The 72,089-nt window shown below is 44.2% G+C and overlaps 2 protein-coding genes across 9 annotated transcripts in view; one reads left to right on the top strand and one right to left on the bottom strand.

Annotated features, from left to right (window-relative positions):
- Positions 1–1,453: 1,453 nt before the first annotated feature.
- GJC1 (gap junction protein gamma 1) lies at positions 1,454–45,717 on the top strand. Of its 5 annotated transcripts, none has more exons than XM_044418747.1 (2): positions 1,454–1,525; positions 43,365–45,717. In XM_044418747.1, the coding sequence occupies exon 2, from the start codon at positions 43,384–43,386 to the stop codon at positions 44,563–44,565; it is 1,182 nt and encodes a 393-aa protein (XP_044274682.1). In that variant the 5' UTR covers positions 1,454–1,525; positions 43,365–43,383; the 3' UTR covers positions 44,566–45,717. The 5 variants fall into 5 exon arrangements, with proteins under 5 accessions (XP_044274682.1, XP_044274679.1, XP_044274681.1 ...); XM_044418744.1 differs by lacking the exon at positions 1,454–1,525 and adding an exon at positions 2,534–3,193; XM_044418746.1 differs by lacking the exon at positions 1,454–1,525 and adding an exon at positions 3,246–3,797.
- A 17,681-nt stretch (positions 45,718–63,398) lies between these two features.
- GRN (granulin precursor) overlaps positions 63,399–72,089 on the bottom strand; it is a 17,467-nt gene continuing 8,776 nt past the window's right edge. For 3 of the 4 annotated variants that reach the window (XM_044418742.1, XM_044418741.1, XM_044418740.1), the window contains exons 8-12: positions 71,965–72,089; positions 71,104–71,201; positions 68,984–69,211; positions 67,442–67,681; positions 63,399–65,007 (exon numbers count right to left, since the gene is read on the bottom strand). The exon at positions 71,965–72,089 is cut by the window's right edge and continues 5 nt beyond it. In XM_044418742.1, the coding sequence (XP_044274677.1) occupies positions 64,861–65,007; positions 67,442–67,681; positions 68,984–69,211; positions 71,104–71,201; positions 71,965–72,089 (838 nt within the window). In that variant the 3' untranslated portion in view covers positions 63,399–64,860. The remainder of the gene's footprint in view (positions 65,008–67,441; positions 67,682–68,983; positions 69,212–71,103; positions 71,202–71,964) is intronic. The other variant, XM_044418743.1, reaches the window with a different exon arrangement.

Genomic DNA, 72,089 nt, shown 5'->3' on the forward strand with positions numbered 1-72,089 from the left:
GTGCCAGGTTCAGATCCATTGTGTTCTTCAGTAGGATGGAATGGGCATCTTCTCACATGGAATGTGACATTCGTGACATAGATTGTTCCCCAAATACAACTGTGCATAACACACATGGGTTTTCAATACCTGCCCCCTTTTCCTGTGCCTCCCAGTCAGTCTTATGAATGATCGCACACAATAATGACTTCTATTTTGCCTTTTCTCCTGAAGTTTGTATTTAGGAATTTATTAAAAGGATTTTTTTCTTTCACCAAACTGAAAAAGCCCTGTTGGCAGGAGGAAGCCTGTAAAATAAAATAAAATAAAATAAAATTAAAATTAAAAATCTGTATGTTAGAATTGAGGCATGTTGGCCCAGTTCTCATTGAAGACTTGTTAACCCATTTTAACAGAGCATTATTTTCTTGTTGCATTGAGACTAAACTTTGATGGAATAAGTAGGCTGATTTATCAGAATGCTCAAAATTATTCAAACACCTTAGTAATGCCATTTGTGCTTCCAGATGAGACTTTGATGAGCCTGCCCCGTCCACTGAATTTTAGAGGGTCCAGATAAATGCAACTTCCACCCATGGATCCTCCCCTATTTTCCCACCACGTCTAACATAATTTTTCTTAATATAGAAAAGCCATTAAAGAGAAAAAGACAAAATGCCTTCTAATTTGTGGTACAAGGACCCTCCATTTAGAAGTACCATGCACATATATATTCTTGATATAAAATAAAATAAGCAATCTCAGTGTCAACCAGTATAATCAACAATACAGTATTTTCAGCACACTGTAGCAAATCTCTAAGGGTCTTCTTAACACAAAAGCATTAAATTTATTTCCTAAGAATTTGCAGGCTGGACTCCCTGACACTAAATTCATAATGTAGGAGCCAATACTAAAAAGGATCTACTAACTGCCCTGCTCCCAGCTTTACCAATTTAACCTCTGGAACGGAGAGACTTTATGCAGGCCTCCTAATTTGGCCTTTCTCATTTTGCAATTTACGTGTAACCACAGTTCCCTCCTTCTGTGTGGGTGGGGTGATGTGGGGCCTAAAAATGGGATTACAAGATTATGGAATCTATGGCTAGGTAATCTCACTCAGTTTCCATTTCCATTTGTTTAGGAGGCAATACCTGGGTTAGAGTTTTCAAGCTAGGATTGCTCAGAAAAGTGTTTTCAAAGCTTGAATAGATAATATGAAATTGGTTTTGGCTTTGAGTGTTCCATTAACAAAATAACATTGACAAACTGGAGGATAGCGTGTGGGACAATGCGACTGATCACAGAGCCTCAGGGGATGATGTTATAAGAAAAAAGAGCTAAAAATGTCCAGTGTGGCAAACTGGAGAATAACAGGAAGACATTTCACATGGCTAAATGAATGGGAGGAAATATAAAAAGACTGTTTTGCCGATGAATCCATTTGAGCTGTTACTTTGAACCAGATCCTGGGCCCAGAACCGGTTTTTAATGGCACAGCTAACTTGGGACATGTGAACTGATGCTAAAAGAGCCAACCTCCCAGGTATGTGGAATGCCTTTGTCTCAGTCCCTACATTTCCCCACACATCTGAACTCAGAGAAAAGGTTTTCAAGACAGAGTCTATAGCTTAAAGGCCAGTGTGAATCATGCTAATAATTTTATAAAGTATGCAGGTTCAAAGACATGTGGGACAAAAGGAAAGCAAAATAAGCTAGAACTCTGTTGAAGCACCTAAAACAGGGCACATGTATTTAAATGGGATATGTTAGCATATCTTTTATGCTAGGACTATTTCTAAATGTTTTTAATGGACTGTGGAATAGCAGTTTTCAAAGCTCTATAGTCACCTGCGATCATCTGTGCAACCTGCATGCAAAATCAGGGAAATGTGCATATGCCTTATGTTGATCATGAGCTAATCTATATGCTGAGTATTTGATGGTGCAAACTGCATACCTTGGGACATGGGCTTCAATATGGAACTGGCAAGCAGTGGGAAATGCTGGCCTTTTGACCATGTAAACATGCAATGAGCATTAAGACTGTAGTTTCATTTGAAGTATGCAAAATCCCACACATTGCCTTGTTTCTATTTTGCATGCACAATTAATGAAGAACACCTTAGCTTGCAGTCTGGGCAATAGCCATTTTAGGTGCACACTGTATATGAGACATTTTTAGTAAGCAATGTTGAAGATGCGGATTATGTATAGTTTATGTTGGAAGTCATGTGGGACCAGTAACTATCAAACAAGAAATGATTAAGCATTTTTTTTTGAATTGAGCATGTGTATATATATTATATTGGAATGTGAGTGGTATTTGTAAAATATTGGGTAACATACAAATGCTGTTACTAAATAATTTTTGTCAGTGTGCTAGATTGGAATGTGCAACTAATTTTCCTCTAAGTATGTAACTTAATACCATAATGAATGATAAATGTGTTTGCCTTTTGATGAGGATGCCAGTGTCCGTGTTGTGCAGCATTCCCCAACCTCTGCAACTATTTTTGAAATCAGCATCAGAAGTGTAGCAACCAGATTACAACTTCTACCATTTTGTGGTGCATGTTCCTGCAATTCTGAAGCAATCCAGATCAAAAAGGTTTTGTAATTTTAGACGTGTTTGAGCCTTTTTGCTTAACAAAAATCTGGCAATAAACACCAATGACAGGGCACGTGGATTGCACCCAACAGTATGTTTGAGTATCACATTCAGATGTGGTACGTTTTAAAATATTTATTTTGCAACGTTTTTTTAAGTATCAGCAGTGGAACGATTGCATGGTACAATCTGCACTGTGTGATCTGAGGCTTTTGCAATTTTTGATATATGTGTTTAGTGGCAAATAGTTTGCAACTGCTTTTCTGTGTGTGTGTATACGCGCGCGCGATCTTGAACGGAATCCCTTAGGTTTTGCAAATTTAAAAAATGTTCTTCTGCAATGAAAGTTCGCAAACTTTCCCATTAGGATGCTGAGAGAGGGGCAGGACGCTTTTGCAATCCCTCGTGTGTCTTTTCTTCGAGGAGTGGGGAGTGGGGAGAGAGAGGAGCGGGGGAAGGGAAATCCCAGTGGTCGTATCCGGTTCACTGTCTCCAGAATAGTCACGAGAGAAGCTGCGGAAAGCGGGGCGGAGGGGGGCCGTTCCCTCAGGATCCGGACACCCCCCACTGCTCTCGCATGGGGAGATGGCGTGAGAAAGACGGGTGAGTCTCGGACAATTAAGTGGAAAGCTGGGCTGGGGGTGGGGAAGAGGCTTGGGGTGCTGAGGCGGAGGAGGGGCATTAGGTGAGGAAATTCGCCCTACGTGAGGAGGGTCCAGAAGAGGTGTAGGTAGCCCAGTTTGAGGCCATTTTAGGGGAGCACAGAGGGGCTGCGGGGAGCGGAGATTGACGTGCCTGGAGATGAACAAAAGGTTTCGTGGAGGATTCCGGGGAGTCTTTTGGCGGCGCTTGTGCAAGAGGGAAGCGCAGTCAGTGGAGGCACAGGATGGGGTAGCTTGGGTGTCTGATGTGGTCGGGTTTAGGTACTTCGTGGTCCTGCAGCTTGTAGGGGCCCCTTTGTGTGGGGGGAATGGGCTGCGTGAAAGGACTGCCCACCGGCTGGGCAAAGGTAAGTAGAAGGGCAGTTGTTGCCAAACACAAGGGACCTCCAGTGGACAGAAGTACAAAGCGGAGCTGCTGTGATGGTGCTGGGGGGTATAGTCTGCTTGGCCTATGCCAGGCGTCTTCCCGCCGCTGCCCCACATCATTGACATCATCAACCGCGTTTGCAAAAAAGTTCGCCATGAAACAGTAAACGATGAAAACAGTAAGTGATAATAACGTAGCTTTATTGGCAATAAGATTGGGGCATCGGTCATGAAAAGTGGTTTCCGTTCAGCAGCGTCTGGATGTTTAGAACTGTATTTCCCCTCATCCTATTCAGCGTACCAGTGCTTGATGATGGGAATTACAGTGAAAAATACTTGCAGGGCACCAGGTTGGGGAGGGCTGGTATACAGAATTTGTAACATGTGAATCAGCCCATAGACATCCTTAGTTTTAAAATGAGAGGATAGTTTGAAGGGTATCATAATGAATGATAATGTTACTAATGTCAAAGGAAATGTATAAGAAAAATACTTTGTGCCAGAGAATTTGGTGTAAAAACAATTCGTTATCTTGGTTTAAAATATGTGAGTCAAGAGAAGAGCTATGCTGAATCAGACCAAAGATTTGTCTAGTCCAGAACTTTGTTCACACAGTGGCTAAACAGCTTTTTGTAAGTCAACATAAGTGAGTGTAATAGTACTCTATGCTCATTTTTTCCAGTAACTAGTATTACTGCCTCCGATAGTGGAGGTAACATCTAGCCATCATTCCTAGTTTGTCACTGATAACCATCACTTCCATGAATTTGCCTAATCCCCTTTTAAAGCTATCCAAGTAAAATAGCCATAGCCTTATGATAGTGAATTCCATAGTTCAATTCTGTGCTGTATCAAGAAGTATTTCCTTGCTATCTATGCACACACCTACCATTCAGTTTCATAGGATGACCTGGGTTCTAATACCCTGAGTATTAAATTTCCAATATTAACACTAATTCTAGGATCCTTCACTTTCTCCACACATTGCATAATTTGTATACCATTATTTTGTCTCCCTACACCTATTTTCTAAGTGAATCAGTCCCAGAAACAGGGTTGCTTACTGCTACCGATCAAAGGTTATATGTAATTATTCCTTTTTTAATTTATTTTTTCCAGTAAGAAAAAAAATAGAAGAATGATGGGAATAAATGGGAAGGTTACAAATTGAACGTGTTGATGTCTGCACACCCCATAAATTCTATAAATGAGGCAGAGGAGTAGCACAGTAACAAGTTTTACTCAAAGTAAAATGCTCAGGATTGTAGCTGTTGTCTCACTAGAGTCTTTATTTTAACGTTTTCCATTTAATTTTCTCTGTGAGAGCTGGTTGGAGCACATTGCACAAGACGTTTCCTTTAACTGTGTGGTGGAGGGGGTATAAAAATAGATGAATAAGATGTTTTATTCAAACCATTTTAGTGAAATAATTGACTCATCCAGTAGGACAAAAGAGGTTGCAAGGCAAAAAAATGGGTTGCACATTTCACATCGTTATTACTCATGAAACTCCACTATGAAAAGAGAACTTCACGTCCCCCTACAGCATAGTTGCAATGCATGTAATGTTCATGTAGTGTAATGGGGGAGGAGAAAAGGGTTGTACTGGGTTGTCTCGAACAATAGCACGCTTGTAACGTCTTCCTTGGCTGTCAAAACTTATTTTCTCATAAGTGCAGAAAGCATTCAGCCTTCACTTTCATAATGGTGATTTTGTCACCTTTAGCATCATTCTCATATTTAGTATCTTGCTTTGTTGTCCATTTTTGTCTCTTACTTCTTGGGTTGAGTTGCTTTTTCCCCCTGCTAGAAACGACTGGAAACTGTAAGTATTTGTGTTATTGTGCTTTAAACAAAAGGAGCATCAGTTAAATGGAAAAAAGCTTAAATCTTTCAAGTGAGTTCTGCTTTCAAGAATAGATGGGAGGGGTTTTTTTAAATGGAAAAAAATATTTAGAATGAATTTGGTATTTTTCATTTTAAAAAGTTTTATATTAAACTTTAGCATAAGCAGGGTATTGATTTGTAGATTGTTTCTGGTTTAGCAACAAAGTGCAAAATGCCACTGTGAACTTTGCTGATTTGGACTTACAGATATACAATTTTTAATGGAATTGTGCGTTTTTCAGGATGTATGGAAATTTAAGGGAATCATAGCTATATGGCGTTATTTCTTTCCAATTATGGCTTTTGAACAGAAGCACCAAACTGAGCTTCAGAGAACAATAGATTCATTAGATCATATTCATGTTTTGGGTTTTAGAATCTTTTTTGCCTCCTTAATTTTTCCTGGGATCGGGAATTCCAGTGGAGATACTGACATCCACGGTGTGTGCCATTTGTCATTTTAATCTCGTAAAACCTTTAGCTGACATTTTAAAACATTCACTAATACTGTTTAGTATAGGTAACATGGTTTTGAGAAAAAACTGCTAAAATCCATTAAATTGTCAAGTATATGCATGTACATTTGCTGTCCTTACAGTTTAGGATCAAAATTTTGCTTTGAATCAAAGCTGGCCTTTTTTTCAAGGTACCTTTTCTGTTTCCCTTACAGTTTTAACTAATCTCTTTGTTTGGCTTTGTATTGCATTGCATTTATGTTTAGAGTTGGATTGTTTTCTGTCTTGAGATAAAAGAAAATTGGAGAATACCCGTTGTGTTCTACCTGTGTGCATTTTACAGAATAACTGGGGATAACCAATGTTAGCTGATAAGCGAACAAATAAATAAAAGGACAATAATTGGAGCAAAAGGCTGAAAAACTGCAGTTCATTTGCAAATATGACTGTGCATCTTAGGATCTGAATCATAGGAAGGACATTCACCACAATAAATGATGGGCCATGCATTTGGTTTTAATATGCCTGAAATTTATTTAACATTTAGCACACAGACTAAATATTTAGGTTATGTATGATGTGGACTGTGTCTTGGATGGGGGAGGGTACTGTTTTTGTTGTATTTAGAGTTCTTATGTTTGACATTCCAGGTACCTTTGCTGCTCTGGTCAACCTCATCTGTTCTTATATTCAAGGCTTACTGTTTCATACATCCAATGTAGTTCTTGTCCAAAAATGGTCAAATAGGAGTAAACTAATGACTCATTGATAGTCCTACCAGTCTTGTTTGTTATTGCTGCTGCTGATTTTCAAGGAGTAGTTTTATTATATACAGTAGTTACCATCATCCTTGTTGAATTTTCCTTTCTTTTTACCAGCCTAGTTCTCTGTTTATCAAGACCACTTTGGAACTACTCACTTTTAGAGACTAATGTTTTCAATCTCTCCCGATCTATGAGGTGCAACATCACTTTAGATTGGCTTTTGGATGTTAATAGCTGTCTAAATCATTAAATAGTTAATTCTGTGCCAAAAGTGTTCTGAATTTGGAAGTACCACAGTCCCTAATCAATGGAACTTAGTTATGTTTACTTAACAGTATTTACTATACCTTGGTGCTTATTATACCTTTTAGTTCCAAGTAGTCGTGCCTTTAATTGTCTTTTGTCATGTTACATTATGCTATGAATTGCACATTAGTTTTTGTTTTTATTCAGACTGCGATTACCTAAAGAGACATTTCATGTCGAGAAGTTTCACATAAATCTGTGAAATCAACTCCTGGTTTCAAGATCCACTTCTGTCATGGTCTTAATGTGTAGGTTTCAGCAACACTCTCTCTTTACTTATAAATTATGCTGGTGTGGTTGAGAGACAAAACTTCTCTCAACCACACGAGGGTGTGGAATGGGCTTCCATGAGAGGTTGTTGAGGCCCCATCAGTGTGGGTGTTCAAGGATAGGCTGGATGTCCACATGGTGGGCATGTCATGAGCGGAGCCGGCTGGTGCCGGAGGTCAGACTGGATGGCCCGGGAGGCCCCTTCTGACTCGCTCTGTTTCTATGTTTCTCTGTTTTGAATGGTTATGCAAAATTTTGAAAATATTCCATTTTGGTAAGCTAACTGGAACATGATATATTCATTTATCTGTCCTCTTTATCTTGCTTTCAGCTGGCATTAAGTTCAAGGTGGGCACTGTCAAATGGCCATCAATTGGGCAGGAAATTTAAATGAATAAGGTACTCACCGCTTTGCTAAAAACAGTACTGGGAGGTCAGGTGGGTAAAAGGAATACCACTTGTTAGCACTGGTGGCTGCTTCTGGGATATAGGGTACTGCTCCTGTCTTTGACTCGCAAGTAGTGCCCAAAGGGGCTAGCAACTTCATAATAATGAAATGTATACAGCAGCTTCAATTCACCTGACTGAAGTTCTTCTCACCAAAGTCCATTGAAAATATCAAAGTTCTCATTAATTTCCATTGAACATGTACAGAAAAACTTTACTAAGACAGCAGATCATAAAACCATTACCACAATAGAGGTAAAGCCAGGAATAATATAATAGTTTATTTTATAATTTTTCCTGTTTTTATTTTAAGGGTTTCATGTTGCTGTTTTACAGATTTCCCCTCCCAAGGCCATTCTCCCTTCCCCTCCTAGCTGCCAGTTGATGCCAGAGATGCTGAAGGGGGCATACTGCTGGCTGAGGGAAGAGAGGCTTGGATCCATAGGATTCTGCAGCCACTCCATTGCTATCCCCTCCCATAGCCTGTTAAGAGAGATAGATAAGTTTACAGGCCCATCTACCAGTTTTATTTTATTTTGTTTTAACTTGGAGATGGAGGAAAGGGTGACCAAACCATTTCCATTGTCCTTCCTGTCCTGCCTGACCCTGCAAATTGCTTTGGGTATGCAAATATGTAGGTTGAAATGTGGGTCCTGGGAAGATGTCCCAGCACCATAGAATCAGGGGTCCCCTGTCAGAGACAAAGACCCATGCGGAAACATCTGTAGCACTTGTCTCCCTGAGGTCAGAGCTGTACTCTCAGAAGACAAAAGAATGGATTTAGAGGCAAAGCGTAAGACGATCAGGGGAGCAGATTCAAATTCCTCCCAGTACCTGGGCACACTCTTCACATGAATATTTATTTCAGACTAGGAGGTGGTATAAATAATTTCACTCCCTGATAGGGTTGGGGAACCCTCCACTGACAAATGAAATCAGCAGCAAACACCTTTTTTTGCTGTGTGGGCTTTTACCAGCTGAACTTTGGATACCTTGGAGGTTGTGATGTTGGAATTCTCCGTGGCAGGTAGGATCAGCTAGCCTAGAAGAGAAAGTTATAGGAAGGGACGTTTCCTGCCCCCTCCCCTCACCCTCTTGAGAGGCTTTTCAAGGGGTGCAGCAGGGAGGAAGGCATTGGAAACTCTTGCAGTGAATTTCTTGAAGTTACAATCCCAACCATTATATTTTAGAATTAAATCCTTGACACTCTGTCAAACTTACCAAGTTAAAGCATCTTTTATGTAAACAAAAGAACCCTGGGAGGAAATAAAGGCACTCCTGGTTTTACAAACGTGTTTCATTCCTGAGAAAATGGAAAATATCTTTAAGTCAAATGTAAATCAAGTCACGAATTTATGTAAATCAAATCACGTATAGTCAGCCCTCCAAATTTGTTGGTGTCGGGCACAGGAGCCCTGCAAAAATGGAAAAACTATTAATATCTTTAGCCCACTCCACGGTGGGGCACGAAGGCATGCTTTGGAAGCCCCCCTTGTCACCCTTTCACTACCTCTCTCTGTATGGTGATGTTTTGTATAATGCAGGTATTATTTATTACATTTAAATTCTGCTTTTTTCCTTTCAAGGAACTCAAGGTGGCTTAAATAACTTCCCTCCTCCTCTCTATCTTGTATTCACAACAACTCTAACTGATAGGTTGGGCTGAAATGAGTGACTGGCCCAAAGTCACCCAGTGGGTTTTATGGCCAAGTAGGATTAGAACTCTGGTCCCTAGTCTGTACCACCACACTAGCTCTCAATCCAGTGTATAATTACTATAAATCTGAATCCTGCTGCTGGAAGTAAGGTGAACCCCGGTAGCCAGATCCTGTGCTATTGCCTGCTATATTGCTCTAAGAATATATTGCTCTTTAACACTTTCTATGGGATGCAGGTGGCGCAGTGGTTTAAGCAGGTGTGCTGGTTGATCAAAAGGTCGCCGGTTCAAGTCTGCACAACGGGGTGAGTTCCCGTTGCTCCGTCCTAGCTCCTGCCAACCTTGCAGTTCGAAAGCATGCAAATACAAGTAGATAAAAAGGTACCACTTTGGTGGGAAGGTAAACTGCGTTCTGTGCACTTAGGTGTTTAGTCATGCTGGCCTCATGACCACGGAGACTGACTGCAGACAAACACTGGCTCCCTCGGCTAGGAAATGGAGATGAGCACCGCCCCCTAGAGTCAGGCATGACTGGACGTAACGTCAAGGGGAAACCTTTACCTTTGCCTTTTAACACTTTCTATTTCATAAGTTTATGAGTAAGGAATGAAATGCAATTGCAAATACAATAACAGGCAAATTTGACACTTTCCTAGTTGTGATTAATGCTTTTCAAGTGATTATCCCTAACAAGTATGTGAATCCCTAATAAGTCTGTGAATGAATAAATATATGCCATTGAGTAAATATTTCACACTGATATTAATGAGTGAGTAGAATGCAAAAGTAGGAAACAAAGCAAAATCAAATGTTCTGAGGAAATTTGGCCTCTCCAATTTAGGGTAGTGACCCTATGAATGAATGCCCTGTCTTTCACACCCCTGCTCAACTCTCGTAAATTCAAGGCTGTGGCTTCATTTATGGAGTCAGTCCATCTTGTATTTAGTCTTCCTTTCCTTCTTCTGTCTTCAGCATTCACTAGCATGATTGGTTTCTCCGGGGAGTTTGCCTTCTGATGATGTGCCCAAAGTATGATAATCTCAGTTTTGTCATATTTGCTTCTAGGAAAGTTCTAGCCTGAATTGATCTGGGACCCACTAGTTCATCTTTCTGTCAGTCCAGGGTATTTCCAAAGCTCTCCTCTAGCGTTTTCAGCTTCTTCCATTTTCTTCCTGTCAGCTTTCTCCATTGCTCAGTTTTCATAGCCATACAAAGTGTCCAGGAATACAGTAGTGTGCATGGCCTTTGCCTTGGTCTCCAGTGAAACATGAAACGAGCTGAGTGGGGCTCTGAAGGACAGGATATGTTGGAGGTTATTAATTTAAAGCATCACCTTTAGTCAGACACAACTTGATGATACATAACAATAATAACCGAGTGTAAAATCAAACAGAATTGCAAATGTTTCAACAACCCCAATGGAATCAAGTTGTGCTTTGTTGAAATAGATGTGTTATAGTCAACTTGAAAGGATGCGTGAGGAATTTGTTTAGGGGATGGGAATCTGTTGGATTCCTTGGCTTGTCTCCCCCAGACTCTAGCCTGCTTTCTTGCAGCCATGAGTTCAGCTTCCCGGAGGAGAGTGCCAAGTATTCACACAGATGCCCATCAGGAATTGAACCCTGTGCAAACACTGCACAGGTGGCATCCCATGTCCGCATGTGCAACTTGCAGCCTTTGTTTGTGCTGCATGTGCTGTGGAAGAATGCCGTTGGTTACTCAGTCAACCTGGTGCCCTCCTAGCATATCTGGAGGGCACCTGGTTGGAGATACCTTTAACCATGTGGATGCCTGATTGATAATCTATAGTTCCAATAAAAAAAATAGTAATAATACAGAGGAGTAGAGGAGCAGTTAAATGGAACAGCATGATTAATTGAATTACAAGCTAGGGAAAGCTTCAGTGAACCTGTACTTGTTCAGGATATGTTTGAAAGATTCCAGTTTCTGTCTCATCTGCTTCATGTGTTTCCAAATGATGGGTGCCATTGAGGTATAACACAGTGACAGTCCATTAATTTCAGAATGACCAGCAAGGCTTTCTCTGACTTTCTCAAAGGCCAGTTCAGTATATACGAAGCAATAAGTGAATAACTCGTATAAGTGAAGGTGATCAGGATTCTCACTGAAACTGTTTACATATTTTCTGAACTATGGTGCAAATCTGAGTACTGGACCGTGTAAATTCATAACTGAATTAAAGGTAAATGTATAACTAAACAAATTTGTATTTTGTTCATAATTAATTTATAACTAAACAAATATTGTTTGTCACATTTCAGTCTTATGAACAGACTTTGCCTTTCTTTGTCTCACTATATTTATTTTAGAAGGTTTTCTTTTTCCCCTTAAAGGGGTTGTCTTTAAAATATTCCGATATATTCTTCCTCATGAACAGCACCCATGACAGTTTGAGGTTAACAGCAAAATATAATACATGTATACTCAGAAATAGGTTCCACAGAGTTCAGTGGGGTGTATTTCCAGGCTGGTGGTCATAGGTCCAGGCAGTTAAAAAAAGTAAATATGTTGTTTTCCAGTATTGCTCCTTTTTTCATTATCTTGGCCCAGCCTTGTTCTCACAAGAAATAGTAACAGACAAAAATGAAATACCCATGATTGTAGATTGAGCAGGTAGACTAGACCTGTTTATTTTCATCAAGTGAACATGACACACCTTTCTTTGGTAGACAGAATCTAAATACTCATATTTAAGAAGTTACCAGATCAGTTCTTCATTTCATTTCTATATATAATTTCATTTCTATAAGTCTGCTTTAACTCAGTAGATTTGTATGACATGGTAATGCTCTTGGAAATTTTACCCATATTCTGCAGGTAAAATTCCCATGTGCCTTGACAGATGCTTTTCCCCTTCTCTCCCTTGTATGTGCTGTCAACTTGGGATACATAGCAAAACCTAGAGGATAGTTAGGGCTTCTTTTCCAAAACACCCTTTTGCACTCAATCTGTGGAATCACTGCCTGACAGGCCTTTGGGTAAGGGTTCCTTTGCTTGAGTTGTGTTGAGTGACTACCTGTTCTATATTGATTTGCCACTACTGACTGGATACTGTGCAAGGTCTGCCTCATCTTTTGGGCTTGATGTCCTGTTATCTATACTGCAATGATTACATAATGATATGGATTAATCATTCCATACTGCAATAATTAATAATAAGCTGATATGTCAGCTTATTACTTGGACATGTGTGTGGTGCATACACACCATGAAGAAGAAAGACAGGATGTGCATCTGTAACTCTTTGAGTAGCCACCTGTGCATTCACACAGTCTATCTGTTGTCCTCACTTTGGTTCACTGCTGAGTTAACCAGATTGGTTCTGTTACCATTCTCAACGTTGCTATCCATGTGGTACTGGGTATCATTCTGAGATTTGGAGCTAAGTGTCATCACCCGGCACTGTTTCTCTGTTATATTTGAATCAGGTGCAGCTGTGAATGTTCTGAACCAGTGCCTGAGTGTAGTGGTGGGCTAGATGAGGGCCAATGAACTAGGCTGAATCCTGGCAGGGTGGAGTGGGCAAGTAGTTTCCAGGTTTGAGAAATAGGTCACCTGTTTTTTATGGGGTTTTACTCCCCCTGAAGGATCTGGTTACCTTCATCCTTATAAACTCATTCAGTCTTTGAGGTCATCTGGTTAAGCTCTACTGGTAGCATCATATGCTCCTGAAGTCAGTAATACACACACTATATGGAATAATCTTCCTCTTGAGATTACGTATGTGCTGACAATTCTTTTTAGGTGCATATTGAAAACAAATGTATTTTATGCAAGTACTCCTGATATAGTTTAGTCTACCATGTATTTTACTTTTATGAATCTATAAATATAGCCTGTTGATTCTATGTATTGTTTTGATACTTTATGTTTTAAGTAATGTATACTGCTTTGAAATCTGTAGATGTAAGTGATCTAAAATACTAATAAATGGAAAATTAATATTGGTGACCCCCCTTAGTTATATTATGAACTGCTTTGGAGGAATGCTTTCACATCCAAGCATTACAGTACAGTGGTACCTTGGCTCACGAACTTCATCCATTCCAGGACTCTGGTTGTGACCCGAATTGGTCATGAGCCAAGTTAAATTTCCCCTTAAGGTTCAAATTTAACCTTAAGGTTAAATAAGGTTAATCCGTTCTGTAACTGTTTTTTTAATCAGAAAAATGTGAAGCAAAGTGACAAAGAACAACAAAGATTGCGGCCATCTCCCCACCCCGAGCACGAGCCCAGCCATCTCCCCGCTCCCCCTCAGCGCAACCACGATCGCCTGTCATCCCATCACGCGGCGGGGGGGGAGAGACGGCACGAACGCGGGCGTGTTGGGGGCGACGGGTGTGAATGCAGGCAGTTTCGGGGGGGGGAGACAAGTGTGATCATGCTGGGGGAGGAGATGGCAGAGATCGAGGTTGTGCTCGTGCAGGAAAGACGGGCGCAATTACGCGCGTGCTCATGCAGGGAAGTCAGACATGAACTGGCCGTCTTCCCCCCTACCCCCGCCCCCAACACAATCACGGCCATCTCTCCACTTGGAGGGGTGGGGAGATGGCTGCGATCGCGGTTGCCACTCAATGAGGAGTTCGCGACCTGAGTCAAAATTTTTATGAAAGTTTTATTCGCTGGGGGGCGGGAGAGACGGGTGTGAATGGGGCGCACTGGGGGGAGAGAGAGAGACGGGCGTGAACGTGGGCATGCTGGGGGGAGACGGATGAGATTGTGCTGGGGGGGGAGATGGCCAAAAATCGTGGTTGTGCTCCCACAGGAAAGATGGGGCAATCTTGGCCATCTCCCCCCTGCCTCCAGCATGATTGCAGCCATCTCCCCACTTGGGGGGGGGGGAGACAGCCATGATCGTGGTTGCTGCTCAATGCAGAGTTGACCTGAGTTAAAATTTTAATGAAATTTTTGTTTGCGACCCGATTTGGTTGTGAACCAAAGCATTTGTGAGCTGTGGTACCACTGTACTTAGAAACAGAAACGTAAATACAGAGTGAGTCAGAAGGGGTTTCCTGGGCCATCTAGTCTGACCCTGGCTCCAGCTGGCTTCACTCATGACATGCCTACCATGTGCACTGCTTCTAGTTCTTAAGCTCCTGAATAAAAGGGCTGTGTGTGTGAGGATTGCAGTTCTGAAAGTTTAGTACACAGGTAATTAGCTTAATTTAGACAAGAGGGAAGAAGCTTAGACCAAACAAGATGGTAATGGTGTAGTTGAGAGAAAATGCTGATCTGGATAGAGGGGTTCACACAGAATAGCACTCCTATGAAAGCTAAAGTTTGCAGCTTGGCCATTCTTCTGGATTTGCTGCTTTCTGTGGAAACATAGGCATTGGCATTGGCAGTAGCCAGAGTGACTTTAACAGCTTTGATTGGTATGTCAGCTGTGACCCTCTGTAAGGAAAGCAGATCTAGCCTCATGTTTGCATGCACTAGAGGAGAGTGCAAAAGTTGGCTTGAAACTCAACATTAAGAAAACTAAGATCATGGCATCCAGTCCTCTCACTTCCTGGCAAATAGATGGGGAAGAAATGGAGGTCGTGACAGATTTTATTTTCCTGGTCTCCAAGATCACCACAGATGGGGACTGCAACCAAGAAATTAAAAGACGCTTGCTCCTGGGGAGGAAAGCTATGGCAATCTAGACAGCATACTGAAAAGCATAGATATCACCCTGCCAACAAAAGTGCGTATAGTCAAGGCTATGGTTTTCCCAGTTGCAATGTATGGCTGTGAAAGCTGGACCATAAGAAAGGCTGAGCGCCGAAGAATTGAGGCCTTTGAATTGTGGTGCTGGAGGAGATTCCTGCGATTCCCTTGGACCTCAAGGAGATCAACCAGTCAGTCTTAGAGGAGATCAACCCTGACTGCTCTTTAGAAGGCCAGATCCTGAAGATGAAACTCAAGTAGTTTGGCCACCTAATGAGAAGGAAGGACTCCCTGGAGAAGAGCTTAATGCTGGGAACAATGGATGGCAAAGGAAGAAGGGGACGGCAGAGAATGAGGTGGCTAGATGGAGTCACTGAAGCAGTTGGTGTGAGCTGGACTCCGGGGGATGATGGAGGACAGGAAGGCCTGGAGGAATGTTGTCCATGGGGTCGCAATGGGTCGGACACGACTTTGCAACTAACAACAGCATGGATAGTTAATTGTATAATTAAATATAATTGTATAATTTATATGCTATTATTATAGCATGTCCATAGTTAGAGTTGCTAATCAACAAGTAACTGCCATTTGTATAAGGTAGTAAGTTTATAGTTGGTTGATTGGTTTGTCATTGAGTAGCAGCAAGTAAGCATTTGCCTCATGTTCTTCACTTATAAACATACTGTGGTATTTTCTTGACTATATAAGATGTCTATAACATTCTGGCATCTAGGAAGGTAATTCTACTACTGGTCATCTGCAACTGAACAGAAATCCAGGGAAGCATGGATATGGTAAAGATTGACTCACTATTGGCTCCATGCTGCAGATGTGCACATTACATAGTTGTAAGTACAGTGACCAAATAATGGGGCTGTATCTGCTAAAATAAAGCTTTCCAAGAGTCTGAATCAGAACTGGAAGAAGACGTGGGATTGGAATTTGTAGCTGAAATGCCAAGGCCAACAGGCCCAGATACAAGTCAAGAAGCTGGTGAAAAGCAGACCTTGCCTGTTTCTGTGGAAAGTTGTTGTACAGGTGGAGTTGGCTGGGGGTACACATCACAGTATTAGTCCAGTTGTGTGCCATCAGAGCAAAAAGACAGATGTTCCTGACAATTGGCTCACAAGCAACATCTACCACACGGAAGGTAAATTGTAGCTACTTTGGGTTTGGGAGAAAGAGAAAGATGCAGTTTGGAATCAACTTCTTATCATTAAGCTGTTTTTCCCTATCAATTAATATTCTAAATTTGCAGATATTCTTCATTAATTATTTCTGCAAGACTCTTTTTTCATATCACAAAGTCAGCCTAGTTGCCTAGTGTTGACATAGTTAAAAGCTTCTTGCCCTGATCAGCTTGGAAGGCGAGAAGGAAAAGCCTGCTGGAGCACTGAGTGACTTTGGGCCAGTCATAAACTCTCAGTCCAACCTACCTCACAGGGTTTTTGCTGTGAGGATAAGATTGGGAGGGGAAGAAGTATTATGTTAGCCACTTTGAGTTCCTTGAAAGGAAAAATGGTAGTATATAAATTTAATAAATAAAAGTGCCCTTGCTGCTTAGAAAACCCTGAACTTGGGAGCTTCTGAGATTCCTGCGTTCTGCTGAACTCCTGCCATCTAGGCAGGGGGAATGGCAGAAGCAATATTGGTCTCCCCATTCTCTAATCTCCTTTATTTTACCTAGAGGGGCTTTTCAGCCCACCTAACAAGATCACTGCCCCTCCACTTCTGAGGGGAAGGAGACTGGAAGACACTCAAGATCATTCATATCCTGACCTCTCCAGTCTCCTCCCCTCTCTTCTACTGCTGTGCCCCCTCTCCAAAGTCATATTTCCAACCTGAGAGAGCGGCTGGTGCGATCATTCTGCATTGGCCAGGCAAGGGGAATGGAATCTCCAGCTCTCCCTTCCAACAACATTAGAAGTATTGGCTCCCATCTCAGAAGGGATTTTAAGAGCCATTCTATGGTCCCCATGACACTTGTGCAGTGACCATTGGGTTGCATTCCCTGTGACCTTCAGCAGGTTGCTTCTGTCAGCCTGAGCCCATTGCGGTAAGGAGACAGGCTGATAATGTTGGTAATGAAAGGCTCTTGTAAGGATTACTTACTTACTATATGTAAATAAAGTTAATCCATTCTGTAAATTTTTTTTTTTAATCACAGGGAAGATGGGTGCACTTGAGGGCGTGTTCGGAGTGGGAGATGGGCACGATTGCGGTTGTGTTCGAGGGGGAGACGGGTGCGATCGCAGCCATCTTCCCCCTGAGTCCGATCGTGACCGTCCCCCCCCTCCTGCCCAGCACAATTGCAGCCATCTCCCTCTGCCCCAGCACGACTGTGATCATGCCTGTGCAGGAAAGACGGGCGCGATTGTGATGGTAACCTGATGTGGAGTTCACGACCTGAGGATTTTTTTCCTGAAATTTCTGTTCGCGACCAGATTTGGTGGTGAACTGAGGCGTTCATGAGCCGAGGTACCACTGTATGTGGGCCTCCCCATGATGTTCCAGAGACCAGCCTGGCTGCCATATTTTGTACTAGTTGCAGTTTCCAGAGTAGGCACAAGAGAAGCCCGATGTTGCAGAAATCTAGCTTGGAAGTTACCTATGTGTGCACTGGAAGGTCATTCTCTTCCAGCCCATTACCAGCTGCGAACTGTCATTCAGAGAGGAGATGCTGCCTCTAGAAGAAACAGATTATGGTAAGGAGAAGTAGATCGGGGTATCATCAACATACTGATAATATCCAGTGCCACTCCTCCAGATCATTTCTCCCAGTGGCTTCATGTAGATATTAAGTCACATTGGAGACAGAATGTATTTTGTATGAATGTATTGTCATAGTATTCTGTCACAAAGGGCCACTATACAGAATGGGTGGCTGAGATTCAATAATGGCCACAAGTGGGATGGTGCTGCGTCTTTGAATGGAACCGTGCTGTTTGTTACCCTTTCCCTTTGAATAGTTCATTATCTCAGGCCATCCCCTCCTTTTTTTGACCTTCCTCCTCTTCCTGGATTCTCCCTCATTAATAAGAATGAAATGTTGAAGTCCCGTTATAATGACTCCCTTTTGAAGAATGCTGCCTGACAGCTTGCTCCAATGTAACAGTACTTTACAAAAATGACTAAAGTACTGCTATGCAGTGTTAAATGCTGTGATTGGAAAAGCAATTTCCTTAAATGGCTTTTTAAAACCATATTTAGGATTTCTGAGTCATGTACTTGGAACATACTCTCAGTGAACAGCTAATAAATAATATAACTGGACTCCTATTTTATGAGGAATCAATAAATTCAATAAATATTTGAATCAGCTTTTTCAAAAATTGTAATGTTTTTGTGATAAAAATTGCTTGAGTCTAAGATGTCCGTTACAGAGGGAACAGTCTTCATGAGAATGTATTGCCATTTGACCCACATCTTTCCCACATGTCTCTGCAGTGATGTCTGGGAGGAAAAGTGTGATGTGATGCTGCTGCATTTAGCATTAATGAAGGGTGAATGGTTTGCATATCTATGTACATTTTAGTCTTCTTCAGTGATGACTGAACATTTAGTTCTCATATATTTAACCTGTCCGATAGTGAACATTCTTAGGAAAGATTACAGACAACTGAAATACTAGAATACCATACAAACAACTGAAATATAAAATAAAATCCACATTTCTAAAACAATACAGTACAATACAGTGCAAATAACCCAGAAATAAACAGCATAGCCATACATATCTAGAACTAAATCTAGTTTGTAAATGCCTAGGAGTATAGTCATTGCTTGATGTTAATAAAATAACAATGTAGGTATCAGACAGACCTCACAGGAAGGGCATTATCTAAGTCAGGTCCCACAACTAGGAAGGCTATTTTTCTTGTAGCTACTCACCTGGAATCCTTTCTTGAAGGTGCCTGGAGAAGAGCTGCCAAAAATGAGCTAAGGGCCCAAGCAGTTATATATGGGAGTAAATATTCCTTTATTTGCAAGAATAATTAATTGTTAAAACACTGGAGTTGAACTTAAACCTTTTAAAAAACCATTTTATAGCAATTAGTTTGTTTACCAGCTTGTTATATATAACTTTGTAGGAAGAATGCATCAGTGTCTCTCAGATTTGGTGCCATGGCAAATTTAATTCTATGGCTTGTATAAAGTGTATGTGATTAAGCAAATTTGTTAGATTTATTTAATTTACATAACTGAGTCTGCTTTTTACGAGGAGGAACAAAAGGCAGTGATGAGGATTCTAGGTTCAGCTAATAGGGTTTCCACCTGGCATTGCTTATATGACATTGAAATCCCACCTTCAGAGCTTTGGTGACTAGCAGCTCAGCCTCTTAAACAGAGAAACAAAAAGGTTTTACCCTTCGATGCAGCCCCCAAATAATTTCAAATACATAAAGCCAGTGTTCAAGGAATGCTGGATTCTGCAACTAGTACCAAATTATGAAATTGGAAATGCTCATGTACTTGCCCACTAGACTGTGAACTAAAAGTGCAGTTAATTAAGCAGATGTGGACCCTGTGAATTTGTGTTAATAGTTTGGGATTCCTTTCTAAGCTATAAATAAAATATAGATGGAGAGGGTAGGGGGAATTGCTTTGTATATATGTAAGTTGAAATGCAATGGAAAATTTGAATCAGATGAGTTGATGCAAGAGGCATTTCCCTATGGAGTCAGTGGGCTGCAAAATATTTTATTTGCTTAAACCCAAGCAGATGTTACAAAATACAGAATGAGCATTTCAGTGCCAGTTTAATAGAATCAGTTCATTCACCTCTGTGATTTAGCTTTTGAACACTCTCTGTTCATACTGAGGTCAATGCAGTGGACAGACCATACCTGCATCATTGTTTCTTCTTCCACTTGCATTGGTTCTTGTGTTACAGCTAAAAATGCATTTAAACATTTTGAAAACAAATCCTACACAATAAAAAAGAACCCAAAATTAATGGTAGGGTTGGGTGAAGGGAATTTGCTGTAGATCTTTAGAACGAAATACCATCTGTTTCTTCGGGGATTATTTTTCTGCAACACTTCACCACCACCCCTGCCACTAAACAAACCGAACCCTATTAGGTAACAGGGCAAGCAAAAATGTTCAAGTGTTTAGGGATTTTCAGTTTGAAAAAAGACCAGTAATTGGGGACATGATATGAAATCACAACTGATGTGAAAAAATGGGTAGCAATAAATCACTGTCCTCATTCAATTTCATCTAAAAAAAACCCTGCGAAGTTTTTACTAGCCCCAGAAGGGGCTAGTAACCTTAGTTGTCATGTTGTCTATGGAGATGGGAAACTCCATATGGAGATGGAAAACTTGGGGACCTTGAGAATGCAGACTACTGGCGTCTTAGCAGGCTAGTTTAAAGAAAAGCCTTTGTGTGCATTGGAAGAGGAGGGATGAGGCAATCTGCCCTTCCTCATGGTAGCCAGCTGCACTTCCATGATGGCCATGGAAGAAACTTTCCTACTCTTATATGGAAATGAAGTGAGCTGGCTGAGGAGGGATGGACTGACCTGTCTCTGTATCACCTATGGCTACCAGAAGAGCTGTTAGCTTCAAAGTAGCTCTTGTAATACTAAAATATAGGGAAACAAAGTGAAATTGATTGACATAGATCAATACTGTAGACATAGCGTAGACAAATGAAAGTATAGAATAGTTATTCACACAATGTATAATGTATGGAATTCATTGCTGCCTAATGTGGTTGCCGGTGAGTCAGAAGCAATTAAAAGGGGTTTGACAAAATTATGAAGAAGTTTATCAGCGGCTGATTGTCACTGATTGTCATAGTAGCTAAATGGAGCTTCTATGTTCAGAATCAGTATATCTTTTGGTCCTAGGGGAAACACTAGGATGACTGCTGCCTCAATGCTTGTGAGCTTCTGGAAGGTTCTTAGCTAGTCATTTTGTGAAAAAGGATGCCTGACAAAGTGGCATATTTGGCAATGAACGGATTAGGTGAACTCTTAGTCTGATCTAACAGCACCATTATAATGTTCTTTAATAAATTTATGTTTTGGCCCAAACAATTACATATAACTAAATTGTGTGGAATTCCCTAGATTGCATTGATCCTGCTCTATGTCCACTCTGCTTTGCTCAGACGTACCTGGGGTACTCTGTCCAGTTCTGTGTTCTACAGTTTAAGAAGGAAGTGGAATGTATCCAGAGGAGGATGACAAAAATAGTGAGGAGATGAAGTGCTGTGAGGGAAGACTGAACATTTGATTATATTTAGCCTGGAGAAGGAATGATTCAGAAGTGATACGAAAACCATCTTCAAATATTTGAAGGGCTGTCACATAGATGATGGAGCAAACTTGTTTTCTGTTGTTGCTGAGGATAACACATATGCAGACTTCAAATTATGAGAAAGGGGATTTCAGCTAAACTTTCTGATAGTACCAGAGCCAGTGTGGTATAGTGGTTAAGAGTGTGGGACTGGGGCTCAGGCAACCTGGGTTCTAGTTCCTGTTCAGATATGGAGCCAGCTGGGTGACTTTGGGGCAGTTCCAGACTCTCAGCCTAACTATCTCACAGGTTTGTTGTGGTGGGGATAAGATTGAGAGCTGGCGAAGGAGAATAATGTGAGCCACTTTGTAAGAAAAAAGGTGCGATATAAATCTAATAAAATAAAAATGAGCTGCTTGACAATGGAACATGCTACCTTAGAAAATGTAGATTCCCTTTCATATGATACTTTCAAACAAATGAGGTTAGATGATCAGCTATAGTGGGTGCTACAGTGATGGGTTTCCTTTGCAGACAGAGGGTTAGACTAAATAATAGAATTATAGAATGGTAGAAGTGGAAGGGGCCTTTGAGGCCTTCGAGTCAAAGCAGAACTCCAGGTTAAAGCATCCCTGACAAAACGCTGCCTGACTGCCTCTTGAAGGCCACCAATGTGGAAGAGCCCACGCCTTCCCTAGGTAATTGATTCCATTGTCATGCTGCTCAGGAAGTTTTTCCTGATGTCTAACAAGAATCTAACTTCCTGCTACTTAAGCACATTATTCCATAACCTGCACTCTGGGATGATGAAGAGAACCTTGCCATCCTCTTTGTGACTGCCTTTCAAATCTTTCAATTTTTACTCTTTTGTTTTGTTTTGTTTTGTTTTGTTTCCAGTCCCCTGATAGTCTTTGTTTTCCTCTGACCTTTTTCCAGTTTCTCTGCACCTTTCTTGATGTGTGGTGCCCAGAAGTGGGCACAGCACTCAAGATGGGGCCTAACTAGTGCTGAATGGAAGGGAACTAGTACCTCATGTGATTTGGAAGCTATACTTCAATTAATGCAGGCCAATATAGCATTAGTTTATTTTGCAGCCACATCACATTCTTTTTCATGGTCTCTGTGTATCACACATATGGGCTGAAAAAATCCTTGAGTATCTTGCCATGAAGACCCACCTCTTTTCTAGCGGCCACTCCAGTTCTGGAAGTAAAGATCACTTGCAACTTTGGTTTCTCATGCTAGCTTGCATTTTGACAACTGTCAAGACAAACCAAAGTTCTTGGCAGCCTCTCTGAGTCAGTCCTCCTAAGGAGCAACTGCTGCACTTTTAAGCGGACACACTTCTCCCCTTGCCTGGACATTGCTCGGGGAAAGGTATCTGGTTTCTTTCTTATAAAGAAGTGATGAACTAGTGATAGTTCCTCCAAAGTGTCACTTGAGCACTTTGAAGGGGCTGTTACTAGCTGTCAAATCTGACTGACTGACTGACTGACTGACTGACTGTCTGTCTGTCTGTCTGTCTTTTGCAGTCTCCAGAAAAGAAAAATTAATGGGTAAAAGGATGGGGGAGCTATGCGAAGGTCAAAAGTGTTCACAATCATGATGGGGGCACAGAGCCACCCCAAAATGTCAGTTGGGCACTTGTGGGGCAGCTGGTGCAGACACTGATAAGCTTGGCAAGGACAGCAGGGAAGGTTTACTGCTTTTGCTAAGAAGCTTGCTTGTAGGTTCCCAGTTTCCAGAAATAGCTCAGTCTTTGCAGTAGAGATGACAGGATAGCTTATGGTAGATACAAGAGCCCCTACAACAAGCTATGAGACATCAGGGTCACCATGAACATGTCACCTTATGGGAAAGGGTCTGGGTTTGAACAACACAAGAACTGACCATGGCTTTTCATCCTCCACAAGTGTTGTGCAATCCCAGTCAATAAGATCCAAGAGGAATTCACTTTTTTTTTTTGCTTTATATATGTGTGTGTATGAAAATACAAATTATTGGCAATTATGCAGAGACTTCAGCAAAACTGGATCAGATATCCTAATACGTGTCCATTTGAGGGTGACATCTGTATGCTGCCCATTCCAATGTTGAATTTGTAATAAGGTCCTCCATTCATTACAGTAGAGGTGGTGGGCATTTATCCTTCCAATATGGTGATATTGATTGTCAAAATGCTGAGCATTTGTTAATTTCCATGAAGCAGGTAAATAATTTAAAAGAGCATGTTCATCAGCAAATATTAAAGAATGTTTCAGTACAAGATAAATAAAAGCAATAATTTCCTTCCAAGAGGCAATTACTGGATATTGCCCAAACATGTGTTTAAGAAGCATTAGCAGCATTGCACTGCCTACTGTTAGTCAATCCCTTAATAAAGAGTCGTGGCATCCAAGAAACACAAGATGTAAATAGTATGCAATCTAAGATCCAGAGACATGATAGGTAGGAATTATTATTATTATTATTATTATTATTATTATTATTATTATAACATTTCTATGCCGCCCCTTGCCGAAACCTCGGGGCGGCTTACAACATGATAAAATACATTGAAATACAATAGTACATAATAAATTACCATTAAATATAAAAATACAAAAAATACATTGATTTACAAATATAAAATTAAAATTATCAGTATAAAATAAAAATATAGGGGGAGAAAGAGAAGGAAGAAGTAGTTGCCCTGGCCAGATCATATGTTTTAACAATTGAAATGATGTTTAAATAAAAAGGTCTTTACCTGCCGCCGAAAAACCAGTAACGACGGTGCCAGGAGGACCTCTTTGGGGAGTGAATTCCATAGGTTGGGCGCCACCGCAGAGAAAGCCCTCCTCCGGGTACTTACTCTCCTAATTTTTTTCATGGAGGGTTCCCGGAGAAGGGACTCTCCCGCAGATCTCAAAGGGCGGTCGGGCATATACGGACGTAAGCGCTCGTTCAGGTAGCCAGGACCCAAGCCGTTTAGGGCTTTATAGGCCATAATCAACACCTTGAATTGGGCCCGGGCTTCAATGGGAAGCCAGTGAAGCTGACGGAGGACTGGAGTCATGTGAGCATAACGCCCCATCCCCGTCAGCAACCTGGTAGCTCTATTTTGCACCAATTGAAGTGTTCGGACTGTCTTCAGGGGAAGCCCCACGTAAAGCGCATTACAGAAGTCTAGGCGGGAAGTCACCAGCGCGTGTGTCACCGTTGCCAGGCAGTCGTACTCCAGGTAGGGGCGCAGCTGATTAATCAGCCGAAGCTGAAGGAAGGCGTTCCTCGCCACCACTGTCACCTGAGCTTCCAAAGAAAGCTCCGGGTCGAGGAGTACTCCTAAGCTGCGGACTTTATCCCTAAGAGGGAGTGTTGCACCATTCAGGACCAGGTCAAATCCACCCTCTCCGAAACCCGATCCGCCAACCAACAGGACCTCCGTCTTGTCTGGGTTGAGTTTCAGTTTATTGGCCTTCATCCATTCCCTTACCTCGGCCAAGCACCGGTTCAGCACAGCCACTGCCTCACCTGGATTAGTGAAGAACGAGAGGTAAAGCTGGGTATCATCAGCGTATTGATGATTCCGCAGCCCACACCTCCTGATGACCTCTCCCAGCGGTTTCATATAGATGTTAAATAGCAGAGGGGATAGAATGGAGCCCTGTGGTACCCCATGGCATAGCTGCCATGACGTAGAGACATGGTCCCCCAGCACTACCTTCTGGAATCGACCGTCGAGATAGGAGCGGAACCACTGCAAAGCAGTGCCTCCAACCCCCAATCCCGCAAGTCTATCCAGAAGGATACCATGGTCGATGGTATCGAAAGCCGCCGAGAGGTCCAGAAGAACCAACAGGGATGTACTCCCCCTGTCCTTCTCCCTGCACAGGTCGTCGTACAGGGCGACCAAGGCAGATTCAGTACTGTACCCGGGTCTGAAGCCGGACTGAAAAGGATCCAGATAATCAGTTTCATCCAAGAGTGCTTGGAGTTGTCCTGCCACCACTCGCTCCAACACCTTGCCCAGAAACGGGATGTTGGCCACAGGTCTATAGTTAGTGGCTATCTCTGGATCCAGTGACGCTTTCTTCAGGACCGGTCGTATTACCGCCTCCTTTAAAGGGGCAGGCACTCGACCCTCCCTCAGAGAAGCGTTAACCACTTCCAAGATCCAGGTCCCAATCCCGTGCTTGGAGTTATTTATTAACCAAGACGGGCAAGGATCCAATAGGCAAGTGGTGGGACGTACTCGTCCAAGCACCTTGTCCACATCATCGGGCCGCAATAATTGAAATTCCTCCAATAATTTTGGACCAGACGGTGGCATTGGCGACTCCTCAGAGACCTCTGATTCATTAGTGGAGTCCAGCTCGTGACGAATCTGAGCGATTTTCTCCCTGAAATGCCTGGCAAAGTCGTCACAGCGGGCCTTTGAGGGTGGCATCGGATCTTCCTTAGGACCCGAGCGAACCAGGCCTTGCACCACTCGAAAAAGCTCCGCTGGACAGCATTGTGAGGAGGCAGTGGAAGCGGAAAAAAACTTCTTTTTCGCCGCCTTCACCGCCACAGCATAGGCCCGATAGTGGGCTCTCAAGTGTGTTCGGTCAGATTCATCCCGTGATTTCCTCCACCTACGCTCTAGCCGTCTCCCAACTCGCTTCATCGCCCGTAATTCAGGTGTATACCAAGGGGAAGAGCGGATTCTGCCTGGTGGGAGAGGACGCTTAGGAGCGATCGTGTCCACAGCCCTGGTCATCTCTCCGTTCCACAGTTCGACCAGAGCCTCGACAGGAGCACCAGTCTTGTCAGCCGGAAACTCCCCCAGGGCCTTCAGGAATCCATCCGGATCCATCCGGCTCCGGGGGCGGGCCCATACAATCGAGTCCGCACTCTTATAGAGGGAGAGGCCGCTCTCGAGCACAAACCTCACCAGGAGGTGATCTGACCATGACAGGGGAGTCAAACATAAGTTCTTCACCCTCAGGTCATCCTCTACCTGCCCCGTCATGAATACCAGGTCCAGAGTGTGTCCACGTTCATGGGTCGGGCCAATGACGTGTTGAGACAGGCCCATGGCCGTCATAGAGGCCATGAAGTCCTGAGCCACCCCGGTCAGTCCAGACTCGGCATGGAGATTGAAGTCCCCCAGGACCAACATCCTGGGGGTCCTCAACACCAGGTCCGAGACGGTCTCTGTCAGCTCAGATAGGGAGACTGCTGGGCAGAAAGGTGCACGGTACACCAATAGAATCCCCAATCTGTCTCGTTTGCCCAACACCAAGTAGAGGCACTCCAGCCCTGGTCTCAAAGGGACTGGAAGACCCGTGAGAGAGATGGAGGCTCTGTAAACCAACGTGACTCCCCCTCCCCTCCCTTCTGGGCGTGAACAGTGTTGAACCAGATACCCGGGCGGGCACAATTGGGAGAGGGCAACATCCCCTCCCTCTCCCGCCCAGGTCTCCGTTATGCAAGCCAGGTCGGCCCCCTCATCCACAATCAAGTCATGGATGAGGGAAGATTTATTATTGACCGACCTGGCATTGAGCAGCAGCACCGTCAGACCCGAGGGGTGGTTGACAAGGCTACCTGGCGCCCTCTGGTTGGGGGCAGGATCAGAAGGAGGAACAGGTGTCAGCCATCTGTCCATCCTTCTTCTACGTGGACACGTTAAGCCCCTATTGTTGTAACGACCATTGCCCGTGACAACGCCAATAGCAGCCCCCGTGGGTTCCCCAGGATATATAAACGTCGACATGGCCAGGAATGACTCAAAGCACTGATTAAAGCAGGGTAAGATTATAAAGTAGGTCGAAGGAGGAGAAAAAGAACGATAAAAAGAAAAAAAGAAAAAAAGAAAGAAAAAGGGGATCCTTCCTCTTCCCTAAGAATCAGCAGTAGGCAAGCCTATTTCAACAAGAGTCCATGGCAAGCCCAGCCCCCCTCTCGTCCCCCCAAACGGCACCCCAAATGGCAGCGACCCCTTTGGTCGCCGCCCTTCGGCCGCCGGCCCCAGCCATTGCCGCGGCTTTGACTCAGTAGGGCGCCTCCGAGACCCGCCCCGTCGCGCACCGCGCGCGCCCGATCACCTGGGCCGGCGGGCGGCGCTCTCCGGCGCCGCGTGCACCCGCGCTGGCCGGTGGAGCTGGCTGCCGTCGAGGTCGCAGCCGCGTGCGTCTGCCTGCATTCGCTTGCCCGGGAGCGGCGTGCTGCGGGAGGTGGGCGGAAGCGTTTCTTGAATGACAAAGCAGAATGAAATGATCCAATTCTGGATCTCATTCCTGCCTAAAATGCTATTTAAAAATAAATTTTATTCACTAACAACAAATGTTCATACCCTCAGCAAGTGCTTCTTCTAAGTCATACTTGGGGTGCAGGATAGAAAATTATAAATATTCATCAGCACCATGTGTGACCACAACAGGGGTCCTCAAACTTTTTCACCAGGGGGCCAGTTGAAAGGTGCCGGCAGTGCACGCGGGGTGGAAAGGTGGTGCTGGCGGTGTGCGCGGGGTGGCATGTGCAGGCTCGTGTGCTTTGGTGGGGGCGAGGCGTGTGGTGAGGGGAGGCAAGCTGCAGGCAGGGGTGGGCATGTGCCACGAGGCAGACGCAGGAGGCGGCGGCTTCCTTGCTTGGAGATCATTTTCTCCAAGCGAGCACACCTCTGCCTCCCTACACGCAGGGCAAGGTGGGCAGCAGTGGGCACACGCGTGGGTACTGCGGGTCCAAATGGGCATGGCAGGACGGATAAATGGGCATGGCGGGCCAGATCTGGCCCCCAGGCCGTAGTTTGAGGACCCATGGTCCTCAAAAAGTAAAGGAAATTGTAAGAGTGCGTATGCATAAAGTTTTGGGGGGAGGAACCATATCACAGCCATAAAATAGTTAAAAACCCTTCCTGATAAAAAGAGAATTATCAAGGGCATAAGCATTCTGTTGGATGCCGCCCCATATTACTGATGATTCAGTAGCATAGTTGCTTTATGAGATGATGGCCTTCTGCGATGGAGATGCTTTTAAAAATCGGTATCTTTGAAAAGCTATTTTGCTGATGCTGTAGTGCTTAAGTTTTAAATGAAGAATTGTCTTACTTTTGGGATGACTTGCAAAAAGTGTTATAAGTGTGTATATAGATTTGAAATTTTTAATTGGAAAACATTGTTAAAATGGCTGTTTGAAAGCCTGTTTTTAATTATCTCATTAATGCTCTTTAATTCACTTAAAAATAATTCCGCAGTTTGGACAAAAATTGTTTTAGTGCTAATTAAAATATTGATTAAAAATAGAAAAGGGGGAATAAAATAAAGCCTACTGGGAGACATAGCAAGTGGCGGTAAGTTCATCTTCCAATAAATCTCTGCACACATTGAAATCACATGTCTTGGAAAGATGGGTGGGTAGTACTATGAACCAGCCACAACAGTAGCATTCAAATTATGCTGCTATTCCATTTCCATTCTCCCTTAAGTTAGATTTTATTTTTGCAATCTGAGAAAAGATGGAGGAAATGCTGGAAAAAATATGTTTTCCACACTAAACACTTAATATATAAAAGCATCCCTGGAGCAGTTTCAGCCTTGCATTGCTTACAAGGATAGCTGGCTTTTTTTCTCCTTTTAGACCACTGATGTATTCAAATTTCAGATAGTGCAGCATAGGTGTGCTAATAAGAAGCTTTAAAGACTAAATACATGTCTGTGGCTTGTTCTTTTTGTAGTGTTTTTCAGCAGTGCAGGACTCTTAACCCAGCATCAGAATTGTCTGAATGTGTGCCCAGAGCACTTGGCCTCTTGAAACGGCTGCAGAATGTGATTGTGTGGTTTGTTTTTCTTGCTGTCATGTTGTTACAGGGCTGGGGGGGTGTGATAACTTCACCTCTTGATGAATATCTTTTTTATGAAGGAAAATAATGCAGGGAAAGAATTTTTGATAGGGTACTACCAGCCTCTTAATGCTTCTTACTCTATCCAGCTACATGGGGAGTTTCTGATGCCTTTTGCCAGGGTCCCATTTCTTCAGCCCAGACTTGGGAAGTTAGAAGGAGAAAGGTGCTTTGGACTTCCCTTCCAAAAGCCCAGAAACAGAGACCTTAGCTGTAAGTTTCATAAATCTTAAAAGACAAACAATAGCTTTGTAACCATGCAGTCTTTTGCATGGCAAAGATTTCAATGAGAAATCCCATTTATTTATTTATTTAAAACATTTCTATGCTGCCCCATCGCAATAAGCCTTGGGGCGGCTCACAACATCAAACATTAACTATACAATAAAACCACAATGCCATAAAACCTCATTAAAACCTCAGTAAAACCTCAGTGCATTCTCGGCTAAAAAAAACAAAACCCCACCTAATTAAATAAATTAACAATTAAAATAAGTTTTAAATAAAAAGGTCTTAGCCTGGCACCAAAAAACAAATAACGATGGTACCAGGCGGACCTCTCTGGGGAGCGCATTCCATAAATGGGGCGCCACCACCGAGAAAGCCCTCCTCCCGGTACTCACCCTCCTGATGTCATTCACAGATGGTTCCCGGAGAAGCGCATCTGCTGCTGACCTCAAGGGGCGGGACGGCATATATGGGAGCAAGCGTTCCTTTAAGTATCCAGGTCCCAAGCCATTTAGGGCTTTATAGGTCATAACCAGCACCTTGAATCGGGCCCGGATTTCAATCGGGAGCCAGTGGAGCTGACGGAGAACTGGGGTTATATGACAACAACGCCCAGTCCCCATCAGCAACCTGGCAGCTCTGTTCTGCACCAATTGAAGTATCCAGACCGTCTTCAAGCATAGCCCCACATAGAGCGCGTTACAGAAATCTAATCGGGAAGTTACCAGCGCGTGTGTCACTGTTGCCAGGCAGTCATTCTCTAGGAATGGACGCAGCTGATGGATCAGCCGAAGCTGAAGGAAGGCGCTCCTCGCCACTGCTGTCACCTGGGCTTCCAGGGACAGCTCCGGGTTGAGGAGCACTCCTAAGCTGCGAACCCTGTCCGTCAGAGGGAGTGCAACCCCATTTAGGACAAGGCCCAAGTCCCCCATCCCAAGGTCCGAGCCACCCACCAACAGGACCTCCGTCTTGTCTGGATTGAGCTTCAGTTTATTGGCCCTCATCCAGCCCATTACCTCGGCCAGGCACCGATTCAGCACAGCCACTGCCTCACCTGGATTGGTAGAAAATGAGAGGTAGAGTTGGGTATTATCTGCATACTGATGATTCCGCAGCCCACACCTCCTGATGACCTCTCCCAGCAGTTTCTTGTAGATGTTAAAAAGCAAAGGGGACAAAATGGACCCCTGCGGAACTCCATGGCATAGCTGCCATGGGCAGAGCCATAGTCCCCCAGCACCACCTTCTGAAATCGGCCATTGAGGTAGGAGTGGAATGTTTTAATTAATAAACAAACAAACAAACAAACAAACAAACCACTGCCATGCGGTGCCTCCAACTCCCAATCCTGCCAGCCTATCCAGAAGGATACCATGGTCGATGGTATCGAAAGCCGCTGAGAGGTCCAGGAGAACTAACAGGGACGCACTCCCCCTGTCTCTCTCCCTGCACAGGTCATCGTACAGGGCAACCAAGGCAGATTCAGTGCTGTACCTGGGTCTAAAGCCCGACTGAAATGGCTCCAGATAATCAGTTTCATCCAAGAGAGCTTGGAGTTGTCCCGCCACCACCCGCTCTAGTACCTTGCCCAGGAACGGGATGTTGGCCACTGGTCTATAATTGGCGGTCACCTCTGGATCCAGGGATGCCTTCTTTAGGACTGGCCGGACTACCACCTCCTTTAAAGGGGCAGGCACCTGGCTGTCTCTTAAAGAGGCATTGACCACCTCCAGGATCCAGGTCCCAATCCCGTCCTTGGCTTTCTTAAGTAGCCAAGATGGGCATGGGTCTAGTAAGCAAGTGGTAGGACGTACTTGTCCAAGCACCTTGTCCACATCATCAGGCCGCAACAACTGAAATTCATCCATCAGTTGTGGACTCAACGGCGTCGATGGCAACTCCCCAGTGAAATCTGATTCAATAGCAGAGTCAAGCTCGTGGCGAATCTGAGTGATTTTCTCCCTAAAATGCTTGGCAAAGTCGTCACAGCGGGCCTTCGAGGGTGGCACCAGATCTCTCTTTGGGCCTGGATGTAACAGCCCCTGCACCACCCAAAAGAGCTCTGCCAGACGGCATTGTGAGGAGGCAATGGAAACGGAGAAGAATTTGTTCTTCGCCATCCTCACTGCCACAGCATAGGCCCAATAATGGGCTCTCAAGTGTGTTCAATCAAAATCCCCCCCTGATCTCCTCCACCTACGCTCTAGACATCTCCCAACCTGCTTCATCGCCCGTAATTCAGGCGTATACCAAGGAGATGAACGGGCTCTGCCAGGTGGGAGAGGACGCTTGGGAGCGATTGTGTCTATAGCCCTGGTCATCTCCTCATTCCACAGTTCAACCAGGGCATCAACAGGATCACCAGCCTTGTCAACCAGAAAATCCCCCAGAGCTTCCAGGAATCCATCAGGATCCATCTGGCTCCGGGGGTGGACCAAGACAATCGGGTCCACACCCTTGCAGAGGGAAAGGCCGCTCTTGAGCTCAAACCTTATGAGGAAGTGATCTGACGATGACAAGGGTGTCAAACTTAAATTCCTCACCCTCAGATCACCCTCTTCCTGCCCCGTCGAGAAAACCAGGTCCAGAGTGTGTCCACATTCATGGGTTGGGCCTATGACGTTTTGAGACAGCCCCATGGCCGTCATGGAGGCCATGAAGTCCTGAGCCGCCCCGGTTAGAACCGTCTCGGCATGGAAGTTGAAGTCCCCCAGGACCAACATCCTGGGAGTCTTCAGCACCAGGTCCGAGATGATCTCCGTCAGCCCAGGTAGGGAGTCTGTTGGGCAGAAGGGTGCATGGTACACCAACAGAATCCCCAATCTGTCTCAGTCACCCAACACCAAGTGGAGGCACTCCAGCCCTGGTCTCGAGAGGACAGGAAGCCCCACAAGGGAAATTGAAGCTCGATAAACCAGAGCGACCCCCCTCCCCTCCCCTTCAGGCGTGGTCAGTGCTGGACCAGGAACCCGGGCGGGCACAAGTGTGAGAGGGAGACATCCCCCCCTCACCCGCCCTAGTCTCTGTTATCCAAGCCAGGTCGGCCCTCTCATCCATGATCAAGTCATGGATGAGTGCTACCTTATTTTGGACCGACCTGGCATTCAGCAACAGCACCGACAGGCCCGGGGGGCAGCTGACAAGTCTACCTGGAACCTGCCGACTGGGGGAGTAACCAGAAAGAGGGACAGGTGTTAACCATCTGTCCCTCCTTCTTCTATGCAGACCCGTTAGACCCCCAACACCATAACAACCATTGCCCGTCACCACCCCAATGGCGGCGGCCCCTTTTAAAACAACACAACTGAAAGTCCAAATATAAAGAAGAGTTTGGGGAAAAAGAAAGGAGGACACACAATTGCACACACATGCAGAATTCCAGGTAAGAATAATATAGATGGACTCTTGGGTCCCAGAGCATATACTGAGCGAAAGGGTCTGAGAGAGAAAGTGCACTCATCTGGTTTCCAGTTTGAGGGTATATAGGAAATAAGAGTAGAAGGACTGAGATTCGTTGTGTGTGTGTTGTTGTTGTTTTAATGGAGATCCCTGCTTAATGAAAGCTAATCCTTCTCTTTGATCCAGTACCAGAATCATCTCAATTTCTAATGTTAGTGGACTAGTCAGCAAATTAAGGAGTGTGCAGGCCTATGATTTTAACCACTGTAAATTAGAACTCAAAAGCTGGAACCAGTCATCTTATTAAAGAAAAGGAATTAAGAGGTTTTTTCATATTTTGGAGGCACAGAAGTAAGATGAGGCTAGATAAAACTATTCACTTTGTCCACCAGGGTGCCAACTGACCAGATGCTCCAGGGACCACTGCATAATACGGGCTTGTTACACATGTCCATTTATATTTTGGATTTAATCATTGCTGAAAAGTGTGCTTTGATATTATTGCTTTTTCCCAAGCTGTGTACCTCAAGTGTAATTTGAACACTTTCTGCTGGTATTCCTTTTCTTTTGTTTCTCAAGATGAAGACAGATGTAACCATTTAAGAGCATTTGAAAGTTTGAAAGTGCGTTTACTGATTGAAAAGCTGGTTCTGAAAATTTTGGCTTAGTTTAGTCCAAGAAGGGCACCTATCGTTTAAGATCTGTGATGTTTCAAATGTTTCTTCTCCAACTAATTAATCAGTTTTGCAACTACTTTTACAAATTTGATAATGTGATGGAAGAATGCATCTATTTGTTTAAGTGACGAATCCTCTGTAACCGCTCTTTGAATGTTAGGTCTGCCTTCACCACAAGGTATATCATAGTTTTCTGAACAGTGTCAAAGACTGTCCACATCTGCACAGCTTAGCACACAGGGTTTCTTTTCAAAAAAACTGCAGTGTAGTTTTTGTATTGTAAGTCAAACCATAATAGAATTGTTTTTCAATCAAAGGTCCTTGCACTGCCTAGAAAGATTCCCTGGAATATCTAGTGGGAACATGCATATTTTTTGCTTTCTCAAAATCTATGTAGATAGATTTGTTAAATAGAAAGGCAACTAAATTGTCATCTCTCTCTGTCTCTCTCTATTCCCCTCCCTCATACATCAAAAACTTTCTGTACAGCTGCTTCCCTCACCCCCACCCTATTTTCTTCTCCAAATATTTTGACTTTGTGATATATGCACAGAACAGATATATTAGGTCTAATAATATAACCAGTGTTTTTAAACTAGTGGAGAAAAGATGTGAGGAGGATCAGCCAAGCTTGTTAATGCCCAGGCAGAGCAAAGGCTTCTTGTCAAAACATCTCTTGAGAAGTCATCTTCAAATCAACATTGACGTTAGTAGCTTTTTTGAACTGATCTTCTGTTTGCAGTATGTCACATGGCAAGGCATGTATTGAATAACTCCTTATTTGGAAAATACTTGCAAAAATGAAGCATATATTAGAATTGTCACTTATATAAGAGTACAGATTTAGAAGGATGTTGTTCAGAAAAGTTTCTCACAGAATTTCAGTTTTTAAACATTTGAATTTGGAGCACAGATTTGAAAGCAAGACGCACAGATTTCCAGTTTAAATGTGAACTGGAAAGTATTTTGGTTTTCTCAGAAAGTAATAATGACTATGTTCAAGACATGGGTTGTTTCCAGAGTGTTTACCCTGAAACTGCCATGCTTTGTTCCCTTTTTATTAGGCTTCATGCGGCTTCTCTGTTATTTCCCCTCTGGATTTGGGGAACCTGTCAGTTGACAGCAGAGCTATCAAAAGTGGGCTGAAAAGATAGTGAAGGGCTAAGTCACAAGAAATGACCACCCATCCTGGCAATAAGCCTCACTAGGTTGGTTCTTTTGCAAAGTACCCGTAATGATCCTGACTGAGGATCAGACTCATCACAGGCCCTTCCCTCCCTCCTTCCATTCCTCCCCTGGAGGATGATGGAAACCTGCTGCAGTACAGACTTGCAGTATTTATTTGTTTTTTAAATAAATAAATATCCCTTTAAGGGGCTGGAACAAGCTGTCCCCTGTGGCCACTTGGAGGGGCTGCTTGTGACTGTCCACTATTCTTTAGTAAAATTTTAGGCTCACAAATGAGTGCCAAAAAGTATTTCTTTTTCTGAATTTCCTGGCTGAGCAAACAGGGCTTGTTACATGGATTGCAACAGGGGCAAGTTGCAGTCACAACTGGGACAATGTGCAAAGAGGTGCCTGCTGCCCCCTTGCAGTACGCATCCTTCTGCACATTGTCCCAGCTGAGGGTGGAAATTCTTCCTCTCCCGCTCTTAATGGCCGGTTGGTGGAAGGCGAGCTACTCAGTGAAAACAAAAGATCAAGGGATCTTTTCCTGGGAAAGTACAGTTTTCTCTAAAAAGCACCTGCTTCCAGGCAAGTTTCTGTTCGTTCTGCTGTCTTCCCCTTTCTTAAAGGGGAATTTGAAGAATTCAAACTTCATTTCTCTTTGAAAAGGTAGGGGAGATTTTAATAAGTTCCTGAAGCAATGGGGGAAACAGGAAAAGAAAAAGATCTTGCTAAGAAGGGGGAGCTATTTGTCCTTCTTGGCAAAAGATTCTTCATGTCTTTGCTTTCAGTGGGCAACTTCCATGAACTGGCTGTTGAAAGCAAGGGTGGAAGGAATGATTGGGACAATGTTGTCTCTCTGTTGGGACAATGTGCAGAGGGGGCCCATTGCAAGGGGTTGTTGAGGGAACAAGCCCAGTTTGTACAACATTTTAAAAAGATGCTGGGCAGCCATGAGAAGAACCTTCCAAGGGAAGCACCAGCCATGGGAAGCACTTTGAAGAGGCAGCTCATGAGTGCATTTTAGGAAAAGCATGCAAGCAGGCTCTCCAGCTGGCTTTTAAAGTATCCAAAAGTAAAATTTGTAAAACATTGCATTTGCCAGCTGAAATTGGCCAGTGATCAGGTGCCAATTGAGCACTTTAAGCAGTGACAGTCACCTGACAGCTACTTGGACAGAGCAGCAAAGTTTTTTTCCTATTCTGGCCAAGGGGCTTTCTGGTTGTTGGGTCTCTCCCACAGCAAATCCTCTTGTTTGCATTTGGATGACACAGTTAGACACTATGGTTAATAGCAACCCTAGAACAGATTAGAGGCATCAAAGGGTAATTTGTTAGGAAAAAAAATAATAAACCATGGTGAGTTGTTCTGTTGTCCAAAGCTAGTCAGTGACTTCAGATGGCAGGCCAAAATACTCGTTACGTTAAATCTGTGATTGTATTAATACGTCCAGTTTTTTTCTTATTACAGTCACTGCAATGAATGGTAAGGTTAGTTTTAATCATTCTACCCATTGCAATTTAAAATGAACATCCTTCTTCCCTAAGCTATTACCAGCCCTGCAAGAAAAGCTTTTGAGTCCCCCTCCGCATCTGGTTAATAGCAATGTTGTAGGAAGGGGGAATTTTCATCTGAAGCATAGTGGAGACAATCCTTTTTGTTTCTTCCACAGTTCTGATAATAATTCCCCCTACCTACAACTCTTATTTGTAAGAAAATAATATGGAGACATTGGATGTTTAATCATACGTCTGACCCTGATGTCAGATGTCAGCCAGTAGCAGAGGTGTCTTTGGTCTTCCTGTTGAAGGCAAACTTAAAAGTACATTTACTTAAAATTGCTAACAGCTACAAGTGTTGCTACTTGTAGTGTTGTTACAAGCTGTCAAGCTGTCTTGGACTTAGAGTGACCCCATGAATTAATTCACTCCAGTGTTTTCTGTGCTTGTCAGTCCTCCTCAGCTTTTGTAAACTCAAGGCTGTGTCTTCCTTTATGGAGTCAATCCACCTCCTATTTTATCTTCCTCTTCTTTTGCCTTTGACTTTCCCTAGCATTATTGTCTTCTCCAGTGAGTCTTGCCTCTCATGATCTGCTGGAAATATTACAGCTTCAATATTGTCTTTTTTTTTCTTCTTCCAGGGTTCTAGCTTGATTTGATGTGGAACCCACTTGTTTGTCATTCTGTCAGTCTCAGGTGGTTACAAAACTCTCTTCCAGCACCATGTTTCAGATGCATCCATTTTTTTCCTGTCCATTTCCTTTCCTGTCAGGCTTTCACACCCATACAAAGCGATTGGAAATACAGTAGCCTGGATTATCTTGGTCTTGGTCTCGAGTGAAATGTCCTTACATTTGATTATCTTTTCTCATTACTTCATTACTGCCCTTCCAAGTCTTTCTTGAATCTCTTGGCTGCAGTCTATACTTGCTTCTTTCAATTTTATGAGGAGCAGTTTCTATTTATTGCTGCTTTCTGCCAGTAGTATGGTTTCATCAGCATATCTTAACTTATTCTATTTTCTGCCAATTTTACCGCTTTCTTTCTCTGATCCTAATCCAGCTTTCCTTATGCTATATTTCTTGTACAGACTGAACAGTGAAAAAAACACCCTTGCCTTTTGCCTTTGACTCTAGGAAACCATTCTGTTTCTTCACATTCTGCCGTAACAGGAGCTTCATGTTTATGTAAGGATGATTAAGTGTTGAGGTACACCCATATCATTCATAGGTTCTTGTGATTCACACAGTTGAAGATTTTGCTGAATTCTATAAAGTATAGACTGATTTTCTTCTTAGATTCTTCGTTGTGCTCCAGTAGCCAACATGTATTTGTGATATGGTCTCGAGTGCCTCTTCTTTTTTGTAATCCAGCTTGTACATCAGACATTTCTCACTCCTTAAAGGGTAGTGGTTTTTGTAGCAACACTCAGTTTCATAAGAAATTTGTGCAATGATCCAATGGCTGCTGGACTGTTTTTGCATCTCCTTTATGGGGGATTGGAATGTATTTTGGATATTTCCAGTCTCTGGACCACTGTTTTATTGTCTGTATTTGCTGCCATAATCTTGTTAGGTGTTGGACTAAGTCATTTTCTGCAGCTTGGAATAGTTCTGTTAGTAACCCTATCTATTCTGGATGCTTTATTCCTCCAGAGCAGCTTTTACTCTACTTTCTAATATAGTAGGCTCTTCCTTTACAGGATTCCTCTTTGAAGGAGTCTGTTATCTTTTTATCTCTTTTGTGTAGTTCTTCCGTATATCCTTTCCACCTTCTTTTTATTTTCTCACAGAGATATAATATGTCACCATGTTTGTCTTTTAGTATTCCTAATCTAGACCTGAATTTCCCTTTGATTTTTTAGATCTTTTGTTGTTCTCTTCTACTTCCTTGCACTGGTCATTGTAACAGTTCTTTCTTTCTCAGTAGCTGCTGAAAGCAATAGGATTCTGATCCTATTTCTGACAACTTTTTCTTCTTGCCTGCTCTTAGCAATTCTGTCATCCATATAGGTATTTTCTTTCTTTCTGCTACAGGAATTGTCTTTTTGCATTTTTCCCTAATAATATCTCTGTTTTCAGTCCACAGTTCTTGTGATTCATTGCCAGTGGAGATCAGTAAAGCAAATCTGCCCCTTTCATGGAACTCCTCAGGAGTGTTATTTAAATTGTATTTTGGTTCTTTGCTTTTGTTAATTAACTTTTTCAGCTTTACTCATTTTTACTCACTGAGATCAGGCTCAGTGCCACAATCTGCTCTGCTGTTTGGACAGTGAGAATAGACTAGAGCTTCTCCATCTCCTGATTCCAATTGTACAGTCTATTTAATATCCATATTAGCCATCTGGTGATGTCCATGTATCTGATTGGGAACCTGAATAATGTGTTTGCAGTAATACATAAGAGTGTTGGCTTCACAGAATGACTAATTCTCCTCTTTCATTTTTTGCCCCTAAGCCAAATTTGCCCCTGAGTGCACATTTGATTCTTTGTTTCCTGCTTGCACATTCCAGTCATTTAGGATTAGCAGTATGTCTTGTTTTGATGTGCTATCAGTTTCCTCTTGAATACCTGCATAAAAGTTTTCAATTTTTTTTCTCCAGCATCTCAAAGACTTGAATAATGGTTACGAGGTATGTTGATTGGCTTTCCAAATTCTGATTTATATTATTCTTACTGCCTGTTCTCATCTTATAGTATTACAGCCACTCTATTTCTTCTGAAGTTGCCATTGTGTGACTGAAAATGTTGCATGTATGATTGAAACCAAAATCAGCAGTCTCTCTCCCTCTAGTGGACTGGAGTCTGGGGACCCAAGCCTAGGGAATTGAACAGGCACCCACCACCAAAACAAATTCACACATTCCAGTCTCATTCTAGTCCACTTTAGTTCATCCACACCAAGTGCCACAATGTTTAACAAGTCCATTTCTTACTTTATAGCATCCAATTTGCCTTGATTCATCCTCCTCATGTTCCATCTTTCCAGTTGTAACTGTTGAACAGCCTCAGACATGCCTTTCACTTATGTGCATGTCAGCTACTAGACTTCTTTTTGTCTTTATCTAGTTGTTTCATTAATGGCACCTCTATCTCTACTTCTCCTTTGTTCTTCCCCAATAGCTAATTGAGTGTCTTCAGATTTGGCAATCTCATCTTCTGATACAATCTATATTTCCTTTTGGCTTGTTTCATCATAGGGTTTTCAAGGTAAGAAAATGAAGAAGTGATTTACCATTGCCTTCTTCCTCCCAGTACTAACCAGAGTTCACTTGAACATCACTTCCGTTGTCTATGAAATATCCTGCACCAGTGTTGCCTTCTGCTGCTTTTGCCCACTAGCTGCTCTTCAGAGGTTTCTCTGCCCCCATCACCATTAGAGACATGCATTCTCTTCTGCTGATGTGACTGTTACTGCTGAAGAAGTTGAGTGAATCTTAGTCTGGTGTCTCAGCTTTAACCATTTCACCTTGGGTGACCCTGGTAGGAGAGCAGCCTAATGGAAAAGTCTGTTCTTCTGGTTCTTTACTTTTTGCATCTTTGACTCTCTCAGCCCCTCCCACCATGTTAAGGTATACATCCAAGGGGGGAGGTGTTGTACCACCTACTGATTATGTTGCTGTTATGTGCTATCAGTCTGTCTCCAACTTACAGTGACCCTGTGAATGAATGCCTTCCAAAATGTCGTGTCCCCAAGAGCCCTGCTCAACTCTTGTAAACACGATTGATTATATAATTGAATATAATCTGTGGGCATACAAGCAGTTCTTTTTCAGCACACCATGTGCCTTGAAATATAGTTTTCCGTAGAATTAGAACTTGTCACATTCATTAACATTTGGAATAATTTTGTCACTCAGTGTGCACTCTACTTCTAAACAATGTTATGTACAAGTCCACTGAATTCAGAATTGTACTTCCTAATAAGTATGCATGAATTGTTTTACGAAGCTTTGAAAAGTCAATAAAAATATGTGCAAGAAAGTAAAACCCTCTGCCCCTAATCTTGTTCGAATGTGGAACATCTAGATCAATGGAGGCTGAAAAAGAAATAACAGTGTAGTTAAACTATGTATGTGGCTTGAATGATGAATGAATCTAATTGAATATAAGAGAGATAATTTGATGTGGCTGCTGCTGGAGTTTCTTCAGTGCTTGCAGCATCAGTAATTGTTTGTTTATTAGCTCTGCTGTTCTATGACATAAGCATGTGAAGCTGTCTCAAGGCATGAATCTCTAGGTAAATCATATGACAGTCTGTCTGCCTGTTTATACAGAAATTGCCACCTGTTTGTGATTCACCTGGGAGGCATAGGTCTAGTTTTATGTTATTTCAATCTTCTACTGCTGTTTCAGTGAAGGTTATTAGGCTTCTGGGTAGCAACCGTTTCCCTTCTGTAGTTTGCAGAATGTTGAACATTGACCTGGCCATGGTAGTGCATTGGTCGTATAGATTTTGAGTAATGTTGGAGTGTATCCACATATGCACACAGAAAAATAGCATATGAAGAAGAGAAGGTAGGCTTGACTTTCCCCCCTCAAATACTAGCTTTCTATTTCCCATACCAGCAATACATAATCCAAAATGTATATGCCAGGAGTAACTTTATTATTATCTCTGAAAATTGAATAAATTGACTCTTCCTTTTCTTCTGGAGACTGGTGAGCTGAGTGCAAAATGTTAGTTCATAAAACGTGCTGCTGAGCCAGAAAAGAGCTGAAGATGGAAATATACGTTGTTTACTCTAATTTCCCTTTGTCCTTAGAAAAGCCTTTCCCATTCTCAGTGGCAGTTTGAAATCATGACAGATATACAGAATGAAGTTCCCTCTTTTGACTTCCCTTTATTGTACTTAGCTATAAATCAGCAAATCCCTGTTAGAATCTATTCTGAACTCACTATCCAGACAGGAATCTTTTAATGTTTATCTACTGGAAGATACACATGGAATTCCAACTGACCTTTCATACTTTAGGGAGAGTATAATGGTTTTTTCTGTATGCATCCTGATGTGTTCCATCAACACTAGAGGGGCAATGTAGCTTTGTGAATGGGCAATAAAGCTTGTCATGCCATCAAGACATTTTATTTTTGAAATCATTTTAAAATATGTGTTCAAATGCTTATTAATTTATTTAAGGCTGAAAAGTGTTTTACCGTAACAAACAGTTGGTAACCTTATACAACATACTAGTAGAAGGATGCCAACTAAGTGCTGAAGTATAGAAGTATGCCCATCAGTATAACCGCTAAGGATGTGCATCAGATTCCAGTGAAACCCAAGCAAAATTTGGATGGCTCCTGCAATGAAGGAGGCTTTCCCCTGAGGCCACCAGAATCAAAGTTGGAGTTGAATGGGGCTTCAGTATGACTCATGTTATAATGATACAGAGAAACATCTGTATGTCCTAGTTGCTCAAGGGTAACAAAACATGGGTTGTTGGAAATGCACTGTGACTGAGCTTTTGGGCTGGTTTGGTATTATAAGCAATTTCATTTTAACAGATACATTAATGAAATGTTAAAACTAATGTACTACATTATGAAAGTAACTTCATGGAATAGCATCAAGGTCATTTGCCCATCCATATTTCAAACATGCTATATTTCTCCATTTAGCCATTTAATTCTGTACTTCTTCTTTTCTATCTATCTATCTCCTGCTTTTTTTCCTTGCAAGGAACTCAGGGTGGGCTTACATAATTCTGTTTTCTCAATCTTAGCCTCACAAAAAACACCACTGTGAGGTGGGTTGAACTGAGAGCCCACAACTGCCCCAGATCACTCAGTGAGCTTCATGGCTGAATGGAGTTTAGAACCCAAATCTCCTGAGTTCTAGTCTCGCATTCTTAACCACTTCACCACACTGTCTCTTTATCCCAGTAAATCTTTCAATACTATGTATTTGTGGTGGTCGATTTTTTTCTTTGTGCTGAACAGCATACTCCAAACATCATACCATGTTGTATAAAAATAATTGCATAACGAGCATTGCTAGTCACCCTTTATACTTCAGATAACTGCCCCATGAGTGCGATCATCTGCACCCTGATTCTCCACTGTTGAACATTCTCCACTGGTCAACCATGTCTGTTGTATTCTTTTGGAACTAGCAGCTGTTTCCGATCTGGATGGTCCCCAGAATAATGTTAACTGATCTTTCCTTTGTAGATGTTTGTTGACATTATAATAGAAAACAGATCCATGACAGAAGAGAAAGGCATAATTTGATTTATAATCACTGCCAAAATCTTTTAGAATGCATGACCACCGCATAGGTAAAATCCACCTACTTCAGTACAATTCCTCCAGCACAATGGAAGGTTGCATTGTAAGTATAACTTAGCTTTTGAGATTTAAGGTACCATCTGTGAATATTTAATCTAATTTTCTTTGATTTTAGCAGGGACAGATTGCACTGGGTCTTGAAGGCAAAATTTATCCCAGTGAGTCTTTACATTATTTTGTACCTAGATCTCTTAACCTCATCTGTGGTACTAAATTGTGCACTTAATAGCTATTTATATATAAACAAACTCAGTCTCTTTGTTCCTATATTGTCCTGTATTCATAGGTTTTCAAATATGTTTTTGAATGAATTAATTAGTGGAAGTTTTGGTTTCAACAAGTAGTTACTGAGTTCTCAGTCCTTTTTAACCCTTCATATAAATCCATCAATCTAAAAAGACTTTTTCCTCCCAGTGTTGCAATTTCACAAATTTACCTTTGCTATAGATCAGGAATGAGTTCTTTATTTAAGCCATATTTTTAAAGTACATGTTTAGAAAGGGATTTTCCTTCTCATTAATTTCCTGTAAACTAATTCTCTTGCTTCTGCACTTCTCTCTCCCTTTTCCATGTGTGTCCAAGTGCTTTCTGGTTGATTGTCTAAGAATTGCATCAGTTACCTGAGTTGACAGGCTGCAATAGCATATCTTAATAATTGGTATCTCCAAATTATTATTATGGTCTTGCTCTCTTTTTTCTGAAGCAGTACATGGCTTATATTATATGGAATGAGAAAATAATTTTACATATATTTGTATTGTTCTTCAGGGCACAACAAGTTAAATCTGTTGTTTCTTTGCAGTGTTTACATTTTAACTATTATTTTAACCTTTCCCTCACTCTGCTAATTAAGAAGTATTTGTTCAGTTTAAGTCAATGTATTAAAGTCACATTCTCCCCACTTTTGTTTTTGTTCTTAGATAACAGTTTTTGACCACCATGAGTTGGAGTTTTTTGACACGTCTGTTAGAGGAAATCCACAACCACTCCACATTTGTTGGAAAGATATGGCTGACAGTGCTAATCGTATTCCGCATTGTCCTCACTGCTGTGGGAGGGGAGTCCATCTACTATGATGAGCAGAGCAAATTTGTATGCAACACAGAACAGCCAGGATGTGAGAACGTTTGCTATGATGCTTTTGCCCCCCTCTCCCATGTGCGATTTTGGGTATTTCAGATCATCCTGGTCTCCACTCCCTCCGTGATGTACCTGGGCTATGCCATTCACAAAATCGCCCGGATGGTGGAACATGGTGAAACAGAAAGGAAGTTCCGAAGCAAACCTTTCCCAATGCGCTGGAAACAGCATCGAGGCTTAGAAGAGGCTGAGGATGATCAAGAGGAAGATCCAATGATGTATCCAGAAATTGAGCTGGAGAGTGAGAGGGAGAACAAGGAGAATCCACCCCAAGTCAAAGTGAAACATGATGGCAGGAGGCGAATTCGAGAGGATGGGCTTATGAAAATTTATATACTACAACTGTTGAGCAGAACTATATTTGAAATTGGTTTCCTTGTTGGCCAGTATTTTCTCTATGGGTTTGAAGTCAGCTCCAAATTTCTTTGTAGCAGGAAGCCATGTCCCCATACAATTGACTGCTTCATTTCAAGACCCACTGAAAAAACCATATTTCTACTCATCATGTATGGCGTGAGTTGTTTATGCTTACTTCTCAACATCTGGGAAATGCTTCACTTGGGATTTGGCACCATCCGGGACACACTGAACAATAAACGGAAAGAGCTGGAGGATTCAGCAACCTATAATTACCCATTTACTTGGAATACACCGTCTGCTCCTCCAGGTTACAACATTGCAGTGAAGCCTGACCAGATACAATACACAGAACTGTCCAATGCCAAGATAGCCTATAAGCAGAACAGGGCCAACATTGCACAAGAACAGCAGTATGGTAGCAATGAAGAGAACATTCCAACTGAGTTGGAGAACCTCCAGCGAGAAATCAAAGTTGCTCAGGAACGTTTAGACCTTGCCATCCAGGCATACAATAATCAGAACAACCCTACTTGTTCCAAGGAAAAGAAACCCAAAGGCAGCTCAAATAAAAGCAGTGGAAGTAGCAAATCAGGGGATGGAAAAACCTCTGTCTGGATTTGATGCAGCCTGCCTGGGATTTAAAGTCTTGCAACTTCCCCTTGCAGTTCATGATAACTTGCAAACTTGTTGCATAAAAACTTGCATTAAATAAATACGTAGCTTTGTTGAAGTTCAGGGATATTTTGGAGTGCAGTTGACACTCTCCAAAAGTCTGGAGGCATATTTATGTTCACATCCTGATTTTTCCAAAACATACTGTTTCTTTCAGGTCAGGAAAAGACACAGATTTATTTTTTTAAAATCATTCTTGTTGAACGGTTTACACTGTATATACAGTATTATGGTACATTTTATTATGCACAATTTTTGTATTTATACACTGGATATGTCAGTTATACTTTTTATATTAAAAAGAAGAAATTTGGGTGTTCTTGCAAGGTTTTTTCTCTCCTTATATTCCTAGGTCTGCAGATGAAGCACACCGTTCTGGATTACTCTTATGGACAAAGACAAGATCCTGCTTCCTTCCTATTTTCACCACTTCTTTCCCTCACAGGTTAAAGAGATTTTTCACTCTGGGGTTCAGAAAAATTCCCTCAGATGTAATAGGAATTCTATAATAAATATTCTATAATCCAAATTGGCACAACAACAAAACCAATTGAATTTAAGAGTGAACTTAAGAATGGCTTCTGTCATATCTGTTCCTATTCACTGTATGAAGCTGCTGACATTTCAGATCCTACAAATGGTATCTGGCTCTGAAAAGAAATTTTGAGGAGCTCAACAGCTGAAACAATTTGCATTTCCTCCTCCTCCTTGTCATCTTAGGTCATGTGGCAATTTAAGAAACTGCCCTGGGCACTACCACAAAATGGCTTCCATGGGAGGCATAGCAAAGAATAGTTAACATGACCAAAAAATGAGTACAAGGCAGAGGTGAGATTCCAGCACTCTAAACGACTCCTCTGAACCCAGTTTTTAGCATGAACAAAACCCTATTTCACATCAATTCCACAAAAATGTATTAATTTCTTTAAAATGTAGAAGGATTGAAACATTTTACTGGAACTGAAAGAAAGGTGTCTGAGAGCCCATTAATTTACATGGGCACCATGTTATCTACCCACACCAAAGGTTGTGTCCATATCAGCCCTCCTTTCCTAAATTGCTTGTAGAAGGTCACATGAACAGTTTGTAGAACTGAAGAATAGCCATGTTGTGGTATTGTGCCTTATATTTACTGTGGGTTTACAGTTGCAGAAATGTTGAAGTCTTGTTTCTGTCCTTTTATGTATTGGAATCATTCACAAGATTTCTTAAGAAAGAATGTGCACTCTACTGCATACTCTATGTGGCTTTTGCTCATAAAGGACTGGAAAATAATCTGTCTTGCTACTTTCCAGCTGCAGTTTCCAGAAACCTAACCTCAGATCTTTTGATATTGGAAAGCCATGTGATGATATCATTTGGTTTCGGTCTTCACATTCAGCTCTGAAAGACCAGGTGATGTCTATGAAAAACTTAAGAGAACTCCTTCAAACTTTTAGGGCTTTTCTGCATAAGGTATTCATTGTGTGCTTGTAATCCCTTATTCAAGGAAGTTTGCAGGTCTTTTATAGGGTGTAGTCCTATTCCCAGAGCCTCCCTTGTGTCTTCCAGCCATTTTTACACCATTATAGAATGAGTATAATGTATTTTTTGGATGGTATTATTATTTGCTAATAAGGGTTCTATCAGTATCTCCTTGATGTGGCAGTTTAGTGCCCTAGCTTTGATAAAGTTGACCAATGCCACTGCCATGGATTGCTGCATTCTCAGGGACTGCATACAAACATTCTCCTGAACATTATCATCATCATCATCTTAACCTCTTTCCAACCTTTCTTCCTTTTGCAAAGTAGCCCAAGGTGGCAAACAAGGTTGTCTTCTCCAATTCATGTCAGTTGTCCTATCAGCAACCAAAGAATAGAACACAAACTCAGAACCAAAGCCTATTAGAGACAACACCATGTCCTCCACCATTTCTTGCATTCTTTCACTTACTTGACTGAGATCAGTATTTCCAAATGTCTCAAATTCAAGCTGTAGTGCTATGCACTTGTCATGACAAAACAATATGGCTGCCAAAAGCCTGGCACTGTAAGAACAGGTTTAGACTTGAGTTGGGATTCTGATCTGATCAGGAAACCATGTCGAATGTCTTGCTGCTCAGGTACACCTTTAGATGTACCTGAGCAACAAGGTACATCCAATGTTTACCTGTCCTGAAAGTTCTTCCTTTTGTGGTGTTGGCTTAATCCATCTAGACCTTTTTGTTTTACTATCCTATGCTTCTAGCAAACTGTATAGGAGCTCTCCTTCCCCAAATGGTGTATGTAACCACAAGGTTATAAAAACATCCTGTACAGACTTCAGGGATACATACAGTACATAGATATCACCTATATGACCAAATAAAGTACGCATGTCCTTTATATTGTACACCTCCAGCAGACTCTCTCTGGTTTTTCTTGGAAAAGGCCTTCACAAATTTGCCCTTCTGCTGAAGTCTCAGCATGCTTACAATAATCGTCTGGCAACATAAATTGCTTGCACCACATGGGTCTTGCTTTAGTTTCTCAAAAACATTTTACTGGTTCTTCAAGTTTGCGTCTATGTTCTGCTGTTTTTCCTGCATGCAGGTGTCCTTTTATGCCTCTTCACTTACTGTGTTTGGTGTTGTACTGTTTTCCATGTTTGCCTCCTTCAGCAAAGCCACTGATTGAACACAGAGGAGGAAAAATACCTTTTATCTTTAAAAGCATGCCCCTTGGAAAGCCCACCTTTCTTTAAAGCAACAATTTTTCTTCATCGTGGTCTCTGTGCATCATGCATATGAGTGCTGCGCCTGTGCAGTGCCTAAGGCTGGAAAGATTAGAAAGCTAACGGTTTTTGGTGGGAAACTCAGTTCCCCTCCCTCTCAGTACTACATATAGAGCGGAGTGTCCACCATTTTCTCCAGTCTTTTGCGACTGCCGTTTGCTGTGCCTTGTGCCTGTTTGACTCTCGCTTTGACTACCGTATTTTGCTCCTTTCGCTCTTATCGTTCTTTATTGTTATTACTCCAAGTTGTTTTTCCCTTGTTATATCTTTCTTTTTCTTTTTTGCTAAAAACAAAAAAACAAAAAATATTATCTTATCCCTCTTTACAATCTCGTATTTCTTCCGTTTCTCTCGATGGCGCAGTGAGCGGCTTTCCGCAAATGTGCAGAATGCGGGTCCAAAATGTCCCTGGCGGACCCGCATGACTTGTGCCTCCTCTGCCTCAGCGAGGGGCACCAAACAGACAAATGCTGCCATTGTCTGGCATTCACCAAGCAGGCCCATAAGAACAGGGAGAACCACCTGTGTAAGCTCCTTTGGGACCAGGCATTAATGCAGTCGGACCAACTTGCTGCAAAATCTGGGCCTACTCTGACTGCACCCGCCAAACACCCAGCCTCTGCCTCAGCCACGCCTGGCCAACGCCCGGCTTCTGCCTTAGCCACGCCTGGCCAACGCCCTGTGGCCTCACCGACTGTGCCTCAGCTGCGCCCATCGGACGATGGGGCATCGGCATCTGCAGCCCAACGACTTTCTTCTCCCCCACGTAAACAACGGGAGAAGAGAAAGCATGGCAGTTCGGATCAGTCTTCCTCTCATAAGAAGACGAAAAAAGATAAGGCGAGCAAACCGGCTCATAAGCCGAAGAAACACCGCGACTTGGGTTCGTCAGCTCTGTCGATCCTGACAGCTGCATCGGTACCAACACCATCGGTTCCAATGCTACAATCAGCGATGCAGGTCACCCCGCCGGGATCTCCAGGACAGCCTGTTCCTCAGCAGGGCCAGTCACCTGAACGACCCTAGGAGCTGCTACGTGAGCCCATTTTGGACGGAGAAATCCAGGATTCTCCCCCGATTGCTCACTCGCTAATGCCGTTGGCCAGGCCTAGGGCTCAGTCTTCTGCCTCTCCACCGCAGTACCAAACACGTTCGGATGAACGACACGAAGAGGAATGGAACCAACCCTAATAAGAAAATTACCCATCTGGTTGGGGAGATTACCATTCCTTTGGCTTCTACCTGCAGCCAAGGGACCGTTCTTCACCTTTGGTCCGCGGGGAAGCCCCATCTACTTCAAGACGTGCAGAACCAGAACACCCAATTTCACCAGGGAGTTCTTCATCGGGCCCGTACCACTTCGAGCCCGACTCTGGCTCCAAGGCAGACTCCACCTCTCCTGATGTAGCAGGGCCCAGCATCTCCTGAACAGCCACACATCTTTGGAGAGCTGATGTTGAGGCTTGTTTGGTTGCTTGAATTTGAGGCACAACAGCCGATCCGAGCCCCGACAAGTTCTATGACATTGTGAGGGGAGAGCAGTCACCTGGTATTGTTCTGCCATTGATCACAACATTGCGACAAGCGATGACCCTGCCTTGGAACCTGCCGACTCAGCCACAGTCCACCGTACGGCAATATGAGGCCATGTATCGGGTTCAAGAAAGGGACATAACCGTTCCTTCTACATCACCCCAAGCTGAACTTCGTGGTGGTTGAGTCATCTCAAGGCAGGGAATCCAGGGGACATACTACCCCCCAAGACAAGGAGGGAAGGAAAATTGATACTCTGACACGCTGAGTCTATGCGGCCTCTGGACTCGGCCTTCGTGTGTCAAATTACGAAGCCAGTCTTGCCAGGTATCATAATGCAAAAACTGGACAATATAGCCACCTCCCTGCCACAACAACAACGGGATCTGGCCAGGGTCTTCATTAAGGAGGGCATGCAGGTGGCAATTCAACGACTGTCGACAGCTCACCACCATGTCGATACCGACTCCAGAGCCTTGGTCGGTGCCATCTCACTTTGGAGGCATGCTTGGCTCAGGAGTTGCAATTTCCTCGATGAAATGAAGAGGCACATTAAGGAAATGCCCTTTGATGGCTCGGGACTCTTCCACTCTCGAACGGACCATAAGTTAAAGTCCATTCACGAGTCCCGAATGACGGCCAGACGGATGGAGCTACCAGCACAACAAAAACGTTAGTGGGCTTGGTCGTGTCCATCCTATCGATATCAGCTCCCCCCGAGACAACAATACCACCGCCAGCAGCGCAGGAGGCAACAACCTCAGCAACGGTTCCAGCAAGGCCACCACCGTTTTGACAACGAGAAATGCCAGTGCTGACAGGGCGGGCGAACCACTCCTCCCTCTCAACACCCACCTTTCCCCCTCCCTTTTGGGGACCGACTGCAAAGCCGACTTCCCATTTGGGAGTCCATTACATCTGATCGGTGGGTCTTATCCATCATTCAGCTCAGATACAGAATAGAATTCAATACCGTTCCTCCATTGAGCCTGATCCGGGTTACACCACGCTCGCAGGTGCTAGAAGTTGAAATGCAACAACTACTTCGTAAAGGAGTGATCCGACAGCTCTCCTGTTCTGAGGGACTTCATGGATTCTATTTGAGATATTTTACAGTTCCTAAACGGGATGGTGGTCTCCGTCCAATCTTGGACCTCCGAGATATTAACAAGTTTATTAAACCTAAGAAATTTCGGATGACTACCCTTCAAAATATCCTTCCATTGCTGAGGAGAGAGGATTGGTTCACCTCACTGGACTTGAAAGATGCCTATTTCCACATCTCGATTCACCCATGTCATAGACGTCTTCTATGTTTTACCGTCGGGTCCGACATATATGAATTCATTGTCCTTCCCTTCGGATTGGCCACCGCTCCGAGGGTCTTCACAAAATGCATGGCCCCAGTGTGTGTGCATCTTCAGCTTCGAGGCATCCAAGTTTACCCTTGCCTGGATGACTGGCTTATAGTCTCCCAGACCCATGAAGGTCTCTTTTTAGCCATCGACAAAACTTGTTCTTTGCTGGATGATTTAGGACTGTGTATTAATCGTGAAAAATCATCCTTTGTTCCTGCGCAGGTGATAGATTTCATTGGAGCTCGTCTCAATTCCACTCTGGTGAGGGCCTTTCTCCCTTCAGCTCCTCAGGACAGCCTTTGGTCCTGTATTCATCGGATCCGACAAAACAAGATTGTTCCAGCGCTCTCTGTTCAGAAGCTTTTGGGTCATATGGCTGCCACTGTAGCCATTGTCCCCCACGCCAGGCTCCGACTACGTCCTCTTCAATTAATTGTTCAACAAAAACTTTCACCCACAGCGAGATTCGCCCAACAAGCCAATTCGATTGCCTCTATCCGTTCTGCAGACGTTGACATGGTGGACGGTACCGAACAATTTAAATATGGGTGCCCCATTCCAGACGCCTCACCCAACACTGACTCTTTATACTGATGCTTCGCTAATCGGGTGGGGCGCTGTATGTGTGGGACTTAAGTCTCAGGGCACTTGGAATCACCAAGAGTCGAGACACATCAACTACCTCGGACTCTTAGCAATTTTCAAAGCTCTTTGATCTTTCGAGGACACTGTTCATCAGCAAGTGATTCAGATCACATCCGACAGCATAGTCGCTGTGTTTTACATCAACAAGCAGGGCGAAACAAAATCTGTAACCCTAGCTCGTTTGTCCATGAACATTTGGGAATGGTGCATCCCGAGGGGTATAACTCTTCTGGCGGTCCATCTAGCCGGGACCGACAAAGAGGAGGCCGACCTCTTGAACAGACGCATGTCGATGACTCAGGAGTGGGAGTTAGATCGACAAGTCTGCAATCAACTTCTCCAACTTTGGGGACATCCGGACATTGACTTATTTGCTACCCGCAAGAACAGGGTATGCGAAATGTTCTGGTCCAGAGCGGGCATGGGACCGGGGTCAGTAGGAGATGCCCTTATGTTCCCTTGGTCCAACATCAGAATTTATGCTTTCCCACCGATTCCTCTATTAACAAAAGTCGTTTCGAAGATTGTACATGACGGTGCCATAGGAATCCTGATTGCACCTTGGTGGCCCCGCCAGGCGTGGTTCTCCACCCTTCTTCGGATGTCATACAACACCTTTCTTCACCTCCTGTCGATACCACACCTGATAACTCAACAAGACGGCACTGTCCATCACCCGGACTTAACTTCCTTGCATCTCATGGTGTGGCAAATTCTTTGACTGACAGTACTGACTCGGTACTGAGGGCTACTCAGATGCTCGGTACCTCTACTCAACCTGAGGCGTTGCTTGCCCCCTTGGTTCCGATGGACTTTGCCTTGTGATCAAGTGCTCTAGACCTGAACATTGAGAGAATTCTTGAGTCTGCTCTATGACCATCAACACGGAAGTCTTATGCAGCGAAGTGGCGCCAATTCTCATCTTTCGCTGAATCACATTCATTTGCTCCAGGGTCAGGCTTGATTGAAAATATACTTCAGTTTCTTCTACAGCTACATTGTTCAGGACTTAAGCCTTCATCTATTAAGGATTATGCGGCAGCAATATCACATTACCGTGGTACGATAGAGGGCTCATCAGTGTTTTCACAGCTTCTTATTAGGAGATTCCTTAAAGTACTGCAGAATCTTCACCCTTCCATTCGACCTGTCATGCCTACGTGGAGTCTTTCAGTTGTTCTTCAAGCGCTTACAGGACCCCCATTTGAACCTTTGGCGACCGTTGATCTGCGTCTTCTATCCTGGAAAATGGCTTTTCTTGTTGCTGTCACATCAGCTTGCAGAACTAGTGAACTTTGTGCTCTCCAAGTAGATCCACCTTATTTGAATTTTCACAAGGAGAAAGTGGTTCTTCAAATGGACTCTACGTTTTTGCCCAAGGTAGCCACACTGTTCCATTTGAATCAAGAGATTGTTTTACCTGCCTTCTTTCCATTGCCATTGAACCTGATTGAGAGATCCTTGCATACTCTTGATGTGTGTTGTTGCTTGGCCTTTTACAGATCGCACATGGAATCCCTTCGGCTTTCCAGGGATCTCCTGTCTCATCGCATGACCAGGGATCTCCTGTCTCATCGCAAAGACTGTCCAAATGGATAGTTCAAACCATTGTATTGGCGTATCAACTTGCCAAGATAAACCTACCTGTCATTCCGAGAGGTCACTCCACAAGAGCAGTAGCAGCTTCTTCTGCCTTTGCCACGGGAATCCCGATCCAAGACGTCTGCAAAGCTGCGACTTGGGCTGCTCTGTGCACTTTCACCAGGTATTATCACCTTGATGTGCGTGCCAGACAGGACTGTTCCTTCGGTAGGGCTGTCCTCTCAACCGTCCTTCAATGACGACACCGCCCTCCTCCGAGTCTGGTAAGCTTGCTACTCACCCATATGCGTGATGCACAGAGGCCACGACGAAGAAAAGCAGGTTGCTTACCTGTAACTGATGTTCTTCGAGTGGCCATCTGTGAATTCACACAACCCACCCGCCGGCCCCACTTGGTGTCAGTGAGTGGATTTTTTTATTGGTACTATGCATTAATGTTCATGGTATCCAATAAACTTAGATGTATTTCTCTCCCAAAAGGGGGCGAACGATCGGTCTTTCAAAGACTGGAGAAAATGGCGGACACTCCGCTCTATATATAGTACTGAGGGGGAGGGGAGGGGAGCGGAGTTTTCCGCCGAAAACCGTTAGCTTTCTAATCTTTCCGGCCTTGGGCATTGCGCAGGCGCAGCACCCATGTGTGAATGCACGGATGGTCACTCGAAGAACATCAGTTGCAGGTAAGCAACCTGCTTTTCCCTGTATAAAGCAGCCACTTAAATATCTAACAAGGAAATGTTTAAGGGCTCATGTTCACACAAGAGCATACCCTGAAAGAAGGCACAGCTTGCAAAAGCAAACTTACCCCCCATGCTGGGTGCATTTATTCAGAAGTACAAGCAGCAAACTCAGGTCTGATGCATGTCTACCCAGAAGTAAGGAAAAGAAATCTAGCAAACTATTCCTTATCCAATATCCACAAGCAAGCCATTTCTTCCTTCTAGGCATGTTTATTCAGAAGCAAGCAACAGCTCCCTGTGGAACAGCATGCTGTTTTTTCGGCCAGTGTTCAAAATTTGCACAACAAAACTATTTGCAGCTTGAACTGGGAGCAGGGCAGAAGTCAAAACACTGAAGGACAGGAAATGCAATGAGTTCACTTAGTGTCATGGAATTTGCTGATTTTTTCCCAAAGGTCTCCAGAGTGTGGGAAGAAACCAGAACTTATCTCCAAAGGTTTTGTTTCTTTCTGGGCTTGTTAAAAAGTTGACATGGAAAAAAGACCAAAAAAAGATAAAAAGGATTGCTTGACAATCCTGGAAGACCACACAGAGGCAGGTGGGTGATGACATCAGCAAGAGGACATAACAGCTCAGGCAGCTCTGCAGGCCAAGTTAGGAAGTGGCTGGGGATTCTGCTAGGTTCCTCCACTGGCATTATAATTGCAAGCTGGGGAGGACTTGCTCATTTACTACATTTATATACCACTCTGATTAAAATTCAAGAACAGTGAACAATAAAAAGATTTAAAAGGAACTGTGTTCCAACCTGCCATTTGAAATACCATTGAACTGGTATAACGAAGGACTTCTCTTCATCCCACTGCTTTTGGAACCATCCTTTTTCTTTATAAGGGTAAGGCTGCCCTGTTACACTTTTTCCGGGGATATTTCTCTTTCTGTCTCTGCGTGCAGGCATACCTCATTTTATTTCACTTTGCTTTGTTGCACTGTGCAGATACTGCATTTTTTACAGTTTGAAGGTTTGTGGCAAACCTGTGTCAGGCAAGTCTATCGGTGTCATTCTTGCAACAGCATTTGCTCACTTCTTGTTTTGGTAATTCTTGCTGTATTTCAAACTTTCATTATTATATGGTGATCTGTGATCAGTGCTCTTTGATGTTACTATGTAGCATCATGATGTTTAGCATTTTTAGCAATAAAGTGTTTTTCATTAAGGTATGTATATTTTTAGACATAAAATGCTATTGCACACTTAACAATATATTGTAAACATAACTTTTATATGCACTGGGAAACTAAAAAGTCATGTGACTTGCTTTATAGTATGGTGGTCTGGAACCAAAGCTGCAGTATCTCCCAGCTGTGCCTGAACTCCATTCCACAAGCACAAGGTGGCGCTGTGAAACAGTGGAAGTCCAAATTTAAACAAGCCATTCCTAACTTTTTATCATAAAATAAGGGTATAATTTCTGTTATCATTATGCTCACTCTAAATATAGGCATGAAATGGCTGTAAAACACACGAGGTCCTGGAGGATCAGGATGTCATATAAAGGATCTGGAAACTACAGTGTGTAAAGGATCATGAATGCGCTGAATGTCTCATGTAGAGAAGCCCTATATGTAGATGAGTGTGTGTAATTGTAAGAAAGTTGTTATGTGCCATCAAGTCATCTCCAGATTAAGGGGACCCTATAAAATGCCCCTCCAAAATGTCCTGTGCTTGACAGCCCCCTCAAATTGTATAAACTCAGGGTTAAGGATTCTTTAATGGAATTTATCTCTTATCTGATCTTCTTTTCTGCCTTTGTTTTTCCCTAGCATGATTATCTTCTCCAGGGAGTTTGCTTTCTCACAATGTCCTGAAGTAGGATAGATTCGGATTTGTCTTTTTGCTTCCAGGGTCGATTTGATCTAGTACCCACTTGTTCTTCTTTCTGTTAGTCCAGGGTACTTGCAAGCCTCTGATCCAGCATGTTTCAAATGCATCACCTTTCCCCCATAAGCTTTCTTCACTGTCCAGCTTTCATGCCCATACATAACGATTGGGAATACAAGAGCATGGGAATACAAGAGCATCTCTCGTGAAACATCTTTACATCTTTTCTAGTCCCTTCATTGCTGCCTTTCCAAGTCTCAGCCTTCTTCAATTTTTTTGACTGCAGTCTTCCTTTGAATTCATTACTGAGCCAAGGTATTCAATTTTTTCACTACTTCAATTTCTTCATTCTTGACAGTTTTGCTTTAGTGATTTTTTGCTTTGTTCAACTGTAGTCCAGCTTTTTCACTTTCTACTTTCACTTTTATCAGTAGGCATTTCAATTCATTGCTGTTTTCTGCCAGCAACATGGTGTCACCTGCATATCCTCAATTATTGATGAACCTTCCACCAATTTTCATTCCTGTTTCCTCTGATGGTAATCTAGTTTTCCTTATGATATATTCTGTGTAGAGACAGAACATAGAAAATATGCCCTTCTCTGATGCTGTTGCCTATAGGGAACCGTCTCATTTCTCCATATTCTGCCCTAACAGGACTTACTTACGCATCTGGATGATCTAGCATGGAGGCACACCCTTTTCTTTCAGGGCCATCCATAGCTTCTTGCAGTCCACACTGTCAACAGCTTTGCTGTAGTCTAAAAAGCATAGACTGATCTTGTGAAATTCTTTGGTGCACTCCAGTAACTAAGGAATTTTTGTAATATGATCTTTAGTACTTCTTCCTTTTTGTAACCCGGCTTGCAAATCAGGCATTTCCTTGTTGCTTATAGGGCAATATTTGTTGCAACACCTGCAGCATCACCTTGTCTGCATAGGAAATGTGTGCAATGATCCTATGGTTGCTTTACTCTTTTGCACCTCCTTTCTTGGGGACTGGAATGTATTTTGAATGTTTCTAGTCTGTGGGCCATTGTTTTTTTCCATATTTGTTGGGATATTGTTAGAACTTGGACTGAAGAGTCCTACTGAATTCTGTTGAGTTCATTAACTATTCTGGGTATTTTATTCCTTCCACGTGCTTTCAAAGCCGCTTTCACTTTCCTTTACTTTCTAGTATTGTAGGCTCAACCTCATAATATTCCTCTCCAACGAGAGGAATATTCATGTCCAACCTTCATCTCTTCTGCACAGTTCTTCTGAATATTGGAAGAGCTTTTACTCTTGCCTGATTCAATGTGCTGCCATCAGCACTTTGAAAAGGACAATTTGAGGACGGTATGTTCCTGTGGTGCTGGAGCAGTAGAAACAATGGAACATGTTCTCTTGTATTGCAGTTTGTATAGGGAATCCAGAGAGAAATCGATTAAACCTTTAATAACAGATCCTTCTGGGAATAATTCTTTCATTCTTCTTCCATGCCTTGCCTCTCTAGAATATTTGACCTACAGTTTAAACAGTATACTGCTGTACATTGTTATGGCAGGGCTATCAGCTGAGATTCCTATGTTCTTTCTCATGGAACTGGTTAGGGCTCTGTGCAGCCTATTAGACATTAGAATATGGTTGGTGTGTTTAACGGGTTAGTGACTTGGAAAGAAGTATGTGTAATCCTTTTTTTCTTGGGGTGTACTCCCTTGAGGTGATAAACAAGATCTGATAGCTTCTTGTCTACGTTCAGCTTTGGATTTGCTTTGGTTATTTTCTTTCTGCTTCTGTTCCATTTTTGCTCCCTGATGGAGTTAAAATTTGATCCCACATGTAGTTCACAGGGTGTATTTCATAGTCCTTAGATATATATGTGTGAAAGTGGGAGCCGACAGCCATGTACATGTGTGTGCACGCACATGCACACACACTGATCTAGAGGAAGACAAAATGGTGTGAGTTCAAGTTCTCTTATTGCATGTTAAATTCAAACAAATACTTTGTTCTGTACTCTCAGTCCTTCACCCAATTCACACACTGACCAGAGGAGTGGGGAGCTCTCACTGACTACTGCTGTTATGCCACCCAGATGACTGGATCTGAGTGGAGATGCTGTCCTTTTGGATGTAGCCTTTCTTTGCCTGGCTTTTGGTGGCAGCCTGCCTTTCTGCCCACCTTCTCCCTGGAGGATTCTCTTCTGAGCAGCCCTCCTTTCCTTCCAGAGTGCTGCCTCTTGACATTCCCTTGAACTGCAGCAGTGAAAATAGCGTTCTTGGGGCTGGGTGTTGCAAATTTCATGGCTGATCAGCAACTAGAAAGAAGGTCCCAGGGGTATTTCATTTGATTCTCCTAAGCATCACCATGAAAGGCTAGAAGGCTCTTCTCTTAAGGAGTGTCTCAGGGCTCAGATCCAGAAACACCTTGAGAGGCCCTAGCTTGCATAGGCCCTACTGCAGCATCTCTTTTAACTTGAAATATGCCAGATGTACTGCAGTAGCCCTGGGTCTATGGCCCTCTCGAGACTTTGGACCAAGGGACAGGTGTGTTGTCTCAAAATCTGTAGGAGATAGTTGTAGATCCGGAACAGCCAATTCACTTGAAATCCCACTGAACTGTCACTCTTCTTAGACTCCATAATGCAATGAAGTTGGACATTCTGTCATTTACTTTTTGAGATCTTCCAATTTTGGGAGGATATCCTGAGTAGTCTCGGTCAGTTCCTTTAAGTTGCTGTCGTGTTGCTTCCTTCCCTCCCTGGAATGCTTCCACCACTGTTGTTTTCATGCTCCAGAGCTGTCACATTGCCATCTTTTTCCTCTAGTAGTTTAAGGGCAGTCCATTTGTGTGGTGTACCTGTCCTACTGTAATTTCTGTGTCATCCTTCCCATTTTTGTCTCCTTCCCTTTTTCTGCTTTTGTTCAGGGCCTTAGCAGGAGCCACAAGATTGCAGGAACAGAGAAAAGTTTTATAATCATCCTCCCTAGCTGAATGGGTGCTCTGAAACAGCCCCCTCGCCCCCGCTGCTTGGTACTTACAGGGTTGGGGTTAAGGTTAGGGTAGTTGGCTATTTTTAAGGAAAGCATGGAGTACTTGGACTATATTGTGATCACTTAGTATGCCCTCTAGCAGCCCCCATGTCAGGGATTCTTCAGTATTGTTAAATGCTTTAATTAAATGGCTTTTCCTTTCTGCTCCTCCCACCCCGCCCAATAATTTTTTCCTTGCTCAGGGCAATACAGAGTCTGGGGATGGGGAATGAAGAATGTGTTCAGTTTTTGTTTTGCTCAAGAGACCAGTCAGATTTTGGCCTTCCACTTGGATGTATAATTAGACAACAGAGAAAGCAACAGATAATGCCTTTGGTGGTGTATTTTTGGCAAGTGCAAGTAAGAACAGAAATGAGAAGTTGATATATTGTATACATGATTTTAACCTAATATTTATGATGAATTCAGGTCCCTGCTGCTATTTCCTTTAAGGTCTGAAAGGCAGAAAAATGCCTGAATTTCCTGCTTCCATTGTTTCCAAAAATTTCAGCTTACCTTCCTCAAAAAACAAAACAGAACAAAAACTCAAGGCAATTCTCAGTATATGAATCTGTAATTGGGATAAAATGAAACAATTATAATTAATCTCTTTGCTGCATTCAGTGAACTACTCTGGGTCTCCAAAACGTGAAGATTTGAAGCCTGTTAAACTCTAGAAGTACAGGGTTTTGATGCATGTCTTTTTGGAAGAGGCCATATGCCCTGCAGAGTACAGACAATAGATATAGGAAGTTTATAGAATGCTGCTCATTCTGACAATTTTAGTGGACTGGCAGGATCATATGCAATGAGCTTTTTAAAATGTTCACAGCATTTGCCGGTCTTTCAGCTGGGAAAAATACTTGTTAAGAGGTAGATTTTGTTTTCTTGGAAATCATTGCTAGTGCCAGGAAATCCTGCTGGATTTCTAAGGTCCTGCAGCAAACATTACACTTCTCAAGGAGGGTTTCTGTCTGGAATCACATTTGATGGGAAATCTGAAAAGTAGTATCTAGGAGTCTGGGCTGTTTCCAGGAAGCTTCTGAATGAAAGCTCCTGACAGAATTCAGTGGGGCTCATTCCAAATGTTCCTGAAAAAAGCATTCTGCCTTGTCTGGATCTTGTGATGTTTACCATACTTTTAAAAGGCATCATACTTATCCAGAAAAGGGTCACTAGCTGCAGCAACACTGAAAGATGAATACCAAATACACAGTCAACACCATGCATGTCATCTTGGGACGCCAAGAATTATTTTGCATTGGTCGGATGTGCATGCAGACATGCACATTTGGTTTGCCACTTAGAACACGGATGTGACACCACTAGCCTGTGGGCCTCACCCAGCCTGCAGAGCGTCCCTGGGTTCCTCCAGGCAGGCAGAGCCTCAACCTCCAGTCCCTCACCTAGAGGAGCCCCCCTCCAAGAAGTCTCCTGTGTGCCACTCCAACTGGAAGTGGGACTGCCACTGCTGTCCCAAACCCAAGATCACTGAGCGACCAGGGATCAGGGGAGCATGCACTTTTCCCATCACCGCTGCGTCCTGTACATGCTGCCTGAAACGGGGGGGTTCAGGAACTATGGGCTGGAGTAGCCATTCTTCCCAGGGAAGGCCTTGTGCATGGGGACAGTGGGTGCCTCATGAAGCCTGTCACAGTCTTCTGGGGACAGACAAGTCCTCACACATGCTGCACAAAGCCAGGGAATGCACAAGCTGGGAGCCACTTCCTTCGACCTACTGAGGGAGGCATGGAATTCCTTGCCTCTCCCAGCCCCGAGAAGGGCCAGAAGGGCCAGTAAGGAGTGATGTCATCTGACCTGCAGAGGACCCAGTGGGAGCAATTTGGCCCCCTGACCCCGAACTGGGTCCACACGTCCCAAGTCTTCTGCAATATGCAGGAGTTCCTTCGCAGATGGGGAAAAGGGTTCCCTAAAGGCCAAAAGTTTGAAAAGTGCTGTCTGAGTCCTGTTTGTTGCCTGTAAGGGCAATTCCTTGACTCTGTTGATGTCAATGAAAACACCTCCTCGGGCTTCATGCGGCTTCTGTTTTTCTCAGAAGACTAATTGGCATTTGCATTGAAAAAAACAAAGGCATTTTTATTACCAGCAATGAACCTTGCCTCAAAACACAAAGTGACTTTAACTTCATATTTTTGTATTTCTCTTGCTGATGCATATTCATATTAGCTGCAAGAAGTAAATTAATTTTACTTTGAAATGGAAAGCTGGTTGCTTTTAGATGAAGTCATGCTGAGAACGATTGCATGGAAAGCTCTTTAAATGCAACTCCCATTCTATTTGCTTTTCTGTCTGTCTGTGATGCAGGAACCAAAGTCTCTCTTCCTCCTAGGGTGTGTGTTTGTTAAAAGGTAATTTCTCTTGAAAGGCTTCATTTGAAGCGGTGTTTTCCTTCTTTTCAGTTGCGGGCTCAGATAAGACCTCCACACAGCAGTCCCTGCAGACCCCACCTCAAAAATGCTATGCAGAGAGCCAAGCTACCTGTCAGCTGTGATGCAGAGACCCAAAGAGCAGTAGGGAGCCCCTCCAAACTGGGTGAAGGCAACTGTGCATGAATGTCTTCTCTGCCCTGGCTGGGGGACTCTCTTCCATTTGTACCACAGCCTGCTCCATCCTGCGGAGTTCTCTGCCTGCCTGCATGCCCGTTTTGGGGAGCTGGAGTAGCTGCCATGGCAGGGGTGGGGGGAGGCAGAGAGGCCTGCTTCTGCCATCCCAGTTGTACATACTTACATTTGGATCCTGTCCACCATCAGCTCAGGAAAATCTGCAAGTGTTTCTGAGCATGTGTAGCATACATTTCCCTCACCATTAAGTAGCTGTTCACCCCCAAGATTAACCTCAAGGGAGAGGATTACCTGGCAGTGTATGGCTTCCAAGCAGCATTAAGAATGGGGCTGGGTCTAGGCTCTGCCTTCTTGCGACAGAAGGGCTCGGTTGACGGAAAGTGCCTCAGCCCAGTTTCCCCTGCATCACAGTTCACCCCATTCAGCAAGGACTGCCAGCCATCTGTGCAGTGCTTTCAGGAGGCTGGAGGGGCTGCAGTGTGGAGGGAGTGTGTGGAAGTCCCCTTATCTCTGGAGCGCCCATGTGGGGCACTAGTTACGAGGATCAGGCTGAGATTCATGAGACCAGAGTTCCAGTCCCCGCTCAGCTATGGAAGCTCACTGGGCCAGTCACAGGCTCTCAACCTAACCTACCTCACAGGGTTGTTGACTGGAGGAAATGAGCGGGGCGGGTGGAGGGGGAATCATGTAAGCTGCCTTGAGTTCCTTGCAAGAGGGAGAAAGGTGGAGTACAACTACAATAATAGTAATAATACACATGATGTTTGATTTCTTTTGTTCAGAGGATTTGAACTTTTGCAGTACTTTCAGATTTGGATACTGAGGGCAGGTTAGAATGGACCATTCCTTTGCTCCTTAAGTTTAGAAGGACATCAAAAGAAATTGTATGGTGCAGAAACCCCAAATAATGGCTAGATATTCAGGACTTGTAAAAAAAATCTGATTGATTTGCCTATTTCAGTTTCATGAGAACTTTTTAAAATAGAGTGCATAGCTATACATCAGGCTAGCATGTTAAGTCACCGTTGCTAAGCTCGAGATGGGAGGCCTTATACACCCTTCTCCCTCTTCTCTTTCTCTCCTTGCTTCACTCCCTCTAATAAGAATCTCATATGTTTAAATAACTTTAACAGTTTGACAGTAAACCCCAAAAATAAGACAACCACCGAAAATACTGTAGTGGTTTTTGCATTCTCGGGAAACCAGGAGTGGGGAATCACTGGGGTTAGTGAGGTGGACCCCATCTGTTTTCCCACCATGCCAAACTCCGAACACCCACCTGGCAAAAACAGTATTATTGTAAGTACAGCAGCAGAGCCCTTGCCTGACTGCCTAGCACCTTACTAACATTTATTAATGTGTCTGGTCACTCACGAAGACCAGAAACAGTTTTCTGGTCTCGGCCTCAGAAGCTGCATGGCCCAAAGAAATCTGCAGGCAGGAAGGAGGCCTTTTGCTAGTGCCAACCTGCTCAGATGCCGAATAGGGAAGCAGATTGGCTCCCCGCTCAGTCATCGGACTGTGGCCAGTGAAAAGAAATGGGTCAGGAGGAAGCTGCCCTGAACCAATTGTCTGTGTTTTGCTTTTAACAATTTGGGAAGTACGTTTGAAATCATCAGGAGCTGTATGGGTGCATTCTGAGCAAAAAGACAAGGTAGGGGGAGGGTTTCACCCTTTGCAGGTGAAAGTATATAATTATACTGGTATATAATTACTGTGTGGACGGTATGACTGCCAGGACTTTGGTCTTTGGACTTCCAGTTCAAGGCAGGAAGGAAATAGCTGCAACAGCCATGTCCCTGTGCAGAGTCGCTTGAGAGCCTGCTTGTATGGCACAGTGGTTGCCACAGGGGCGTCTTTGGGTTCGGGGGGGGAGGGAGTGGGTGCCTTCCAAGGCTCAGTATGTGAAGAGGGTAGGAGGCAGAGCCGGAGACATGGGTATTTCACAGCTATTGCCCTGTTGGTGATGCCCTGTGCATAGCCCACCTGCTCCTCTCATAGAGGAGCAACTGCACAGAGGGCAGTGATGTCTCTGCCAGAAAAGCAGTGGCAGAGCAGATAACGAGTGGGGTTTGTGTGAAATGCAGCAATCGCACAGGAGTGCTGAACATGGCAGCCTCCAAGGTCTGTCCTTCTAATGAGCTGATTTTCTGCAGTCTGCGAAGAGGACAAAGCTGTCTCCTAATTGCCACTGTGCAGCAATGGAAGAACGGAGCTGCAAGGCACATGCGCTGCCCTCCCTGCCCTGTCAGCCTGGCTCCAGCTTGCGCTGCAGCTCTTCCAGAAAGGTCCCCCAGAGCTTTCAGTAGAAACAGCACCGAGACTGATTAATAGCTGGAGCAGGCAACTTCTTCCGAGCTTTTGGGTGCTGTGCATGGCACATTTTTCTGAATGGAAGTGTGGCGGGAGGTGGGAGACTGGCCTCAGTGAGGATCTGTGAAGGGCTCCACCTGTATAGCTGATGCTGCACAAGTGAGGCCCCCGCAAGGGGCATGAAGGCAGACAACATCGAGAGCGGAACGAGGTCCCTGTTCTGACACTGCCGCGACTGACACGGATGTCCACCACACGTTTTTCCTTCTCCATTCTTCATGCTGAAAAGAAACTCCCACGGCATGACTGGAGAAACCTAAGATTCTATCAAAAATAGGCCTGTGGCAATACAGGCAAGTATTATGGCATGATTGGGTTTACTCTGGACTGGTCTAAGCATACACTCACACAGCCATCTTTGATAGATATATTTTATTAATAGATACTTAAATTGCCTCCCCTTCCTGCTTTTTATAGCTGGAGAGACACAGCCATAAGTTTCCACATCTGATTTCTGGCAGTGAGTCGGTTGCTGTCATGAGCACTTGTTGCAAGGTTTGGGCAGGTCATAAAATGTCCTGTCTTTGTGCAAAACTTTCTAAAAATCCTGGTGACTAGTTATTTGGCCTACTGTGTCTCCATCTGCTAAAAATGCCACCACAGTTTTGCATTCTCAAGACTGAAAACCAAGTTGTCGGATTCACTTATTTTTTTAAAAAAATCATCATCTCTGAGCACCCCTATAGACCACCTTTCCCAAATGCCATTCAGATGTGTTGGACTACAACTCCCACCATCCCCAGCATGGATGGTGGGAATTGCAGTCCAACACACATAAAAGGCATTAGGCTGGGGAATGTTGCAAAGCTGGTCAGCTTCTATTAATATTTTCATGTTTAAGTTTATTACCCACCACCAGCCAGTCTTGTTTATTTTTCATGTTAGAAACTAACATTAGCTACTGTTAGGCCCACTACCTTTACATTAAGCACCATTTTTTTCTTATTCACCATTTCATGCAGGCAAGTTTTAAATCAACCCTTTATTTGAGGAAACCACAGCTGGTAGCAAAGAAGTCTCTGAATAGCAGAGAGGGAGAGACATGTTCCAGTTGAGCCTACCCTGCACAAAGATAGCACAAGGCAGGCCACGCCGTTCCCCATTTTTCTCGTATCAACATCTGGGCACAAGAACGAAAGCCCCCCCGCCCCCCCACCGATCTTACCCCAGAATCGCACTGCTTCCTGAAGCAGCACTAGACCCCTGGCTGTTAGTGTGCTTTGGAGGGCAAGATTCTGAACACAGGCAACTCTGCTCTTTCCAAGTACTGCTGTAGAGAAAGTTGGGTCGGCTTTCAGCCCGCAGAGAGGAAGTGACAATGTAGAAGCAAAAGAAAGCACCCCAAGAGCCTCAGTGGGACAGCAGACCCAGAACAGGGAGGAAAAGCAATGCAGCAAAGACTGCTGCCAATCCAGTGTCAAGACCAAATTCTTAACAAGTGTACAGAAACAAACCTCCATTTCTCGTTCACTATGAAGGAACTGCAGAGGCAAAACAAGACATCAGACCCCCAGAAATCTGTCTGGGAGAAGCAAGGCTCGGGATTTTCCAAATTCTGGGATGCAGGCACAGTGGTGGACCCCACTGGTTTTGGAGGGCAAGTCACGCAGAACAGGTAAGAAAACAGACTCGTTGTTGCAGGCAATGCCTGAAGAAGAGGAAAGGATGGTCTCTTGTACCCACATGGGGTGGACAGCAAGATGCCTTCCATGGCAGAACAGCCCCTGGCAGAGTAGCCCTGCCCTACCTCCACCCCACTGCTTCTCCCCGAACAGCTCAGTTCAGTCCCAAGTGTGGCAAGTCGACCTGGGAAGGCACTTCAGACCAATGGTGATGCTGGGGCAGAGTAAGGGGAGAAGATGCTGATGTCCCAGCGGAGAGGCTGCCGCCTAAAGCACTCGAAGCCGGAGCGGGAGCAATAGAAGCCGGGTGGGCAGCAGTGGCGTCTGTCATGGCAGCAGGTTCCCTGAAAAAAGGGCAGCAGGGTGGGGGAAAAGAGAACAAAAGGATGACAGTTTTGGCAGAAAAAACTTCGGTTTGAAAGATCTAGAGTAGGGGCTTGAGACTGGAAGTCTATGGGCAGCTTTCCACAGCAGTAAGAATGCATCCAGGCTACAAGGCTGCGTTCCTCTCTTCAGGTTTTGTTCTCCCTTCATATCCTGCCTTCAGGAGAGGGAACTGCTTTTAAAAACACACAAGTGGTGATGCGCATGGCGTGATGTTGAAGAAGTGGGAGGACAGCCCTGGGACCTGCACCCAGCTAAAAGAAGTTGTTTGGTGCGGAAGTGAAACACCAAAGCTGCTGTTGCTGTGTCACACAAAACAGGTCGAGCCACCCAAAGGCAAAGGAAACATCCAGTCCCTAAAAGTCACATCCATTAAATGCAAACACAATCCTATAGAAAAAAACCACTGTAATACTACCCAAGAGCAGAGCAACAGCTAGTACTTACCTCAGGAGGCCCTTATATCTAAGACAGCCTTCCCCAGTCTGGCTGTGCTGGCTGGGGACAATGGAAATTGCACCCCAACATCTTGAAGGGCACCAGGCTATGGAAGGATTATCTAAGAGCCTATATAGTTTAATATCAGAGGAGGGAACATTCACAGAATACTATTTCTGATGAGAAGTGAAAATGTAACATTCCTTCCACTCCATTCTCCAACAGTACACACTGCACACAAACTGGCTACTTGTGTAAGTTCTTCTACACACCTACCATTCTAAGTTGTGTTACGAACTGGTCTATAAAAATGCAAAGCAATATCGTCTCTGCCCGGGCTGTATTTCCATACCAGAGCAACACTGGAGGAATCCCTCCGTATGCACAAGCAAGGGACTCCCCTGTTGATCTTAGGTACCTGCTTGTTTTATGAAAGTGTGCTGTCTGATTGCAAAGTTTTTTTTATACGAATTTTAATGTATTGCTAGCAGGGGCTAGAAATACATTAAATACATGATATAAGAGGTCCTGAGAAGAGCCAGGTCCAGTGACATTACCAGATGCTCTTCAAGTTCAAGGGTACTCCACATTAACCAACACACTCCAAAGTTCTGGTTGGGCTTTCTCAGTGAATTTATGCAGATGCTAAGAATGTTGGGGACCGAACAGAACTTTGCAGGACAACACAAAACAACGGCTACAGTGCTGCGCGCTGGATGTAACCCGACAATGTATTCCACGCTCCACACCAGTGGTTTTCAACTGCCGGTCTGTGGACTGGTACCAGTCCGCCACAGATTTCCTGTTGGTCTGTGGGGGCCTGCTTGCCACAGACCAGTGCAGGGGTGGGCTGTGCTCCATCACCTCTTCCTCGGTTGGCATTGCAGTTGTGGTGGGGGCAGGGAAAGATGGTTCCCCGAGGTGGTTTTCCTGCTTTCGCCAGTCCTCAGCTGTGGAAAGGCTGAAAACCACTGCTCTACACTAGGCAGCCTCCCACACCCTAGCCTCACCACAATACCACAGTTGATACAACCATGGCGATCTTGGTCCAGCCTACTGACGTTGGTCCAGATAATCAGTATCATTGTAAGGCACCTGAAACTGTGAAACCACCACCTCCTCAGTCACCTTGCCCATGAGCAGAACATTTGAGACAAACTTTTTGGGTCACGGGAAGATTTCGCTAATAACCCTCTTGCCAGTGCCTCTTTCAAGATACCTGCAAGAAGATGCCAATCACTTCCCCACGCTATGTGGCCAGCCCTATCCTGGCTGATTTAATTTGCCAGGATTAGCAGGGGTCGAGCAAGAAGAGGCAGTCCTTGCCTTGCCACACACCCAGCCCCCTCCCCACAAGCTGAAAAGAGCTGGGCGGGACACTGGCAGCGTTGCACTCCCTCGAGCCAAGATGGGCCGGAGTGACTGCATTGGTAAGCAATGAAGCAAGTTGCTTGCAATATTTGTCTATCTAATGACCAATTAGTGTCAACAGCAGGTGTAGTTCAAGATGCTCACCTGCCTCCCCAGCTGTGGGTAGGAGATAGATTGGGATCCGCTGGCTGATTTGTAGTGGATCAGTCAAAATTTGCTGACCCTGAATCATGTACACTTTAAAAAGTGGGGGGAATCTTTTCCTATTTTTTCTGGGTTTTCCCTTAGCTCTAGCTGGAAAGTAAGTCAAAAATCAAAGTAGGTTTCAGAAGTATGAAGGTATGGCTGTCCCTGATATACTTAAACGAAATTCTTTGGTCTTGCAGAACTGTTAATGGTTTTCCAGCTCTACCAATCAAAGAATGCCCTCAGATTCCCATCCCTCCTTTGTGACTGCCCAATTTGGAGAAAATAGGTCTCATACATACACATGCACACCCAGGGCTCCTTTTAAGAGAGTCACAGACTGAAATCCTGTTCATGGTCCCTCATGAAGGCCATCAGCTCCCCAGCCTGGGCACTGACCTTGCTGTAGGGGCAACAAGCCCACCCACCCGAGTGTGCCTTGCAGCAGGTCTGCTCGCCACGACAGTAGTGCTGGTCCCCGCATGGCGAGTCCCGGCTGGAGGCGGCAGCAAACCAAGCGGCCAGCAGCGCCCCGGCATCCAGGGGCTTGGGCTTCGGCTGCTTCTCACAGGACTGGGCCATAACGTTGCAGGTGTATCCAGAGGGGCAGCAGTGCAGGTGATCCTCGCAGCAGACAGCCTACAGAGGACCAGAGGAGCAAATCCTAGTAGTGGACAGGCACACCTAGCCAAAGAGCTGCCAATACAGAAAGGCAGCCTTAATTTAAAAAAAACTGCTAAAAAACCGGTACTTGTCTTATTAAGAAACATGCCTTTTTACAACATTCAGGAACAAAACAATAGCACCATCTACAACACTGAACACTTGTGTTAAAATAGAAATACATAGAAACTGTTAGGTTATTTCTGCGTGGCCTGTTTTGCTTTATACTGCCAGATGGATCTGGCACACAAGCAGAGAGGTGAGAACACAATGGAGGGAGACTGACCTGGCCCAGACCCGGGCCTCCCCCTTTACCCCATTTCCTTTCGCTTCTGGGCTTGCCCATTTTAGCCCAGGCCAAAGCATTGGATGGGGAGAGGCAGCCAGAGCTGACAGACAGATTGCGACAGCCAGACAGATGGAGAGCAGGAGGCGGAGAATGGCTTAAGTCACACTGAGTTTGTTACAAGAAAAAGGCAGGATACAAGTCAAATAAAATAAACAACAAACCTGGATGGCATTTGCTTCCAGAGCAGAACACAAGCAGGTAAAGGGATGTAAGTCAGGCATGGCAGTGTCTGGACTTCCACTGCCCAGCTGAAGCCCCCTGCCTGTCTGCCGTGCGGTAGCCAGGGTCACACAGGGTAGCCCAACCAACCAAAGAGCAGAAGGAAGGGGACACGAGAAGGCACCTCAACCAGAGGCTTTGCCAATCTTGCCCTGCACTGCCAGCCCTGAGGGGCAGCAGCTCACCCTGCCCTATCCAGAGCTGCCGGATTCCTACCCAGGACCTTCTGCATGCACAGCAGATGCTCTACCCCACAGAGCAATGGAAGGAGCAAATTCTTTTGTATCTTTGTGGTTATTATGGTGCCGTGATATAGGCCAATTTAAAATACGCATCTGCACATACCACTCTTTTTCTTTCTCATAGGGTTAGAAAACAGTGTTTCTAACAGGTTCTTAGCTATTAGTAAGCAAATAGCAAGGAGAGTAGAAATGTAGCGTACATGTTTTGCAGTTGCATTAATTCATGCATTAAGCACTTGCACGGGGCGCTGCAAGGGGAAATGGTCAATAAATCCAGGGTCCAGAGCTGTGTAGCAGCACCACTGCCCAGCTTCCAGTACCGCGGAGTCCATTTAAAGCATTACGAAGCAAAAGGATATAGCCTGCCGCATGTCAACGGATATGGGACTATCACAGGGTGCCTATATGTTTCCAGTGCAGCAGGGGCAGTGCCCAGCACACTAAGGGCGGTGTCGGGACTGGGCTCACCTTGGGCAGCTGGCAGCAGCTCCAGTCACCTGACACACCCCTGCAGCATGTCTGCCCTTCCTTGCAGCTGGCAGTGTCGTTGCAGCGGATGCCCCGGCTTTGCGGCCCGCTGGCGGGGAGCTTGCGAACCCAAGGCAGGGAGTGTCCTGGCTTCAGGCAGATGCCCAAGGATGAATTACAGGTGTAGCCCTCAGGGCAGCAGTGCCTGCCGTCAGTGCAACAGACAGCCTGTTGGGAAGATGGACAGACTGTTCTGATACACAGGAACCATACCATTGCCAAACTCCTTAATGGGAAAGGAAAATGGCAGCTAGCCGAAACCCAGCCCTTTGTCTGCAAGCACATGCAGCCACCCAGAAAAGAAGAGGAAATTGAGAGGCAGTGAGGAGTGTACCAAGGGAATGGAGAAGGTTGTGTTGCCATGTGTGGTGTCTCTGTCTCTGTGCTTTTCAGAGCCCATGTGAAAAGGGGGTGATTTTGGTGGGCAAGGATGATTTGACAGTTAGGACCCTACGCTACCTTTGAGTTTCTTGGCTAAGTTTGTCTTCTTTGAAATGGGCACCAGAGAAAAAAGCTGTGGACTTAAAGTAATGATGTTTGCTTTGACACCCAAGCCCACATCTGGGCAAGTTACTTTTCTTTTAACCTAACCTTTTGCCACCTGAGTAATAGGTGCATTGTAACTGACCATGCCCTGACATGAAGGCCTGAGGCAAGCCATTTTGTGGGAGCACCTGCGACACTCCCAGAATTCTGCATGTGCTCACTGGCCCGAGAAGAAGGGAAATCCCTGCTATAAGGTGTCAATATTATGATCTTTTCCAGTAGGGCTGTAGAGTGGGGACAAAGGCTGAGGAAGCGTGTTTTGGGAGGTGGGCCATGGTGACTGTGGGCACGGCTACACCCAGGGACACCCAACCTGGCCACTCAGTGCTCTGCTGCATGTGAGAGAGGGGAGTGCTGGGGGTGGCCACATTGGCTGGCTGGGAAAGATGGGAACTATAGTCCAGGACATCTGGAGTGCTCCATGTTTGGGTGCTGTGCCTTCTGCCTCCCCAACAGGTCCATGTTTCTAAGGAAGGAGTGGAACAGGCTCATCAGGGCTGAAACGTTTTCTCCTATGAAGGGGTGATTGCTGAGCACCTGCAGCATGTGTGGTGGGGAGGGCCACTTGTGGCCATCCAGCTGCTCTGGCCTGCAAAGTCACTGGTTATGCTGCTTAGCGTTGATCGGGGTTCTACTGCAGATCTTAAGTTGATGGGACTTGCCCTGCACAGCTGGGGTTAAAGAGAAGAGTGGAGCCACATGGCATGGAGATCACTGCCTGTTCAACTGAAGTCAGGCATGGCCATTAACCATGGAAGCAGTACCGGGAACCAAGCACAGCCTAGAGAGTTTTCCTGTATTTGAGAAAGTGCAGGCATGCACACCAGCTTTCAGCATCTTTCCCAGACTATTACAACACCCATAATCCCTGACAGCTGTCCATGCCGGTTGCAGCTTGCAGTGCAACAACATGTGAAGTCCCACCCAGACTCCCTACACCAACCCTAACCCAACAGGCTCAGCTCTGGGAAAGAACAGCACAGCCAAGTCAGCCAGCAGGACATCTCCATGTCTGCTCAGCTTTCTTGCCACCATATTTCACATCTTCGTCTGCCTTGCCAGACAAAAGCCACTGAGATCCACTGGGAAAGCTCCCCACTTCTAATGCTGTGTTCTACATCAGAGAAAAAGTCCACTTACCAGTGCCAGATAAGTCTGCAGTCAATGCTCCCCAAATCTTCAATCTTCACAGAGTGAAAATTAGGAGACAGCGCTCCCCACTTCCCCCCAATGCCCTCAGTAGCCTCCAGATGTGGGCATGGAGCTGAGGGCATGAAGAATGGGCCTATGGGGGAGCCCACACCTTTCTATGCTACATGGACAACCACAGGAAAAACCATATACCACGGGCTGTAAAACCACACAAACCCAAAACTCCACAGTATACCAGGGTGGAACTGGACAGCATGAACATGCAACCCATGAATGACTCTTAGTCACAACAGGCCAGAGGCCTGCCTCCATGGCTTGCATGCCTGTCAGCACCACCACATGGCGAGTACTGACCCGCTTACCTGCGGCAGGGGGCAGCACCCCCATGTGCCTGAGGCCTTCTTGCAGCAGGTGTTTCCATCCGGACACGAGTGTTCTGCATCACAACGCACCTCGTGAGCTGCAGGAAGAACATGGAGGAGGATCATGTCGGAGCAGGACCTCTGGGGCCTCCCACATCCCTTGTCTTCCTCTCAAGCAACTGACGGGGTGAGCCGGGGCAGGGCATATGTTGCCCTCCACATTTTGTGCTAAAACTCCTACCATCCTTGGCTGTTGGAGTGCGGGGAACAGCACGGAGGGAGCCTCGGCACTGGCTAAGAGCTGAGCTGGGGGGCAAGAAAAATGCTCCTGCCATCTCTCAGGGGTACTACTGCACTTTCGATTTGGTATTGGAGCAGAGCAGGTGATGTCCCAAATCTCAGTGCCAAAACTAGTTCCCCATATATACAGTCATGTGTTTAAGATCATAATCGCTCTGGAGTTGCATTCACATAGGGTATATTTCACTGTTAAATTTGAAAATGCAACTCAGGCGAGAATAAGCAACAGAACAGAAAGATGCGCTAGCACCAAACCACAATTGATGATAAGCATCTTAGTTAACTCTGGTTGGCAGAGTATGTCTTTTCTGCTTTGCATATTTTCCTACCATTATATCCAGCCGTCTTGTAAAAATCTGTCCTCTCTCACCTTTGGCATCAACCCACTTTTCTCCTCCTTTGTCCCCCACATTCTATGAGCTTCCTTCCACTAATTCAATGTGCCATCATCTCACAAGAATCACTGTTACACTGTCAGCATTTCACCACTCAGATGTGGTTTCTTCTGCCTTCCTGATTGCGCATGATACACCCCCTTGCACAGCACTGAGTCTTCCTCACTTGTTTGCACATCCACAGGGAGGTGGGTGATTGGCAGCAACTGGCGCAGGGTCATGATGCATGTGGAATGGGTCAGGTCACACGTGGTGCCCTGTGGGCAGCAGTGCAGGTGGTCGGGGCAGCAC

This window comes from Varanus komodoensis, unplaced genomic scaffold, assembly GCF_004798865.1.
Source record: "Varanus komodoensis strain SLA01 unplaced genomic scaffold, ASM479886v1 scaffold92, whole genome shotgun sequence".
Classification (NCBI taxonomy): Eukaryota; Metazoa; Chordata; class Lepidosauria; order Squamata; family Varanidae; genus Varanus; species Varanus komodoensis.

What these genes read in the sequence shown, in the direction of transcription:
- GJC1 (XM_044418747.1), top strand. Translation starts at nt 43,384, where the DNA reads ATGAGTTGGAGTTTTTTGACACGTCTGTTAGAGGAAATCCACAACCAC.